The 57,635-nt window shown below is 36.3% G+C and overlaps 9 protein-coding genes across 16 annotated transcripts in view; 7 read left to right on the top strand and 2 right to left on the bottom strand.

Annotated features, from left to right (window-relative positions):
* The window catches only part of stim2a (tromal interaction molecule 2a), a gene marked incomplete at both ends in the record, with an annotated part of 7,970 nt that extends 5,280 nt beyond the window's left edge, over positions 1–2,690 (top strand). The window contains 2 exons of the mRNA XM_079462733.1: positions 329–512; positions 1,403–2,690. Of these exons, the coding sequence (XP_079318859.1) occupies positions 329–512; positions 1,403–2,690 (1,472 nt within the window). The remainder of the gene's footprint in view (positions 1–328; positions 513–1,402) is intronic.
* Positions 2,691–7,258: 4,568 nt separating this feature from the next.
* On the top strand, positions 7,259–9,234 carry LOC306898173 (uncharacterized protein). The gene is made up of 5 exons (XM_079463451.1): positions 7,259–7,309; positions 7,466–7,843; positions 8,212–8,361; positions 8,536–8,576; positions 8,864–9,234. Exons 1-5 carry the CDS (start codon positions 7,273–7,275, stop codon positions 8,975–8,977), a joined length of 720 nt encoding a protein of 239 aa, XP_079319577.1. The 5' UTR covers positions 7,259–7,272; the 3' UTR covers positions 8,978–9,234.
* A 3,694-nt stretch (positions 9,235–12,928) lies between these two features.
* On the bottom strand, positions 12,929–18,626 carry LOC306897007 (piggyBac transposable element-derived protein 4-like). 4 transcript variants are annotated; one of them, XM_079461445.1, is made up of 4 exons: positions 18,246–18,614; positions 15,433–15,632; positions 13,882–15,140; positions 12,929–13,757 (listed from the first exon to the last, which is right to left on the bottom strand). In XM_079461445.1, the coding sequence occupies exons 3-4, from the start codon at positions 14,799–14,801 to the stop codon at positions 13,274–13,276; spliced, it is 1,404 nt and encodes a 467-aa protein (XP_079317571.1). In that variant the 5' UTR covers positions 14,802–15,140; positions 15,433–15,632; positions 18,246–18,614; the 3' UTR covers positions 12,929–13,273. The 4 variants fall into 4 exon arrangements, with proteins under 4 accessions (XP_079317571.1, XP_079317572.1, XP_079317574.1 ...); XM_079461446.1 differs by having other exon boundaries at positions 18,233–18,602; XM_079461448.1 differs by having other exon boundaries at positions 13,882–14,181; positions 18,246–18,602.
* A 1,411-nt stretch (positions 18,627–20,037) lies between these two features.
* On the bottom strand, positions 20,038–24,853 carry LOC306897006 (piggyBac transposable element-derived protein 4-like). Of its 2 annotated transcripts, XM_079461443.1 has the most exons (4): positions 24,325–24,840; positions 23,192–23,373; positions 21,053–22,273; positions 20,038–20,961 (listed from the first exon to the last, which is right to left on the bottom strand). In XM_079461443.1, the coding sequence occupies exons 1-4, from the start codon at positions 24,595–24,597 to the stop codon at positions 20,499–20,501; spliced, it is 2,139 nt and encodes a 712-aa protein (XP_079317569.1). In that variant the 5' UTR covers positions 24,598–24,840; the 3' UTR covers positions 20,038–20,498. The 2 variants fall into 2 exon arrangements, with proteins under 2 accessions (XP_079317569.1, XP_079317570.1); XM_079461444.1 differs by lacking the exon at positions 23,192–23,373 and having other exon boundaries at positions 20,268–20,961; positions 24,325–24,853.
* Positions 24,854–25,457: 604 nt separating this feature from the next.
* On the top strand, positions 25,458–29,425 carry LOC306897005 (uncharacterized protein). The gene is made up of 5 exons (XM_079461442.1): positions 25,458–25,588; positions 25,736–26,122; positions 26,453–26,617; positions 27,776–27,816; positions 27,899–29,425. The coding sequence occupies exons 1-5, from the start codon at positions 25,498–25,500 to the stop codon at positions 28,016–28,018; spliced, it is 804 nt and encodes a 267-aa protein (XP_079317568.1). The 5' UTR covers positions 25,458–25,497; the 3' UTR covers positions 28,019–29,425.
* Positions 29,426–30,369: 944 nt separating this feature from the next.
* LOC306897358 (uncharacterized protein) lies at positions 30,370–31,943 on the top strand. 3 transcript variants are annotated; one of them, XM_079462005.1, is made up of 5 exons: positions 30,370–30,437; positions 30,562–30,942; positions 31,034–31,186; positions 31,442–31,485; positions 31,576–31,943. In XM_079462005.1, the coding sequence occupies exons 1-5, from the start codon at positions 30,401–30,403 to the stop codon at positions 31,687–31,689; spliced, it is 729 nt and encodes a 242-aa protein (XP_079318131.1). In that variant the 5' UTR covers positions 30,370–30,400; the 3' UTR covers positions 31,690–31,943. The 3 variants fall into 3 exon arrangements, with proteins under 3 accessions (XP_079318131.1, XP_079318132.1, XP_079318133.1); XM_079462006.1 differs by having other exon boundaries at positions 30,391–30,437; positions 31,442–31,496; XM_079462007.1 differs by lacking the exon at positions 31,442–31,485 and having other exon boundaries at positions 30,397–30,437; positions 31,576–31,932.
* A 2,734-nt stretch (positions 31,944–34,677) lies between these two features.
* LOC306898172 (uncharacterized protein) lies at positions 34,678–36,355 on the top strand (the record flags this gene model as incomplete). Its single annotated transcript, XM_079463450.1, has 5 exons — positions 34,678–34,768; positions 34,866–35,252; positions 35,346–35,495; positions 35,613–35,662; positions 35,775–36,355. 5 exons carry the CDS (start codon positions 34,678–34,680, stop codon positions 35,910–35,912), a joined length of 816 nt encoding a protein of 271 aa, XP_079319576.1. The 3' UTR covers positions 35,913–36,355.
* Positions 36,356–41,388: 5,033 nt separating this feature from the next.
* On the top strand, positions 41,389–43,141 carry LOC306898118 (uncharacterized protein). Of its 2 annotated transcripts, XM_079463374.1 has the most exons (6): positions 41,389–41,677; positions 41,783–42,160; positions 42,329–42,472; positions 42,620–42,669; positions 42,780–42,821; positions 42,867–43,141. In XM_079463374.1, the coding sequence occupies exons 1-6, from the start codon at positions 41,641–41,643 to the stop codon at positions 42,930–42,932; spliced, it is 717 nt and encodes a 238-aa protein (XP_079319500.1). In that variant the 5' UTR covers positions 41,389–41,640; the 3' UTR covers positions 42,933–43,141. The 2 variants fall into 2 exon arrangements, with proteins under 2 accessions (XP_079319500.1, XP_079319499.1); XM_079463373.1 differs by having other exon boundaries at positions 42,780–43,141.
* Positions 43,142–46,352: 3,211 nt separating this feature from the next.
* Positions 46,353–48,515, top strand: LOC306897152 (uncharacterized protein). The gene is made up of 5 exons (XM_079461657.1): positions 46,353–46,477; positions 46,616–46,993; positions 47,233–47,391; positions 48,099–48,142; positions 48,231–48,515. Exons 1-5 carry the CDS (start codon positions 46,441–46,443, stop codon positions 48,315–48,317), a joined length of 705 nt encoding a protein of 234 aa, XP_079317783.1. The 5' UTR covers positions 46,353–46,440; the 3' UTR covers positions 48,318–48,515.
* Positions 48,516–57,635: the final 9,120 nt, after the last annotated feature.

Raw genomic sequence — 57,635 nt, 5'->3', positions numbered from 1 at the left:
AAAAGGATAAACATTTTGTTATTTTGACCAGTTTCTCTGCTTTTCATATTCTGAAAATGAACACAAATAGAAAAAAAGTTTTATTTGAAATTTGGGAGAAATATTGTTAATTCACAGAATGAAGCAGAACTACAACAACTTAATTCGGAATAACTGAAAAGTATTTTTAAATGGTCTCTTTTTATCAGTGGCTGAATATGTATTAAACACCCTCAATTATAAAAACACTATTTACTAACTGCCAAATTTGATAAGGCCTTTACATTTTTTAATTGGAAAGGTTGGATTATTGGAACAGACATACATTTTATATGCATTTTCTTATTAGTTACAGTTGCTCCTCTGAAATGTTCTCCACGGTCTCTGGTTCGTTCCCGGCGATCTGGGCACATGGTGCCTTCACCTGTAATTTTGTCACCTGACCCTGACCTCCTGATTCCCATTCGTTCACCGCTGCGGCGATATGGAGAAGAAGATGAGGAACACATCAAATTCTCTCCTCTAGTGAAACAGTAAGTCAGAATGGCAGTTTGTCTTATAAAAATAAGTATTTATTTAAATTAGGGGTATCGCAACATATCTGGTGGTGGTAGTGGTGGTGGTATAGCAACGCAGTTAACACAGTTCAGTCAAAGGAAGGAAGGAGGCGGGAACCGGCGAATATAAAACAACTTTTAATATAATAAACAAAAAAAATCAAACAAAACGAAAGTAAAATGCCAGGAGCTCCCTCACGGTCGACTGCCGGCCACACAAAAACACAACATAAACTCCAGGCCTCGTCCTCTCTCACCCTAACCTGTTGTCTCTCCTTTCTTATGGTTCCGGAGCTCCTCCGTGAGAGATGCGAGACCGATGCACGCACAGCTGATGCTTGTTATCACTCACGTCACCGGCCTCGCGCCTTTCCCTCTCGTCCCGTCCTGCTCACCACACAGCGATTTGACATTTTGCCTTAAAGCCACAATGGTTACACACTCTCTTTCTGCCACAAAAGAAAAAACAACTAAATTAATGATGAATATTCACTAAGAGCACTGTTTATTTATTTAATTTTAATAGATAATGTGATAATACCGTTATTGTGGATTTTTTGCATGGCCCTACTTGCAGTTTTTGGAAAGTTAATTTATAGTAAATCTTTTAAAAAGTGCCATAATCAACCAGTTGAGATAGCCTACCTGAACACCAAGGGCATCGCTAGATATAGGAATAGTGGTTTAAGCAAGGGAAGTTTGTATAGTGCATTGTGTTGCATACGTCTTACACACAGCAGGTTTTAAAGAAACAAACGTGATAGAAAAAGTAATGGGGGCCTGTGCACCAATAGAGCTTTAGGTCTAGCAATGGCCCTGCTGAACGCCAAGAACAATTTTATTTAAATTCTCTCTCTTTCCAACAGGGAGTCCATGGACACATCCTCAGATACAGAGTCCATTGGTTCGTCCATCAGCAGAATGTACACCAGCCTGGACGTTTCACCTCGCAGAAAATACAGAGAGGGTTTGTTCTGTGATAAAATGTCCCGAAAGATTTCCCTGGAAGAACAAGAGGATATTCCCTCACGCAAGATCTCTCAGGAGGAGATGGACGAGTCTTTGATGAACACCTCAAGGAAAGTATCAAGAGAGGAACTGGATACTGATACTCCATTAAGAAAGACATCAAGAGAAGAGTTAGAGACTGCTGTAGACCTACCTAAAGAACTGACAGGTAGAGCAGATACTGACGGTACCGTCAGTTCGAGGAAATTAGCCAGAGATTTGTCAATAGATTCCACTAAGAGGTTTTACTCCACAGAAAAGTTATACACCCCAACAACATCAATAAATATCGATCAGAGACAACGGTCATTCAGAGAGAGAAAAGATCAAATGGGGGACATTATTTGTAGAGCGATTCCAAAAAGTGACGTTGACACAGACATTAGTGCGAATCGGTATTCTGATGCTTTAATGAGCGCTTCCATGAAACAGAGGGATAATCTTGATTTTTCACACATCCAACGAGGAAGAATGTTTCGGGAAAACTCCTTCGATTCAACTTATGAAAGTTCCATTGAAAGCTCAAAAAAATTTAAGATGTTTGGCGGCAAAACAGATCTTGCCAAAGATATCACTCCAAGAATGATGGCGCAGGATGACTTTGATATGTCCCCTGAAATCGTAAAAAAAGAAATTTCTATGAATACAGCCTCACGGAAAATGATGGGTGAAGAGTTTGACACATCAATAGATAATCAAAGAGGAAGATCTTTTAAAGAGAGCAGGGATGTGCACACGGAGACACAAAGAGTGCAACGCAGTATCAAGATGGATAACCCCGTGGATTTGCCTGTCGGTAACATACAGAGAGAGATGTTGAGTTTGTCTACCGAAGCAGTTACGAACCCAGGACCGCCTGGCCCACCCGATCTCACTGTTAGTTCCTTGATGGTCTTGAAACCGGCCTCAGAAACACTCAGCATGCTGGTGTATGACGGTATTCTAGAAAAGTCCTATGAGGTTACCCCCGCTGCTGGTGATCTCGGTTATGGTGCCGGAGTGTCTGGTTCTTCTCAAAGCCTTCTGGGATATGAAGGTTCCTCAGCCAGTTTATCTTCCTTAGAATCAAGCAGCAAAGACCGGGGCAAGAAGTCTTCCATGCTCAAGAATTTGTTTAAGAAGAAGAAAGAGAAGGACAAAGATTAACTATTCTGGCTAAGCAAAGCCAAACCATGTTTTTGGAGACTTTTTGGAAATGTTTTTCCTTGATTTGCAGGAATTTCAACTTTATCTTAGAATTTTCAATAGACTCAGACTGGGATTTAGCTCAGAGGATACAGCATGTGGCACTCTATCAAGCTGCACTTTCCAGGTAGGATTAAAGGATGGTTTGCTGCATAGTGTTTTCTTCAGAAAAGTTGTCTTAATGAGATGATAAATGCACAGTTTCTTATGGTCTAGCTTTTTATTTTTAAATAATTGTTGATGATATATGAAACATTTTTGCTTTGATGCCAAAAATCATTAGGATATAACGTAAACATCATGTTCCATGAAGATATTTACTCAATTTCCTATCGTCTGTAATTGTATTGAAATCTATTTTTGTTTGGTATTTATGTTTTTTTCAGCTTTTGGGTTCATTTGCTCTCTGCAATGTCATTACAGCGGTTAGCCAGTAGAGAGCGTTAAAACAAACCATTTAAATCGTTGTATCTCTGCCAAATATTGTCCTATCCTAACAAACTATACATCAATAGAAAGCTTATTTCTATATCTCATTGAAAAATTGACCCTTGACTGGTTTTGTGGTCAAGGATCACATATAATGTCACAAATAATTAGCAAAGAATAAGTCTGTTGACCTCAGAAAAAGTGTGACTATACTGTCTTACTGTATAAAAGACAAAATCAGCAATATTTGCATCTGAAATATATATCTATTAGGGTCGGGTATCATTTAAATTTGATCAGTTTCGATTCCGATTCTGCTTTTCGATTCCGATTCTTATCGACTCCCAGTTTCGATTCCGAATTAAAGTAAAACATTTAGAAATCAACCTGTTTGGTCATTTAGTCAGCTGCAAAAATATATGATTATTTAGTAATACATTGGACAAAACATGGATGTGTATATGTACACAAAACAATGCTAATAATATATATATATATATATATATATATATATATATATATATATATATTATGAGCATATATATATATATATACATATATATATATACACATATATATATATATATATATATATATATATACACACACACACACATATATATATATATATATACACTCACACATATATATATATATATATATATACACACACACATATATATATATATATATATACACACACACACACATATATATATATATATATATATACACACACACACACACATATATATATATATGTATATGTGTGTGTGTGTGTGTGTATATATATACACACACACACATATATATATATATATATATATATACATACACACACACACACACACACTCATATATATATATATATATATATATATATATATATATATATATATACACACACACACACACACATATATATATATATATATATATACACACACACACACACATATATATATATATATATATACACACACACACACACACATATATATATACACTTGAACTTATTGCCGCATTATTTGGCAAAGGCCCGCCCAAGAGACCATATGACTGACAGCTAAAGCAACCAATCACGTTCAAGTTTTGTTGCTCGCCATGTTTAGAGCCGCAGTCCCCGCAGTAACAGACCGGTGTACATTCACAAACGTGTCAAAAGTTAACAGAAACAACAATGACTTTAAATGTATGCCATGAACATCGCATACCCTTAAGAATCAAGCGTTTAGTTGATCGTGATGAATTCTTACAGCAACCGTTGTAAACAGGATTTCTTATATCAGACGGCGTTAAAGAGCTCGACACGCACTTTTCCCAGAAATCCTGTGAAATTCAACCAATCAGATGACGACTTCGAACGTGCTGAAGTGTTCCCAGAAAAGCGTGTCTTAAGCATCAGATGTTTAGCCAAGGGTCCGTGGGCGTGACGTCTGACGCTGAGACTATATCCGATTCATAACCTTTCGTTTCCGATTCTAGAATTGGAATTGTTTTTTGTTTCCCAACCCTAATTATGAATGCATATATTGTTATTTAAATTCACTCATCATTGTTTAATAAAGATGTGTTTAATTCACATTTTATTTATACGTTCATGCATTTGACAGACACTTTTATCCATGGAAGCGTACAGTGTTTAGTTTAGTTTGTGTGTTTACAAAGAATGAAAGGGGTGTGTTGGAATTTTTATTTATATTAACTTTGTGTTATTTGAAATCTTGGATACTGAGCTACATCTTTACAAATGTAATGTATATTTTTAGACAGTTACTAGAGATGCACCAATCGCAATTTTCTTTGCTGATTCCGATATTATCATAAGTTAATTTTCTACCCACGAACTATTATTGACAGCATATAAAACCTTATTAACTTTTTTTAAAATGCACATTTTTTTCATAATATTTAATTTTTATTACATAAATTATTGAACATTACAATCTCCCCAAATTTCCCTAAATGCAGTTCTCCAAGCTAATTGAATTACAGAATCTTCTCTTGAATTGAAGAACTCGATGACAGAAAATAAGTAAATATAATAAAATATAACCAAATGTGTCACTTAATTGACCTTTTTCATTTTGTACTCATCTCACAAGTCTAAGATAACAATAAAATACTTCAACTTTATTGTCGTCTGTTTTTGTTTATGAAACTAACATTGCTTTGTTTTATTTTTTCTGAAATGTAAAATCTGACCTGAAGATCTATTGAAAGAGGTGGGTTGATTTTAAATGCCGCTTAAAAAACATCTATGAGTGAATTCTAATATGTATTAGCACTTTTTTGTGTAAGTAAAGAACTCAATCAGATTTGCATCACATATATTGGTTGATTTATTAATTTATTAATATTTGGGATTTTTAAAAACAAGTTGAAGTCGTGTTCGGTTGAATGGCATTTACGTTTTGTTTTACACAGAATGAACGACTTCAACGTGAGTTTAGCATTTGTCAGAGTTTAGCATCACTGTTAGCATGTGGTACATACCCGAAGTAGACGGAGCAACGAAAGATAAACGAACAGTCAATGTGTGCATCTCTCTGTCTGTGCACTACATGAGGCGTGTGCAGTTAGCGGAGAGTCGCTCACGGTGAACCCACCCAGATAGAGTTCACGCACGGATAATATTTGTTTGCGACCTGCCTGTAGCCTACGGACGGCTGTGGCGTTATTGCAAATTTTGGGGCCATATAGGCTACCTGCTTTCGGGGCATATCAATAGAGAAAATAAAGCGCACACACCAAATACTATTTTAAAATTCATGTCTGGTTTTTAAAAACAATGTAAGTGCTTTTCAAGTGAGTGAGAATCTTTTGATCTTCGGGGTTAATTCTAAGATTAAAGTACAGGGCTTTTAACAAATTTTCAGTAGGCCTATTGTCCTGAAAAATATGTATAATGTTGATGTTAGACAGCCTGTAGCTTTGTTTCGAGAGTTGGACATATTTGATTGAAGATTCCACATTATATACCCTCTCGTTTCTTTGTGGTATTCACAATTTACACTTTAGCACATGATTTCATAATTGACATTAAATGTCATACAAAAGCCAACTCTTCTGGTTTGTCGTTTACATGTAGGATGCCTCCTTCTTGTCTGAGTGGACGGTTCCTGACCAAAATATCCCTACTGTGTGATTTTTACAGATAGCAAAGTTTACTTCTGAATTTTCTAACTTTGATGGTTTTAGATGTGTAGCCCAGCTGCAATTGTTTCCGACGGTCTTTGTGCCTGCTTGTAGATTTGTTAAGTTGTATGTTAGTTTATTGCTGTGAATATATCAGTTAGGAGTTCTGGAAAAATAGCCTATTTGCAAAATGAAACCTCAATTAATATGATAAATCATAAACAACAACACCTTTAAACATCTGCATAATTTTAGATTAAGAATATCTGCCTTTATATTCCAACAATTAAAACCACTATAAATGTGACACTTTAAGTGGAATCTTAATGTTTCCAATCTTAGACTTTAACCAAGAGGTAACCCTGCTGCCTTAGCTGTTAACCTGAATTAAATAAAAGTTTCACACCTGTAAATTTGAAAAAGAATAAGTACGGCGAGTGAAACACGAAACAAGATAGGCCAAGATGACCTTATCCTAGGATTAAAAGCATCATCAGTAAACAATTTCATAAGAAAACTCAAAAACAGAAAACCGAATGACCATCACATTTTAGATGACAAGTTAAGATTTGATTTTGAAAACTTTTTTATGTGCTATGGGAAGGGTCTGAACAAACAGGATGTAACTGTGGGTTTCCTGTTAAGCCCTGCTTGAATTTTACATCTAAACATTTTTAAGTCTCTCTCTCTCTCTCTCTCTCTCTCTCTCTCTCCCCCCAATGTACATTTACAAAATATTCAATATTCACTTTGAGATTTTTACTTTTACAGCATTACAAATCCAATCTAATTTGCAGTCACCAAATATCACCCAAAACCAGAACAATACAACCTTCAATCTAAAAAAGAAAAAAGATTTATCTCCAAAGCCTTTTAGCACAAAGACCTTCCCCCAGAGTGAACCAATCATAGCAGATCTGACATTCGCTTTGAAGACCCCCAGACTTCTCAGAGTCACTTTCAAACAGTCACTGGGATGGAGCGGAAAATAAACATCACCATCACACTTGTGTGTAAGTTCATTCGTGTCTGAATTATATTGTTACTCATCATGCTGTTGTGTTGTAGAATTTGCTATCTTTATCGAGAGCTACTATACAAGATGCATATGAAAATATCAGAATAAATGACATGATTGATACATGTTTAAACTTGTACTGTTTCCGCAGGTGTTTTGTTCGGTGAACATCACAGAATCTTTGGGACAGATATGAATGTCAGAGTTAAACCAGGAGACAATGTTACGATCTTCTGTGATCTTGCCATTTCAGCTTCCCAGATAGTTTGGATTAAAAACGAATCAAATAGAAATCAATCAGCTCTTTTTATAACTGCTGAAGACTTTTTCCTATACAAATTTCCAAGTTATAATTTTGTGCAAAACAGCCCCAGTAATTCCTATGATCTACATATTGTGAATGTCAGTATATATGATGAGGGAATCTATTATTGTGCAAAAGTAGACAAACAACTCACAGAAGTGAACGGCACGTTACAGTCCAGGTTGGAGTACCAGTATGGAAACAGAAAAACGTATCTAGTGTTGGGTAAGAACCATTCCTATTTTTTCCAGTGAAAGCTCACACTTTTCACAAATGTAAATTAAATATTAATTGAATACCTAATATTTTTATCACAAACACTTGAACACATAAATATACACCCAAAATCCTGCAATTATTTTTTAAAACAATTGATTTTATCATGGTTTGCCTCTGTTAGTAAGTTCATATACATCTGTGAATAAAAAAGGGTATTTGGGTAATAAAAGTATAGCACATGCAGATATATATTTACAGGTATATATGTGCAAACATGCAAGCTGATCTTCCTTATTTATATCCCTTCTGTGCCACGTAGGAAATGTGCACTATCAAATACTGTAATTACTGTATGTGTCTATTGTTCTATTTAGACTCAATACCTGCTCCAACTGAGGGCACCACCAAAAGTGCTCCATCAAATTATATGACCTTGTGGATGCTGCTGGCCGGTGTGTGTCCTGTGTGTCTTATTCTTTGCTACATCTGTATATGTTGCCTTTGTCGACAGAAGAAAAATACAGGTGCATACATTTTTTTTCAGATCAGATATATACAAACCCATTCAATATAATACAAATCAGATAAAACATCTTTAGGTGATCAGCTCAGGTTTAAGCTTTGTGAACATTCAAATGATAATATTCTTTATTTAGCCAGGTATGTGTTACTATCTGTCTTCTCTTTTTAATCTGTAGGTTCTGGAGTTGAAACACAAGCAAGGAGCAGATGTGATGAGGTATTGCATTACATTATATTTATCAAAGACTATTAAAAGTGGAACTAGCATTTGGTGCCTTAAAAGTGCATTTATCTCTCATCTTAAGGGGAAAACTAATTTTAAATAATACCTTATTAATATATAATCAATATTAATTAAAATAAAGCCTGACGGCGCATATTTAAGGTTAACTTAACCTTTCGGTGTTTAATATTTGAACCAAAGAGTTGTATTATTGTTTATTTAAATAAATAAGCAGTTTCATGCATAAAAGAATATTTTATCAAGACATAAATTCTTTTCAGGAAAATGATGTGCACTATGCATCATTAAACACAACTTCCATACAAAAACAGCCGAGGAGATCGCCTCGTTCTGATTTCAGCACTTATTCTGAGGTCAGATTCAAAAGGACATAAAACATTGAAGAGTATTCTGGAATGTTTGTGTATTTTTGTGTGTATATTTATGTATAATATATAACCAGCACAGTGTCTGCAATATGAATGTACTAAAAGTAAGTTTAGTAGGTACTAAATAAAACCATCGATGTTATTATTTTGTCAAATAGTTTTCTAGGAACTAAATGTTTCGTGTCCCGCACCTTTTTCTGCAACTTACATGAATGATAATTGTATATTTGAATTTGATAATTGTATAATACAATAGTTGTATTAACAAATAATGTGTTTTTCGGTCTGTTTCACAATAGATAAGAGTCTAAAATGCATAAGTTCAAAAGGGGGAAAAATACATAGGGATATTTGCATTTAAAATAATTAATATATCATGTGTTCGCTGAAAACAGAACCTGTGACCTTGACACTGTTGCTGATGAGCATCAGTTACATGAGAGCAGCAGGTAACATCTCTCATGGTCAGCAGACTGTAATTTGGTTGATTTCTCTGCACTGTGTGATGCTGTACTGCTGACACATTCACAGGCTTGATGACAAAGAAGAAGCGTTATCTTCTGTCAGAAGGGAAACCACAAAGGTTTCCACTGAAGCAGGCAACAGACAAGGGGCCAAAAATATACATGTGAGAGAGAGAAAGCAAAAACAAGTTTGTGGTTGAATTGGGCAGTTTGCGCGCAGATAGGTGACATACAGACCTCTGTCGGCAGCTACAGTGAAAAATGTGGTGAACAAAAGAACAATGAGAAATACAGATTGGAAAAAATTAGTTGTATTTACAGTCTGCTGACGTCGATGTTACTTAGTGGAAGCAGAGTAAAAGCAACACCAAGATGTGATCAATTTCAAATCAAACTGATTAAAAATGATTCGAATTATTAATACTATTTGTACTAATGCATCAAAGATTATTATCTGTTTTTCAAGTAGTAATAGTTTCACATTTCTTCATTTGTAAAAAACACTGTGCATGAACCAAAAAAGTCAAAGCCACATATCTGGCTAACAGAAATACAGTCACAGCCACAGATCTGTTCAAGCTCTGGTTTAAATTTATTTGTCCAAAACCAAAAATTCTTTGAGATATTTTTAGGATATTCAATCACTCAAAGATTACCAAACAAACAGGTCTGGAAGTCTGATGGAACAGCCATCATTCTTCAAAAAGCAATTGAAAACAGTTGGAACCACTTTCTTGGTTCATTCAGAACTTTTGCTGCATGTCTGGCACCTCATTTAATAAGCAAGCATAAATCTTGTTGTAGAAATGCCCTTTAAACCAAAGACAACCAAATTAAATCATGAAAATGTTCGTGCTCCCTTCTAAACGAGTGTCTCAAGAAAGGCCTTTCTGGTCAGAACGTTCTGGTTTCTCTCCTTTGTCACCAGATGATGTAAAATGAGTGCATTCTCTACAGCAATGTCCAACAAATTATAAAAGATACACTGGTACCACTTTTCGGTTTGTGAAGCATTCTGTAATGTGCAGTAATGCGACTTGATGGATCCACTGCCCCCATAGTTCTATTCGGAAAGAAACGCAAATATTTAGTGTGTTTAAGAGTTAATAAATGAGACACAATGTAAAAAAGATCAATCAATTCTCTTAACCTCTCGTAGTCTAACACTGCATCTGGAATTGGGATATCCACGGGGTTCCGCTTTCCGTCCTTATTCTTCACCTTCCTCTGTACAGTGTCTTCTCCACTAGCTTTGTGGAAAGTGGAGCACAATATGCACTTCACGTGCATCTTTCCACTCAACAAACAGCAGCTCATTGTCTCTAATCCAACGCATGGTACCGCGTGGAGCATTTCTTGACAATTTCTTGACAGACGTTTATGGAAAACCTGTTCTGTTTGCCCAAACAGGACCACAAGCCCAAATCTTTTTAGGCAGGAGGTCTCTAAAGAGAACAGGGCTGGTGTAAAGTTTGTCTAGAAACAGCTTGTAGCCATCGCCCAAGAAATTTTCATCCACCAATGCTATTACTGAATCGTAGCCCCTAACTTTGGGATGCACTAGGCTTTCCATCGTGAATAAAGAAGTCCCATGTATAGCCTGTGGTGCAGTCCGAGAGAGCAAACACTTTGTACCCCCGACTTGCAGATTTGCTTTTCAAGCATTCTTTGAATTTAGCTCTATCCTGTGATGTCACCATTCTTTCATCAATCGTGATGTTTTGAAAAGAATGAAAATATTTCCTGCAGGCTTCCCGAATGTATTGATACAGCAGTTGTATTTTATTCAGCTTATCGTAGCCTGATGTTCCCTTCTTCATTTCATTTTTCTAATGAATTATTTAAACAGACTTAAACAGACCCATGTAAATGACCAGCGCTATGAACGACCTAAAGTCTTTGAGAGAAATGTAGAGCCACCGTTTGCATATTTTGTCTTTGCAATTGGTAGACATTTGTGTGTCCAACGATTGTCTGCATCAGTGATTTTGAGAAGAAAAGCTTAAAAAACTGCACAGGAGTGATGCATGAATCCAGTACAAACTTTGATCCAGGTGTTTGAACTGGTGTGAACACTGGAGAGGGTGGTTCCACATCTTGTTCATCTGCACCGTGCCACTTTTCTGTTGATACATCAGGTACAGACTTGCTTATCCTCATATTTTTTATGTTACCACCATGACAAGTGGCTGTGGAGGACAGACGGAGTCGTTTTCTCAGTTTTCTTTGTTCTCCCGATTCTGAATTCTGGTTGTTCTCCGGTGAATCAGTCTCAGTTATGTAAGGTCTATATCACAGAACGAGAAAAAAACAAGTAGCCAGTTACATTGCAACTTTAAAATGCAAGTCATATATATATGCAAGTCATATATATATATATATATATATATTTGACTTGGCTGTTAAATTAATAATTTAATATGAAGCAAAACTGAATAAAGGTAAATACCCAAGCAAAAACATTAATATACTTATTGTTGGTTTTAACAGAGGTGTACAGTACTTTTAAACTCTCAAGTAGGCTACAATGTTGAAGATCTTTACGTCTGAACATCAGAATGTTTTAACTTTGGAAAAATGTAAATACCTGTTGATTATATTACCTTTTAAGTACATTAAAAGTCTATAGTGAGTCACTTTCTTTATCTAAGGAATTTTTACTTTTCTCTTCAGTATCTCCCATATGACAGCAAAAATGTATAAAATAAACTGAATAGTATATGAATATGTATTATTAATTAATATATATATATTTATAAAATAACAATAAAGAAACAAACCTTCAAAATGTTCTTAATATTGGCTGAATGCTTGTCAACAACCCATTCATGAAATCTATTGCAAAAGTTTGATGCACACATTTGTTGCGAAACGTCAAATGTGGCAAAACTTTACAATCAGAAAATCTTATATAACTACTAAAAGCAGGCCTAGATATTGTATGTTTAATAAAATGTGTAGAATCTCACAGAATCAAAAAAGGGTCCAGACCATCAAGAAACATCTCTTCTGTTGAGGAGTCCACACTGGAAGCCACACTTTCTTCGTCACACAATTCCAGGTCTTCATCTGTACGGTCTGAAGTTTCCTTCACGCCATTCTCTGTGTTTTTCTCTGAATCCAAGTAGAGTTGACTGCGATATTGTGTATACAGTGAGGATTCCAGAAAGTGATGCGATGGTTTAAAAACGGGTTCCAACACAGACGGGCTCGCGCCGTTCCAATATGATGGACGACCTACGTATAGCGGCCCATAGAAACAGATGTCCATTCAATCGAGGTGATCTCTGTTGTTCGGTTTCACACTTTCTTCAATGGCTTATTTTGCCATCTTGAAACGGCAAACATACCACATTCAAAATCTATTTAGTGATTTTAACTGCAATGCACAGGTTTCAAATTAACAAAACGTCACCGTCTGTTGGTGTAGAATTAAATTATAGTATATCGTTATAGTTTATGTAGTGATCGTTCTTGGTTTAAACAGACATTTACATAATAGACCACCTTTATTACTACGTAAGACACATTGTCTGATCCAGAATAGGCTACAGAGATAAATGTTTTGCTCATTTAAGGCATTACATATATTTAAATAGACTAGTTAGCAAAACACCTTGCTTTTTCTATTTCCCCACCAGGTTAATTCATTTTCTTGATGAACTTGATGAAGCCATAATATGGTGAAATTATGATGAAAATATTTATTTACACACTGGCAGCTCAAACCCTGGTCTCCAGAACCAACATTGTGGACAAATTGCACCAGCTGTGCATTCACAATAGTAACTTATTTACATTTTTATCTAAATCCACCTAAACGTACTGTAGCAATAAATCATACTCTTTGCTTTTCATGCCAGTCATTATAACAGTCACGCTGTGGCTGAAAGCACAACATCACATCACAAGTCACACACACGACTGTAGTTTCCTGGTGGCACAGCTCGCACTTTCGTCCAATAGTAGTGCTGTCCTGTGTGATGTGCTTTGGCTTGTGGAATGAAGCAGAAGGCGAGGGGGGATCTGAGGATGGCGCAGGTGAGGAAGGAGCAGGTGTCCTTGCTGCTGAGGTGGGAGAAGAATGTGCTGAGGGTTCTGGGGACTCCTCTATAAGCTTCAATATGAGCATCTCAAGGAATGTCCTATGCGTCAAAGCCCTTCGGTTCTTCGCCTTGGCCGTCAGTTTCTGCAGGATAAATGCGTTCTCTACAGCAATGTCAAAAACGTGATAAAAAACAGTCTGATACCATTTTTGTGGTTTGTGGATAAGTCTGAAATGTTCGGTAACACAATTTGATGGATCCACAGCTTCCATGTTCCTGTGTGGATAGTTAAAGAGTTTGCATATTATAACACCATTTACATTACTGAAAGTATATACAAAAAACAATAAAAGCATTGTTTCAAACATAATTCCTGAAGAAATACAATTATTTTACTAGCCTGTCGTAGTCCACCAACGCAGCTGGAATGGGGATGTCCACAAATGGGGATGTCCGAGATCTGTCACCTCTCTTCACCTTCCTCTTCACAGTGTCTCCTTCGTGCGCTTTATGGAAGGTGGAGCACATCTGTATTTCCTGTGCATCTTTCCACCGGACAAACAGCAGCTCTTTGTCTCTAATCCAACGCATGGTGCCACGTGCAGCATTTCTTGCCATACTGTTGACTATAGTTCTTGGAAATCCTTTCTTGTCTGCCTGGACAGGACCACAGGCCCGGATTTTCTTCTGCAGAAGTTCCCTGAACAGAGTGGGGCTGGTGTAAAATTGGTTTACAAACAGTTTATACCCTGTACCCAGCAAATTTTCATCCACCAATGCCATAAGTGGCTCATAGCTCAGGCCCTGACTATGTGATGCATGAGACCTCTCCTCATAAACAAAGAAGTCCCATGTGTAGCCATTGGTGCAGTCTGACAGAGCAAACAGTTTGTATTCATTATTTGATTCGTTTATCGTACATTTTCTGAGTCCCGTCCTAGCCTGTGACGTCATCATTCTTTCATCGATTGTGATGTTCTGAAAGGGATGATAATAGGTCTTGCAAGCTTCCCTGATGACTTGATACAAGGGCTGAATTTTACTCAGGCGTTCATCCTCTGGCGTTCCCTTCCTCTTCTTGTTTTGTTCATCCTGCTTGCTATCACTAAGATAAAGTGCATTCGAGATTGACAGAAATCTCTGGTAAGACATGATTTCTTGAGGAAAGCACAGACCAAAGTACTCTGACTCTCGCCAGTAATTCGCCAGCACCAGAAATTCGAAGAGCACTTGAATAGTCCCATAAAAATGACCAGTGCTATGAACGATTCGAACTCTTTCAGATCCATCTGGTCCCATTGCGTATCTGTTGTCTGGCATTTGGTGCCGTAGACGTTTGTGTTAGTGACAATTTCCTCCAACAAGGTTTTGGAAAAGAACAGCTGGAAAAAATGTAGAGGTTTGCTGCATGAATTGGATGTGAACTTTAGTCCAGGTGTTTGGACAGGTGTGAAGACAGGATGAGACGGTTCATTATCTGCCTCATCTGCACCATGCCACCTTTCAGGAACGTCACCAAAGGACCAGCTTCCTTTTCCATTCCTGCCGTTACATTCGTCAGGAAGAGCGGATGTGGAGGACAAGCGGGCTCGTTTTTTCCGATGCAAGTGGGCTGCTGAATCCTGGTCTTCCTCTGGTGAATTAATCTCAGGTAAAGGCCTACAGCATGACAAGAAAACCCCAAAAAGGTTTTTTTTGCATCTCTGCACAAAACCATTCAAAAGTGAAAGGATTTAAACGTCCAAAATGAGATTCAACTATAAAGTTCTAAAAAATTAATTTCTTGAGCAATACTCCTTTTAATCACCGAAAACCTTTTTCTGGTACGTGGTTTTAGATCATATACTGGATAAATGTTCATATGTATCTAAATTCCAAAATATTATTTTCATCAAAATTCGGGTATACTACAGCAAAAACATACTCAAGAAAATGTTGGTAAACAACTCACCAATCTAAAATGGGGTCAAGACCATCGATAAACATCTCCTCTGTTGTGGTGTCCACACTGGATGCCACACTGTCTTGGTCACAACAATCAACGTCTTCATCTCTACATTCTGTTGCTTCCACCACACCGTTCTTAGTGGTTTGGTTTGTTTCATACGAAAAAAGCACATCATCCGATTCAGGCGTCTTTTGCACATTTGTCTGCAATTGTCAATGTTAAATGTCAGATATTTTATGTTTCTGGAGGTTAACTTATTGTTTTTCCATTATAATAATTTTTACAAACATTAAAACTATGATAGTCTCTTTCAAAACGACTCATTTTTAAGAGCCGATTTTATCTGTACAAATTTCATAACTGCAGAACATTTCATTGCAAAATGACAAGTTAACAACATCACACAGCTTTTTCAATGCATCACATCGCTTTTAGGACAGACTTGATGTATTTTAGGGTCAGAACTTTCACAGATCTTTAATATTTTTTTAGCTTGATCAATGAAACAAACACTTAATGCACTCCCATTCAGAGGCTCATTATTTTTGTTTGTGACATTAACCCTGGTTCAATTTTAAATACACATGCGATCTAGTTACTGAATCTATCTATGTTTGTACATGCTAAGTGACCAATGTACTGGTATTTAGATTTTTCTTAACTTGAAACATAAAAAGCCACCATGAAATCAAACAGGAAAAGAGATTTACACAGTATTGCAGTGATTATTATAAATGATTTCTCTGTGCACACCATTATTTTTTCAAAATTCATTTGTAATATTTAATCAAAATCATTAAGCTCATCCTCTCGTCATCAAACAGCTCTTTTCCATATAATGTCAGCAACAAAAAAAAGAGGTATGACTATACTGACTGTCCAATGGCCAGGCATTTTTAGCCCTTCCCTCCAGGCCCTACTTACATCAAACCAATCAAAAGGGACAGGCAAAATAAAGCCCTGCCCTCAATTTTTTCTCATTTCAGAAGCCGTTTCATTTCAGATGTACATCATGATATGGAAAAGAAGTAAATCACAACTTCATTTTCATGGTGACTAAACAATGTTTGAACAGCAAAGGGAGCATGCATGTGGAATCTAGTATAGACCACTTCAAAAGATGTAAACACTGGTCCAAAAGTAGGTTTTTTGTTTTTACTTATTTTGTATTTTATATATATATATATATATATAATCAAATCTTAAAGATATTTGTTTAACATTTCGATTCGGTTATTAATGTTCTGTTAGTTGTATTTTGGTTAAGCGTTTGTGTAGTTCAAAACTGAAACAGGACATTCCACTGGACCAGTGTTTACATCTTCTGAAGTAGTCTATAGACAGTTTCATTGTTAACTTACAGTTTGTGTTTGATGATCGATTTGACTAGAGGCTTATAATAAATATAACCATTTAGATTTAAATTATTTATATTCATTATATTATTATTTTATTGTACAATAATTGTATTATATAAATTTTTGTATTGTATTTTCTTGTGTTCCTTTATATTAAATAAACAATTGGCTGAATGGGTCATGTAACTTCGTCGCATTTAAGTTTAACCAAGTACCGGTTCTTTTACTGCTAACGCAAAAAAAAATGGCTAGACATACTTTTAACTTTCCGGAAGTTACGTTTGAGCCACAAAAGCGTGCATGCTCAGTAACGTTTGTTGTTGCTTTGAAACCGAACTATAGTGTTTCGGACTGTAGAGCCGAATATAAATAAATACAGTATCTCACAGAAGTGAGTACACCCCTCATATTTTTGTAAATATTACACGTTTTCATTGGACAACACTGAAGAAATACACTCTGCTACAATTTAAAGTAGTGCGTGTACAGCTTGTATAATAGTGTAAATTTGCCGTCCCCTCAAAATAACTCGACACACAGATATTAAGGTGTCGACCACTTCGACCAACAGAAGTGAGTACAACCCTAAATGAAAATGTCCAAATTGGGCCCAATTAGCCACTTTCCCTCCCTGGTGTCACGTGATTTGTTAGTGTTACAAGGTCTCAGGTGTGAATGGGGAGTAGGTGTGTTAAATATGGTGTTATTGCTCTAACTCTCTCATACTGGTCACTGGAAGTTCAACATGGCACCTCATAGCAAAGAACTCATATTGAGTTCTTTCATATTGTGTCAAGCATGTGTGACGGCAACCAGGTGAGGAGAACAAAGACAAGTGTGTCTTGCCTGGAGTCAAGCGTGGTGGTGGGAGTGTCATGGTCTGGGGCTGCATGAGTGCTGCCGGCACTGGGGAGCTACAGGTCAGTGAGGGAACCATGAATTCCAACATGTACTGTGACATAGCATGATCCCCTCCATTTGGAGACCGGACCACGGGGCAGTATTCCAACATGACGACCCTAAACACACCTAAAGAAGCTGAGGGTAAAGATGATGGACTGGCCAAGCATGTCTCCAGACCTAAACCCTATGGATCATCTGTGGGGAATCCTCAAACGGAAGGTGGAGGAGCACAAGGTCTCTAACATCCACCAGCTCTGTGATGTCGCGTTGGAGCGTAAGAGGTCTCCAGTGGCAACCTGTGAAGCTCTGGTGAACTCCATCCATGCCCAAGAGGGTTAAGGCAGTGCTGGAAAATAATGGTGACCACACAAAAAAAGTACACTTTGGGCCTAATTTGGACATTTTCACTTCGACGTGTACTCACTTTTGTCAGGGTTTAGACATTAATGGCTGCGTGATGAGTCATTTTGAGGGGACTGCAAATTCACACTGTTATAAAAGCTGTACACTCCTTCACATATAAAAGAAACGTGCACACTAACCAAGCACACTCACGTGTTGTGGTTCAGCTTCACAAAGGTCAGAATGTCCCGACAGAGTGGGAACTGCTCCGTCTTTGAGTAAAAGCTTTTGCGAGTAGCCGGCATTGTACGCTCCGAGGTTCTGGAAGCTGTCCTTCGTAAAATGTTTCGGACACAGAGAAATCGTTGGGTTATAATGTTCAGGAACAGTGTTAAAAATAAAATATAACCACTTTTTTCTAAGTTCTTCTGCCTTGGGTAGACCGAAAAAAGGGTGCTCGTATGTGGGGTGGAAAAAACAGCGTCTACTGGGCATGGTGGTAACGCGTAACTAAAGCTAAAGCATCCGAAGCTTAATGCCTAAAGTGCCCAGTGAGCGCGCTCTTATCATGGTCGCTCTAGTAGCGGAAGTTCCGCCTTTCTGGAAAAGCATCCAATCGCTAAACACTGACGATTCTCGGGGGCGGGGCGCTGTAGTGAGTGTTGACACATATCACGTTGGCAGGAATTTCAAGACCTTGACGTGATTTTTTAAGACTCAACACACAGCTTACAACAGTCTGTCCAATGTTTAAAAGTTTGCATTGATGTTGCATATCTGTAACGAAGCCTTGCACTTGCAGAGCCATTAGTTCCACTCATTTATCATGACATACATAGGCTAAGCATATACATTTTCATCATCACAACATACCCAGTTTCACTGTGTGGTTATTACACTCATGAAACATTCCTGCACAGAATGTTTGATACAAAGGAACATCATTTGGAAAAAGATTTTATGATAAAAATGCCATTTTATAAAAAACTTATAATTGCTATTATGGCTGCCACATGTAATTCTGATATTATACATTTTTGCTATAATCATTTATTGTATTATCCAGACATTTTAGGTTCAAATTGTGAAAGAGTGGTTCAGGGACTATGAGACATAATTTCAGTCCAGACCTTATTGAGAATCTTTGGGATGTGCTGGAGAGGATCTCTGGACGGGAGTAAATGTTGTGTCTTTGCAGAAGCTAATCAAAATGAAGCCACGGCGAATGTGTGCCGTAATCAAAGCTAAATATTAATGTGTGACTTATTTTGGGAAGGGCAGTGTGAGAGCCATTGAGAGAGAGAGTCGCGTTGACTCCAATGGAACACTAACGCTTGGAGCTGCGAGTAAACAGACCAACTGAGGCAAACGTCTAACCCACTTAAAGACGAAAGCCATTTAATGAATACAAAATGAAAGAAATAAAGCATTTAAAGAGAAAACATAACTTCCTGGAACTATCTGAAGGCTCCATGAATCAAGTGACGCTCCAGCGTTTTGGACTTCCGTTGGCAGAACTCTTTCTCTCTCTCAGTGGCTCTGGGCAGTGTATTGTCTGCAGTTCACTTCCTGCTTAAAATCCACATGAAATCAAAACTGACCCTATTTACTATATTTTCTTCTACCTGTTTTGGATTTATCTGTTCAAGAAAACCCACAATTTGTATCTTTAATTTTGGGATGGCCAGAACCTTGGTTAGAACTGCAAATTTTTCTGTATTCAAACAATGTTGGAAACATTTGGAAAACCTAAATTAAATATATAACACTAGTTTCTTGATATTTTAATGAAAACGTTTCACATCTTGTAGCCGCTTAACTGACTGTACTAGTACTGTATCTAGCTAACAGTCATTAAATCAGGTCATATATTATGTTGCAGTGAAACATCCACCCTATTTTCATTGTCATGTATGTGTTCCATATCTTTGTTCACCTATAGGCTAATTTCAAACTAAACGAGACATACATTATAATTTTTAATGTTGTGTTTGAAACTATTTTCCCCATTCATAATATCACTACAGTGTCTTGTTAATGTTTATCGTCTCTACTTATATTCATTTGTCTTTTATAACATATTTTTGTCACTCTTGATACTTTCAGTAAAATATGATGGCCTCTAGCAGCACTAGATTCAGCACAATGGACAGCTCCCAGTTCTTAGCAGACAACGTGTCTATAAAAACATTGGTAGTCAACGAATTCGGTAATTGATTAATCGACTCACTATTTGCCTTGTAAACTATGTAACTTTCTTTAATTTACAGCTTTTACTGAAAAAGTACACAAACGTGGAATGTGTATACAAGAACAAAAGCACTTCGTTGGCATTAAACGATATTAACAGATTTGTTCAAATATTTCTTTTCAACATAATATTACATGTCACTGTGCATTCAAAATAAAAAGCAACTACTATTAACATTTTGATGTGCATCCACCTATATTTATAGTAGTCATCAATTATAAACCTTGCATGTCATGCCAGTCATTATAACAGTCACGTTTCGGCTGAAAGCACAACATCACATCACAAGTCACACACACGACTGTAGTTTCCTGTTGGCACAGCTCGCACTTCCGTCCACAAGCACTGCTGTCCTGTGTGACATGCTTTGGATTGTGGAATGAGGATGAGGAAGGAGCCGAAGTAGCAGGTGTCCTCGTTGTGGAGTTGGCAGCAGAAGGACGAGCTGAGGGAACTGGGACTCCTGCGATAAGCTTTGAAATGAGCATCTCTAAGAACGCCCTACGTGTCAAAGCCCTTTTGTTCTTTGCCTTGGGTGTCATTTCCTGCAGGATGAATGCATTCTCAACAGCAATGTCCAAAGCGTGATAAAAAACAGACTGATACCATTCTCTAGGCTTGTACATAAGTCTGAAATGTCCAGTAATGCAATTGGATGGGTCCACTGCCTCCATGTTCCTGTGTAGAAATATAAATATATAAAGTCAACATATATTCAAACACTCTAAACATTTCTAAAATCATATACAACTGATATAATTCCACTAGCCTTTCATAGTCCAACACCGGAGCAGGAATGGGGATATCCACAGAGGTCCATGTTCTGTCTCCTTTCTTCACCTTCCTCTTCACAGTGTCTCCCTCATAAGCCTTATGGAAGGTGGAGCACATCTGCACTTCCTGCTCATCTTTCCAGTGAACAAACAACAGCTCTTTGTCCTTAATCCAACGCATCGTGCCTTGTGGGGCGTTTTTTGGAAATCTGTTCACTGTTGGTCTTGGAAATCCTTTCCTGTTTGCCCAAAAAGGACCACAAGCCCAGATGCTCTTGAGCAGAAGATCCCTGAAAAGTGTGGGGCTGGTGTAAAATTGGTCTACGAACAGTTTATACCCAGTACCCAGCATATTTTCATCCACCAATGCCATAACCGACTCATAGCTTAGGCCCTGGCTCTGTGACGCACATGACTTTCCCTCATAAACAAAGAAGTCCCAGGTGTAGTGACTGGTGCAGTCTGACAGTGCAAAGAGTTTATACCCATTATTTGTAGGTTTGTCCTTTATGCATTTTTTAAGTCCCGTTCTAGCCTGTGATGTCACCATCCGTTCATCAATTGTGATGTTCTGATAGGGATGATAATAGGTCTTACAGGCCTCCCTGATGATTTGATACAGGGGCTGAATTTTACCCAGGCGTTCATACTCTGGTGTTCCCTTCTTCTTGCTGTTCTCCTCATCTTTCGTGATATCACTTATGTGGAGAGCATTGGAGATTGACAGAAATCTCTGGTAAGACATGATTCGGCCAGGAAACAGCAGACCAAAGTATTTTGAATCTTGCCAGTAATCCGCCAGCGAAGAGCACTTGACCAGTCCCATAAAAATGACCAGTGCTATAAATGAGTCTAACTCTTTTCGGGTAATCTTTTCCCACCGCTTTCCTGTTTTCTGACATTTGGTTCCATAGACATTTGTGTTTGTGACTATTTCCTGCATTATGGGTTTTGAAAAGAAAAGCTGGAAAAACTTCAAGGGATTGTTGCAGGAATTGGATATGAACTTCGGACCAGGTTCTTGGACAGGTGTGAAGATAAGATGAGACGGTTCATCTGATTCAACTCCACTATGCCATGTTTTGACTGAAACACCATCTTGTCCATTTCTCCCAGCACCTTTTTCAGGGGGAGCAGATGTGGAAGACAAACGGGGTCGCTTTCTCTTATGTAAACCAGCCTCCTTGTCCTGTGGTAAATCAATCTCAGATGAAGGCCTACAGCATGATGAAAAAAATAAAAGAAAGATCAGAAATTGGAAACAATCTTATTGACCATGCGTTGGTTGCAGCAGTGCAAACGTTTTATATATATTTGTATCTTTTGCCTTTGACCGGCATATATTATCATGAACATTTTCATACTTATTGCAATGGAAATTGTAAAAACTCATGAATTAATCATTCTCATGACTACATATTAAATCAAGGCTTTACACATATTCACAGAAGACATTACCTGACTTATTTCCACCTAAATATCTATTTTTTATATTCCTGTTGGTTAGTGTCATAATTATACAATCTCTGGTTATATAAATTAATATAATTATACATTATCTTTTCCATAACCATAAAATGATCCTCTTGCCTACTTAATCAAGTAACTTGAATTTATTATGCTCCTGGCCTACACCATCGTATTTCCACTCGCTAATGCAGATCTATGTTCCTGCCAGATCACTGCGGTCTGCAAAGGAACAACGACTACCATCCCAAAAAAATTCACTCTCCCGTACCTTCTCTGGATCTGTTCCACATTGGTGGAATGATCTACCAGCTGCTACAAGATCAGCAGACTCGGTTGCCATCTTTAAAAAAACGCCTAAAAACGCATCTCTTCCGTCAACACGTCGCTGATTGAGTTTTCCTAATTCTCTTCCCTTTCCTTCTTTTAAAAAAATAAATAAAAAACACTTACTAACCTCACTATTCTTAGCTTTGTATACTGTGCTAGGCTTTAATGGACTAGTTTGATGCACTTATGTATTTTGTTGCCTATGTTGTTATAATTGCTTCCAATGTTTCCTTATTTGTAAGTCGCTTTGGATAAAAGCGTCTGCTAAATGACTAAATGTAATGTATTAACTTCCGTTTATGTACATAATGCACTGAACATGTAAAAAAGAAACTCACCAATCTTGAATGGGGTCAAGACCGCCAGTAAACATTAAGTCCAAACTAGAAGCCACATTGTCTTGGTCACAAAAACCAAGTCCTTTACTGTTCGAATCTGTAGTATCCCCCCCATCATGCTCTGTAGTTTGGTACGCATCATCAAAATGCAGATCAACCACTGCAGGTGTATGTTGTACGTTCTGTCAATGGATGAAAATGCATTTTAAGATCTTTTCTGATGTTTTTTATATCATTAAGAACACTTAATACAATTGAGCAGAGTAGAATTAAAATGTTATTTTTCATAAAAATGTCTCCGCCCAATCTAGATCAGTTGCCTCAAAGCAAAGTCTTTCTATGTAGTCAAACATGAGTGTAAATAGCTGCAGCATTCACACAGTGATGGGCAGTAAAAAAAACTTTAAAACAGCAACCTACCACAAATATTAAAGGGATACTCCACCGAAAAATGAAAATTCTGTCATCATTTCAAACCAGTATACATTTCTTTTGGTTGAACACAAAGAAAGATATTTGGAAGAATGTGATCAACTGAGATTTCTTGGGCACTATTGCCTACCATAGTAGAAAAAAACTAACTGTATATATTTTTTGTTTGTTGAACTCAAAATAAATTATTTATATAAACAAACAGTTTAAAGGGATAGTTCATACCAAAATGCTGTCATCATTTGCTCAGGCTCATTGGAACAAAGAAATGTATACAGGTTTGAAACAACCTGAGGGTGAGTAAATGATGACCGAATTGTCATTTTTGGATAAACTATCCCTTTGATGGTAGTGAATGGTGCCCTACAAGTCTCAGATGCTAACATTTGTCCAAATATCACCTAATAGTTCACTCACAAATAATTATTTTAATCGAGTACTTGTCATTTCAAACTTTGACTTTCTTTCTTCTGCAGACTCCGAACTTCTTGAAGGGCAGTTATTTATTACGAATAAAACAATTGTCTGTTTTGACTTTGACTGCGAGGCTTTATGATAAACTTTTATTTTAACCTTGGACCTGAACGTGACAGTTTACTTTACTGCATAATTATTTTAAGAGTCTAAGTAAAATGGATTAGTCAGTGGGAATGTAACTTTCATAAACGATCGAAAAACAGTACAAATGAAGCGTTACTCACGGTTTGCTTGATTCTTGTTGGGTCCCAAATAGTTGGCACGGCCCGATCTTTGAGCAAAAGTTTTTGTGCAAAGCCAGCATCGTATTGCGATTTGTTTTCGAAGCATCCACTGGTGAAATGTGCAGAGCAAACACGCAAGTGAGCATTGATCGGAGTTGGGCTCTTCTTAACAATAAACTGAATCCATTTCTCTCTGAAGTCTGGGTCCTTCGGCAGCATATGCAAAGACGTTGTTCTTACACACCCGTTAACAGCACAACGTCTGTACGACATCGTGATCTTGATCGTAAGCAACTGAAGTTACTTCTGAACAACTCGCTTCTTAGCGGATGAACATTATTGGGCGGTTCCCACAATGAGATGATTGAAAGTTGTTTAGCAGCAGAAGGTTAATTTCATTAATTCCTTTATAAGTTTCTCTGTCTTCGCAAGATTAAAGGGGTGTTTATAATCGGAGTGCAAATGCAGCAGCGTCTGCAGCAGCGTCTCCAGCAACAAACCGATCTTCTTTTCTTCGTTTGATTTTCGCAAAAAAGCTCAGAGTTGTATTACCGCCGCCTGCCGGACTGGAGGGTACGTACACAAGTGTTGTGTTGCTACCTTTGGAACAACAAACATTCATAATGTATTAAAACTGTTAGTCTATAAGAAACATTGTAAACAATTGTTACATATATTTTTAAATGCCGTTGTCCTTCTGAAACCTCATATCTCCACATTTGGTAATTATTAATTGTTTTGACATAATTCATTATTATTAATCACCCTTTATCACTTTAGGTTTTGGAAATATCTAACCAATACAAAGATAAGTACAGTTTTTTCAATTTTCTGAAAAACAGCTCATTTGGACAAACAAGGTTTCAGAAGGACGACGGAAATAAACTTTAAAGACCTAGTAAAGTTTGAAGCATGCTTTTGAACTTTGTTGCTTCTCTGACTTCATAATTCATCATTTTAGTTTACCTTAGTATGCACAAACCATTCTGGTATTGCACTGGTTTCCAATAGTCTAAGGTTGGGTCTCAAGACCACATTTGTGTCATGTGGCATTTTCGAATAAAATTAAATGGCAGCAGTAACCAGCTGCGTAATATCATGAAGACCTCTCACAACCAAACCATATACCCCAGCCACTTATATTAATACTGTCCACTGACGTAAACCAATCAGATGAGAGAGAACATCGGCATTAAAACTCTCAGCAGTGTCGAATCTTCATCACATGCCAGGATGGAACAATTGAGATTGACCATTATTGTCTGTAAGGAAAAATATTATTATTAATAATAATTGCCTTCCTTTGATGTATTTTAAACAAGTTATTGGACTTTTCCTATTTCTTCCATTACTATTTTTTCTAAAATATATTAAAATTAATGTTTCAAGTTTTTTGTTGTTGTTTGTTTAGATGTTTTTCTGTTCAGTCAGAAAATAATCAATGGATCTGAAATCGAGCTGAAGATCAGACCAGGAGACAACATCACTCTCTACTGTGACCGTCCATTAAGTCGTGGTTTCAACAACGTATGGATAAGAAAAAGCTGTCACGAGCATGAACCTCCTCTCATAATAGATTACTGGATAGTGGACCAAGAAAGCTTTAATCGTTTAAGATTCATTGATAATCCCAACAATAATTCTGTTGATCTACTTATAACTAACATAACAATCTATGATCTGGGTCTATACTACTGTGCTGAATATGAGAGAAAGTTACAAAAAGATGAAAATGGCTTCATATATCCATCTGATGTGTACTATTATGGAAACCTAACAACACGTATCTCTTTCGCTGGTAAGAACAAACACCAAATTGTTCAATTATTCCATGCAAATTGACTTTTTCAATACAAATACAAGCGTTCACTGTTTAGCCATGTTACTTCATTGTGCTTTAACAATGTTATATTATGTTTAACGACATATAATGTTATATGTTTGATTTAAAAAAAGTAATAGTAAATATTCAAATGAACATATTAGATTATATGATTTAATCTTACGTAAATAAGATTTATACATGCAATCTGATTCTTATTTTTAAGTGTAATGAAGCAATAGGAACAGCACTAATATAATTTAAGCCTTTTAAAAGCATTTATTGATATGTTGTGTGTTTGTTTAGAGCAAGTGTGCCATTGTTCTGAGCACACAAGCACCTCGCCACCTCCTGCATCAATCTGTGAGACTTGCAACATGCAGTTGTTCGTTGTGTGTTCAGTGTGTGTTATCATCTTCTCACTCCTCACTGTTGTTTGCTTGTATCTACCCTGTCATGCTCGGACAGCAGGTAGGCCTATATCAGTGAAACCAAGTGTATTTAATGTAAATTTGATATCAAGTGTTTTTATGAAATTGAATATTGCTGTAAAATATGGAAAAAATCGTATATACAGTTTTATGCTAAAAGGGTTCTTCACAGCGATGCCATAGAAGAACCATTTTTGGTTTCACAAAGAACCATTCAGTCAAAGGTTCTTTAAAGAACCATCTCTTTCTTACTTTTTAATATCTGAAGAAAATATTTATCCGCCACAAAGAGCCAGAAAGGTTCTTCAGATGTTAAAGCGTCTTAATGGAACCAAAAGGTTCTTCTATGGCATCAAATAACATTTTGTAAATATGTAAATATTTGCATTTAACCCTATTCAATTGTGACCATAATGGACAAAACACTAAGCTTTTAAGGTTCACTTTCAGTAAATATGGTCACAAAAAGTACACCTTTGCACCCAAATGCATATTACTCTTTTAAAAATAGAGCTGCTTCACGATGCCATAGAAGAACATTTTCTTCGTTTAAATGGTTTCACAAAAGGTTCTTGGTGGAGAAAAAGGGTTCTTCAGATGATAAGAAGGTCAGAAACAGATGGTTCTTTAAAGAACTTTTGACTGAAAAGTTATTTGTGGAGCCAAAATGGTTCATCTATGGCATCGCTGTGAAGAACCTTCTAAGCACTTTTATTTTTAAGGGTGTAGGACCTCAAAGACACGCGTGTCTGTGATTAAATGGTAGCCTACATATTAGGAGGTTTTTAAAGGATGCTGTCCCATGCATGCATTGAGGACTTGTTAAACATTTTATCTGTTGATACTATTTACTGACCCTTTTTTGTAGTAATATTTTGTAGTCATTTTCCTGGGCCTTGACTTAATAAGCATTGAACGTGTTGTTTTCAAGCCTGCTTACACCCGTTCCATAGCTGCTCTTTAGTTTACACCGCAAAAACACAAATTTTCAACATGAATACAAATGTTTTCATCTTGAATAATGTACAGTATCTGTATAAAAATGAAAGACATTCATTTTCTTAATGTAGACATGAATTTTGTTCTGAACTTATTGCAGACAAGAAGTTGATTGCATACTGTTTTAGTATTTATGTTTACATTTGTTTCTTTGGCTCAAAGTTTCTCTATAATCTGTTTTCATACTTTGTGGTTTTAGGTTCTAAGAGTGAAGAGATGCTCACAGTAAACATTTTGAAGGTAACTCATTAACATCAACCGTAAATATTTACACTAAGGTAATACTAAACTGACATCTTTGATAAAGTATCATTCATTTCAGGTGGATCAGACAGAGACACATCAGTGTGAGATGAGTAAAAGTGGAAAGCTCTGCCTCCACTCTGAAGTCACTTATAGACTCCTACCATCTGCAAGTCCGTGTGACTATCATTATTTGTAAACACAGCTTTTCCAGTAGAAGTTGCTTACAACTTTATTTTGTTATTATATTAGTTTGAAACTTTCTTAGCCAAAAATTATCAACAAAATTGTTAAATTATTGCTAAACAACACGTACATGTAAAAGAAAATTAAAAAAGCCTCAGTGTTGACAGGATTGCTATGAAATGTTAATTGGAAATAGTACATATGAATACGTGTATTAGTACGTTTCTGTATTATTAAATAAAAACAACGTTTTTTTTGTAAAACAAATGTTAAAAGATTTCTCAAATCTGAGACCATGTGGATAAATAATTACTGGATGCCTTTCACTTTTACTTTAAGTTTTATCCAAAGTAAAATATGTAGGCACTGCACATATTTAATCTGCAAACGAAAAAGGATATCATTGAATAAGTTATGTTTAAATCAGGGCAACAGGATGCTCATTTAGGTTTCCTGTATGTTTTCTTTCACTTTGACTCTCTCAGTCTTTTTGTTTTTGGGGTCAGTAGTCAGTACCAACCACAAACATTTTCACTGGACTTTTGAAAGGCAATGCATGTGTGTCTGTGTGGGCATGCGGGCATGCTTGTATCATTTGCTCGTCCCCAGACGGCAATTTTTACAGAAAAGTGTGGAGCGTATAGACCTGTCAGGGTTGGAAATAGTCAACATGTTAAGACAGTCTGTACATTAGCCTTTGTACACAATGAGACAAATTCATAACAAGAAATAATTTAGAACCATGGACATTGAACAGCATTGAGTTTGAATTTGCCTTTATTTTGAGATGTGTTTTAAACATCATATTAATACGAAGATACTAATTAAATTTGAGGCTGTGTCTTTGGTGTATTCATGTGCAATTTAACATGTGTAACTGGGAACAAATCTCCACCTATTGCTCTGCTGTGAGCACCACTTGCAGAATTAAACCATACAGCGGTAGAAGTACACTTGAAAGTCAAGAGGGCCATGAGTGTTGGGTGAATCTTGTCAGTGCTATGAGCAAAATAAAATCTTTGATTTACAATAAAAGGAGGAGTAGATTGAATGTTATCATATTTATGTGGCTGTATGAAAATGCGGGGAAAATTATGTAATGGATTTGTGTAAGTGTTATAAAATACAGCAGTGTCACTTTGCAGTGCCACAGGATGTTAGTGGTTTTTATGTGTAAAGTCTCATTCTACTTACGAGCCTCTGGCCTTCTCTTTGTTTTTCTCCAAACCACAAATGATTTCATGGTTTTTTACTGTCCTTGTGTATGGTTGTACATACTGTACAATTATATTTGACATGCGAGTTGATTCATCTCTAAGAGTGCTTTACTTCTGCAGCTCTTTCCGGTGATCAATGTGAAATGTTGTGGTTTGTCTCAAGGTTTCATCATTAAACTCATCTTTGTTTGCCACTCTTGCTTATAAACTGGTGTGTCAAGACTACTTGCTAAATAAATAGAACTGAATATAAAACAACAGTAAACAAGGATTCTAGTTTGGATAATAGGTCAAGTTTATATAATGGGTCTGAGAAACGAATTAGACATGTTGAAACAGGAAACCACAACCTTGATGATGATGTTTTTGCACTAGTAAGTGTTTGTGCCAGTGCTTGCTATAGCGTGCACAAATAGAATGGAACAGTTTGTGGTGAGATGAAGTAGGTTTGCAACCCCTTTGTTTTGACCCAGAACAATACAGTTCTCATATACTTCCTTCGACAAACAAGCACACATCTCTATAATTTAGCAGTTATAGATGCTAATTTAACAATAGCGATACAGTCAGGTCTTCTCCATTATCACAGAACTTTTGATCCTCATCTCCATTTCACAAATTGGAACTATTTAAACTGATAAAAAATACTATATCTTTTATCTTTGTATGTACTGCACCACAACAAACAATTGATACTATGCACTAAACATCTAATTTTACAGTTTAATATGATTCAGTGTTGTAGACGGTCTATCCAAAATTTCATAGTAGACCTATATAAGAAATATTTTGGTATCCTTTCAAATGTCATGGTGTGGCATGAATGGTTGAAGAAAACAGCATATATATATATATATATATATATATATATGAACAATAACCGACAAATGAAATACTCAGGTATACCTGGGCAAGCTCTGGAGGTTCAGGGCCTGGTGCAGGCTTACAAGGAACGAATCCTGTATCTTGTAAAGGCTGTCTGAACATATAAGAGAAATACATATAATACTGTATAATATAATATAAAAACAGTGACCAAATAAAAACAAATCCCAACTCTGAAGTGTATCAGATTTGAACAGAAAGACCTCCCAACATAGTAACCCAATCAGATAACAGTTGATGTCCTCAATGTTGCTGCGCAGACTTATCGGCTATACTTACAATCAGTTATAGAAATGGAGCGAGCAAGACGAACCCTCATCACACTCGTGTGTAAGTCCTTTTGAATTACCATTATTTTGTGTACAGTGCTATGGGAGTTGGGTTACATAAACAATATGCATTTCTGAATATCTAAATAAAATGATCCATTAACTGTTAAAACACTTGTATGCAGGTGTTTTGTTATGTGGTCATCAGAAAACATTTGGGACAGAAGTGAAGATCAAAGTCAAACCAGGAGACAATGTCACTCTCTTCGGTGATTGTGTCGTTCCAGTGGGTTCACACATCTTTTGGATTAGAAACAACTCATATGGGAATCAATCTATTTCATTGTTTGCCGAAGATTTGTTTCAGGGAACATTTCCACGTTTTCACTTTGTAGCAAACAACTCCAGTAACTCATTTGATCTACATATTAAGAATGCTAGCGTTTATGATGCAGGAGTCTATTACTGTGCAAAAGTGGATAGAAAAATTAAAGATGTACATGACAAGGTTAACATCGAGCTGGAGTACCAGTATGGAAACAGGAGAACCCATCTGTCTCTCTTGGGTGAGAAAGTAGTCATCTAACAAACAATTAAGTTAATTAATGTAGAAAACAACTTAACAAATAATATAATCTATGTTTTTCTTTTATTTAGATCCAGTGCCTTCTGTGTCCACCCTTCCTGAAGTTTCTGAATTACGCTGCAATTGTTGGACGTTGTTGTTGAGTGTGTGTTCAGTCTGCGTTCTCATCTCTTCACTCCTCTCCGCTGCTTGTGTATACTACCTCTGTCGAACTCAAACTACAGGTACTCATTCACTGCACGTTATTCGCTTTCCTTGATAACAACGTTACAAGCATTTTATTGTGGATGAAAATATAATTCTAAATAAAAGGATAAAATAATGATGAATGAGCAAGTAAGGTAGTAATGTATTCCAAGACGTAACAATAAAGTACTTGTGTTTTAAGACATCCCAAAACAGCTGTTAATTAAAGTAAAGCGTAAACGTACAAAGCAAAACATTTTTGACCAAAGAAATTTGACAAAACTGTTTTTCAGGTTTAGAGTTATTTGCAGAGATACACAGAGCAAATATATTAAAGGTAACATTATGGTAATATTTTGTTAGTATACCTGTAATATGTCTAAGATGATAGTCTAGGTTGCATTAAATATCTCTGTTTTTATTTTAGGTGGATCCGACAGAGAGACATCAGTGTGAAATGAGAAAAATGGGAAAGTTCTGCCTCCATTCTGAAGTCACATATAGACTATTACCATCTGCACATTTCTATCAGACGATGTGACTCTCCCCGCTTAGCTCATCCAAATTAAGTGGTCAACTATATACAGTACATACTGTATGTATCACCAAGAACAAAACCCAAACGTCAGCTAACAGCTAACAAGACTGTCTCTTTTAACACATTTTATGTGTACACACATTTCTTCAAGTTTCACAGAACAGTTTTCATTTCAATTTACAGTTGTTGTTGAGGTTTTGTTTTTTTGTGCTGAAAAAAAACAAATAAACTTTGTGATGGAAATGGACGTCAGAGTTAAAAAAAGGCATTTTTTTGTCTGTGTACATTTTTATTTGAAGAATTTAAATACAAAAAACAATATTAAGTATTATTTATTATTAAGAAAACTTATTGTATTTCATCTTTACTCGAAATGATGCCTGCATTTCTTTAGATACAGTTATAATGTGAGAAGTAATATAAGTGAAAATTCATAGTAAGTTTAGTTAGAATTTAATCTTTATTATTTATTTATGGATTTATTTAAGGATGTATACACATCTTAAAAGTAAGTTTGGTTGGTGACTGTGTACACATGAAAGGATCAACGGAATGCGGTGCAGTCGGTTTTCTTGTTCTTGTCTTTTTAGTATATTTTAATTTGCCAAGAAAAGATGTTGAAGAGCTAAGTCACAAACAGTTACCAACTGAAATCAATTAGGTTTGGTGAAATTTAGCAAGTTTTACAGACCACTGGTGAGACACACTGGTGTAGAAGATCAGTAGAAATTCAGCACATTGGACAGCTCCAAATGCAAACAGACAAACAAAGGTCAAATTTCAGGCCAGGCAAGCACTTAAATAATTTCCTATCAACTTTGACCATTAGAGAAATATGTAATGGAAATTTAGCACTACACTCTTACAACTAAAGGTGCTATAAAGGGTTTTTCACATAAACCCACGAGGGGGTAACGTAACAAAACGGGGATGGATACAACATGACAAGACAGGACTAAGACTCACTATACTTAAAAAAAAGAGTAAAACTATAGACTAGACAAGACTAGACTAGACTAGACTAGACTAGACTAACACCACACAGGAACTCACCCAACAACCACAATGTACCAGCACAAGACAGAAGACACAAGGGCATTTAGTAAGGGACCAAATCAAGAGGGGAAAAGGTGTAGGGCATGAATCAATAACGAGGAAACAAGAGGACGGGAACAGAGACCGGAGAGTGTCATAATATAGGTATAGTGGCAGGATCATGACAAAACCTCATGTTTAATGTGGAGAGAGGCCATTATTGTTGTTATTGCCTTCCATACGCTCTCTCCGGGTCTCGTCTCTGTTCCCATCCTCTCGTTATAGATTAATGCCCTACACCTGTTTCCCTCTTGATTTGCTCCCTTATTTAATGCCCTTGTGTCGTCTGTCTTGTGCTGGTTCATTGTGGTTTGTGTGGTGTGTTCCTGTGTTGTGTTAGTTTAGTCATGTGTAGTTTATGTCAAAGAGTTAATTTAAGTTTTGTTACAGTGTAGTTAGTACTAGTTGTATCCATGTTTTGTTATGTTACCCCCACGTGGGTCTATGTTTTGTTATTTATTAAATGTATGTTAAAACCCCTTACCCACTGTCTGCACCTGGGTCCTCTCTCCGTGTCTCACCACTCGAGAACCATGACAGGAGAGTGTGTATGGCAAACTAAATTAACAATAATTGCCTCTCTCCACATTAAACATGAGGTTCTGTCATGATCCTGCCACTAGACCAAGAGAAACATGACATGATGTGGCAGAATCATGACAATTTTGCGCTTGAAGTTTCGACCTCTGGGGGGCAGCTTAAAACCTTTTAAAACGAAATGATGATTTTAGGAGACTGAAGTTAGTTTGTGAGATCAGTCTGCACACACGCACGCACACATATCTGGTTATATCTCCATGGGGACAGTCCATAGGCGTACAGTAAAAACTGTATATTTGATCCCCCTAAACCAAAATCTAAAGATCATAGAAAGCTTTTTGCATTTTTAGATTTTCAAAAAATATTGTTCTGTACAATTTGTGAATCTTGGCGAAAATTATTATTGTTATTTACCAAGTTCTTACCTTGTCTTGTGTCCCGTTCCAGACTCCAGTGCCAGATATCGCTCTACCTTCTATCTGTCTCTGTTCCCTGCCTCCCATAGAAGACTCTACCGGCTTCCAGCTGCTCATCTCTACTAGACCGGCCACCTAGCTCTCCGCCCGTCGCTCTCCACTAGTGGGCTCCCCCAGCCAACCCAGACCCTCTTCATCTCGCCAGTAGTGCCGCACCGACTCAAGTGGGCCTCACCTGCCTTCTCCATCCGCTGTGCCTCTGTCCCACCGCAACCATGGGAGTCTCTACCACGAATCTGCCCGGTTCATGGACTCTAGAACTGTCTATCATTGACTGGCTTGCTTTTAAATAAAGTGTTTTTGATCTCACCCCCCAACAGCTGAGTCCGCTATCGTTCATGACAGATATCTTCATAGTTCATCATAGTTTACCCTAACATCAGTCTCAGTGAAGACTGTGTATCTTGGGTACTACTACATCTACTAATTTTACTAGTATTTATATAATTATACAATTTCCCATATAATTATCAATGAAATATTCCAAGCATTTTCTTTTAAAAGGCCTGCTTAAAACTAATTCTATTACTATAAAGCTTTTATTTACTGTATAAACAATATATATTACGCAATATGTTGTGTTTTTTAAGTGACCGCAAACACATACAGGCTCAAAGGCTAATGGAAACCTTGAATTATGATCAACTACGATATGTGATGTGAGAATTTGATGACATGAACAAAAGTTGTAAATGTGAAGAGCTTTGTAAGTGGTCTAGATGAAAGACCTGTGGGTTTCCTTTAAACAAGGTTCTGTGCATGTTGAAAACACAAAGTGATGGTAAACATATCAGTCAAAGTACAAAAGGTTATAAGAAATCTAGTGATTGGTTGATACACCTCTTACTCTTCAAATGTCCAGCTGGTGTGAACCAATCAGATGAAAGCTGATGTCTGCATCATCAGAGTTAGTTATTCAGACTTACTCGCTGAGATGGAGAGATCAACATTTACTGTCGTGGCACTTTTACGTAAGAAAATACATCTATATTATTTACATCTATTCATTATTTATCATTTGAGTCATTTTAACAATAATTTAAATTTATTGATTAAAACGTCTTGCAGATGTTTTGCTGCTCAGTCAGACAAAAATCTACGGAGCAGAAATAGAGATGAAGGTCAGTCCAGGAGACAACATCACTCTTAGCTGTGACCGTCCTATAACTCGTGGTTCCAACATTGTATGGATAAGAAACTGCTCTCATGAACATCAACCCCCTCTCATAATCGATCATAAGATAATGTATGAAGAATACTCCCCACATTTCAGCTTTCGTCAAAACCCCAACCTTGATTCTTTAGATCTGTACATTAATAACATTTCAGCTTCTGATCTGGGACTGTACTACTGTGCTGAGATCATAAGAAAGGTAAATGATGATAAAAATAGCCCTATGTACATATCGGCCATTTACTATTATGGAAATCGAACAACACGACTCTCCTTCGCTGGTAAGAAAATACTTTTGACAGTTGTTTTTAATAACCATAATGTACAATAATACAAAAAAAATTCAAAACAAAACATATCTTTTTTGGAGCCAGGAACTGCAAGTTCAGAACCCTCCAGCACATTCTCACCCCCTTCTCTATCAGACTGTTTTCTCTGTTGGACGCTGCTCTTCTGTGTTGGTCCTTTGTGTGTTCTCTTTTGCCTCATTTGTGTGTACTGCCTCTGTCAGAAGAAAACTACAGGTACTTCATGCTATCCATACTGTTTCTTTCTTTTCTCACCATATTTTTTTATTCTTAGATCTGCATTAACCATTTAAAACATATTTTGTTCCTTTTCCTTTACCTTTTTTAAAACAGATCGTGGAACCGATCACAAAGACAAGTTAAGAAGTAGAGATACTCCTGAGGTATGAACAACACAAACATGCTCATGTTTAGTTACTACAAAGAATACTTGTTTTTCTGCCTTATTGCATAACCAAAATACTTAATTCAGAATTACAACAATTTTCATTTTAGGATGATGATGATGAGGTGTGTTATGCATCCATAGATGTAACAACCAGAAGACCCGAGCGACTCAAGAAGAAGCAACCACTGAATTCTGACTATAGTACTTATGCTCCGGTCAGAACAGACACTGTACAAAACCTCTGATGAGGATTGTATAACCTGACATTTGGAAACGATGAAGATGTCATTTGTTTATCTTGTGACCGGACAATGAAGGTCACGACAACAATTTACCTGCAGTGATTTCGCAATCGAAAGGATGTACAACTCAAAAACAACTTAAAGTTTCTCTACTAGACATGTAAGGGGAGTTCTCTCTTCTCTCAACAGTAGTGGTCTAGCTTTTGTTGAAACTAGTAACTTTGTATTAGCACCTATAGTACTATTGCTCTTTTATGATATATCGCTTATTGCTCCCTGAACTCTTTGTAAGTCGCTTTGGAAAAAAGAGTGTGCTAAATGAATAAATGTAAAATGTAGTTTCCCAGATTGGTCAATGTTAGACTTTTTAATTAAAATTTCCCTTTCAAAAGTGTTTTTTTAGGGGGAAAAGGGTCTTTCATTTTCAGCAATAAACTTTAAACCACAAATGTTTCCACTTAAGATCAACACAGACAGAAAAGGGCAGGATGTTGTGTGTGTGGGTGTACATTCTCGCTTATGGGGTCAGTTTGTGGTGAAATTGTTTTAAATACATGCTTCGTCTTTAGCTTTCATTCTCTGATGGTTGAAAAAACACAAGTTCATTACTAAAATTATTACAATGAGACATAATGTTTGTTGGACAGAACATGTGTATACTTGTAGAGATATTGCAGGTTTAATCCCAGTTTAAAGTCAAACACAACCGGTGGCTTCCTGCGCAGGGAACAGTCTAGGACTACTCGTAAGCCCTGTATGAGAAACCACCCCAACAGGTTTATTCCACTTAAGGTGAGAACTCCAGATTACTAAATAATTTAAATGTATTCGCAAAGAAACCCACTTAAAAGTGTTTTTGATTATTATCACCACTTTACATTTAATATTGACTTTTTCACTTATTAGTTTTTGTGCATTTAGCAGTTAATTTCATCCCCCCATGACCAGTGAAACAAACTCTACAATACAGTGTCAAAGAGGAACCAGTTAACCCTTTTGCACAGAGAGCCAGATGAATCATTCAGGGTGCGTTTTGACGATATAAAAACATCAGGGGCTATGTGGGGGTTATATACTTAATGTAACATTATAAAGCTATAGATATTTAAACACAAGGTAGCAAGTCATATGTGTTGTTGTTTTATCAACTTTTATGCCTGCACCTCTTACTTATCTCTTCACGGTGACAGTAAAATTGAATAGAAAGCTAGGGTTTCTAACATTAGAAGATGAGAATATAGTCTTCGCTCTTCATAGTATATTAAAACTCCATCTGTCGTCAACTCGTCATGGTACGTAAAACTTTCACTTGAACACACAGACACACGCACGCTCGCACACACACACACACGCACACACTAATGCGTAGGTTATTTTCTGTAATTTACTAACTGTACCTACATACCTATAGATAGCCTATATTTAACTGTAATTCATTTAGAAAAGTTCTCTAGCAACACTCACATTGTGGGCCAATTTTAGGTCTTTAAAGTGAACTGCAGGTCAATTGGGAATTTAATTTGATGACATTTAACAGTTCAAAATAAAATGGACAAAATCACATTCGCTATTGCTATAACCTTATATGCAATGTTGAATTCATTATATGATTAAATCCTACCAATTAAATAACGGATACTATAGCATTGACATGTTTAATGTGTACTATAGTGCGAAGTTATCAACTAACACCTAAAAGTATGTTATTGTTTGCATGCCACAGTTCTTCAAGTTGAATTGAATATTTGAACATTTGTGAGGTGTTTTGGCGACCCCTATTGAGAAACGCTTGTGTAGAGTGGATCAGACATTCAGGAAGTTGGACAGTTCCCATGTTCTGACGACACTGAAATAATGTCAGCGGGATCTTTAGCCATCGTTAAGAATCTCTTTTCTAAACACATGGCCCAATAATACAGACACCCATTTATATCTCTTTCCCACATTTTCTATACAAATAAGATAACTAATTGTCTGTATGTATGTTTTTTATGGAGTTGTGTACTGTGTTAGGTTGAGACCAGTTTTTATAGTAGGCCTACTTATGCATTGCTTGCCTTTTGTTGCACTGATTGCTTCAATTGTTATGCCTCATTTGTAAGTCGCTTTGGATAAAAACTTTCTGCAAAATGACTTAACACACAGATATTTGTATTCTATATATAACTTCTACAAAATACACTATGTGCTACATTATGGATATAAAAAAGGCGTAGAAATTAGAGTAATAGTTCAGCCTAAAATGTTAATTCTATCATCATCTACTCACCCATAAATTGCTCCACTATCATCAAAAGCTGATTAAAATAACAAAATATCTTGCCTCAAACTGATTTAGTAAATTGGAAAAAAAGACGGTCACATTGGGCATAAATTGCAATTTATTTAATTTAACTGCAACTTGGCACAATGATCAATGCAAGTAAATATTCAAGAATAACAGACCTAAACAAGTTTGTAAATACTTTTAAAATTCTTCTCTCTTCTGATTAAAAATGTGTTAGTTGATGGGCACATGCATTACACTTGTGACCCACCGGGGGCGCACACGTTGATAACCAAACTGAATGGGGTTAACCTGTAGTGAGCACCACTTGCAGAAATAAGCCACGGAGCCATAGACTTACACCAGGAAGACAAGAGAACTGAAACTTTAAATTACATGTGTTAAAACTGTAATTTTACTGTTTTGTTTTACACAATTTTCAAATAATCTTGATAAACTTCAAAACATGGAATTAATTGTATGGAAAATAACATGAAAAATGTACAACTTGTTTTTTAAGTTTTTTTCTGGAGCCCCAGCTTTATAACCCTTTTAGTATGTTTTTGCATTGTGGATTTGCTTTACATTTCTGTGTTTGTCTGAGTGGTGTTCCTCATTAAAGTTTTGTTTTGATCCCATTGGGCATCTATTGTCCCCTGTTTATTGATCCTGTGCAATAAAAATAAAAACTATGTTGGTCAATATGCTCTGTCTTTAGTAATAGTACTTGACTTGGGTATGATCATACGTCTATACTAATGATATTGTTATTATTGTGTAAAAACTATGATAAACTACACAAGTGGTGTTTTGGTGTCACAGGATGTTAGTGGTTTTTATATGTGTGGATTTGTTTGCTGCTAAAGGGACTCTCACCTTCACATTGTTTTTCTTAAGCATTTCTTTAAACCACATATGTTTCCATTGGTTTCTGTGACTGTCCTTATCTGTATGGTTCTATATACAATTATGTTTTTACTTTATGAGCAATAGCTTTGGATTCTGTAATGTAAAGGTACGCAGCTGTTAGACACTTCGTAATGGAACTCACATCCTTGCTGTTGTAAGCACCATTACTACCAGTTGAGCTACAGAAACACTATTAGTTTTCTCCGAACAGCCAGTATTTCGCAATTGTGATGAGGGTATATCTAAGTGTTAGCTATAGTGGCTAGGAGAACGCTCAAATGAAATGGAACAATTTGTGGTCAGCCGTTTGCAACCATTTGCTGCAGACCCCATGCGACACACTTCTTACTGTATGCACACACATGCACCTGAACATAATTCAGCTGTTTATAGAGGCAAATACTCAGATCTTGATTAGAAATTCTCTATTGTCAACAGCCAATTGAAATTCAATGTCACGAACTGCATTTGAAACTTTTTGCGCTGATCTATATACCTATTGTAAGGTTTACCTTACCTGTAATGTCTTGTTTCTTTTCTGAATTTTCCCCCAAAAATCCATATTTTTTATTAATCTACTATTATTATCATCTTGTCACTGTTACTATACACCTTTGGGTTACTCTAATTGGGTCTGAACTCTGAGATGAAGCAAATAAGAGTCCTCATCACACTTATTAAATCTGTGTGCATTATTTTTTACTAGTTTGCTGTATGCACTTTATTGGGAGAACGTGAAAGGTGCATCTCCACTGAATAAATGACATCATTTATTTTTGTAATGTTTAAATTTGTGTATGTTTGCAGGTGTTATGTTTGGTGAAATTGTGGCAGAAATGAAGATAAGAGTTAATCCAGGAGACAATGTTCACTGTGATTGTTTCATATCAGCTTTCCAGAAGATTCGAATGAAGAACGAATCACATGGAAATCTATCAACTCTATTTATAACGGCTGAAGACTTTTTTCTATACATATTTCCATGTACAGCTCCATCTCCATGATCTACATATTAAGAAAGTCAGTACATATGATAAGGGAATATATTACTGTGCAAAAGCTGAAAAAAAACGTACAGAAGGGATGCATGTTACAGTCCAGTATGGAGTACCATAAAATCAGTACATCGAGTCCTTAAATTAAATTTTCAGGGTTCAAATGCTATTTTAGAATAATAATTACTTAAATATTTGATGTGATGTGGGTAAACACATTAAAGAGCACAACGGTGTTTGTTTACTATACACTCTTAAGATGTTATAGGATAAGGGCTTTTGACCTGTTAAACATAGTTGTATAACTTTTTTGTATATTTATACCACATCACACAAAATCAGTATAAACCAAAGTAAAGTAAAATAAACCACTTTGAGCAAGCTGCTCTATGTGCATTCTAACCAACACAAAACCACAAACTAATGTGCATGATGACCAGTGATGAAAAAAAAGAGATGAAATACAAGTTAAGATTAGATCATGTTCATTCAAGGTGGTCTGTCTGAAAGAGCTGTTATTTTTATAATTTATAATTTTCATAATAAAAGATTATAATTTTTATTTATTATAGCCTCACCTATAGATCAAATTACCTTCGAATTTTAGTAGCTTATGTGTTCTTGAGGCCTTGAACTGTATTATGTTTCTTTTGTTTAAGAGATGATCTTTAATAATGCAAGACACTAAAAGGTAAGATACTTTTACACACAATATAATCAAATTAAATAACTATTTCTTTACTAAAATTGAACATTTCAGGCCTTAAAGGAGCAATGTGGAGATTGGCTCACTACCCCTCCCTTTCGATGCACTACGGCAGCTCTCACGGTACAAAGATGTTGTCACGTTTTCAACCAGGAAACCACAAACTTGTGTTAATGTCAGTGCCCTTATAAATGTTAGCTAGGGCTACATACAAATGGAATTTAAAATTGTGGTTGGCAGCAGTAGGTTTGCAACCACTTGTTCATGACCGAGAACGATAGACATCTCACATTCTTGCACAAAACATGCATGCAACTGAGAATATAAATCAGTTGTCTAAAGGCTATTAATAGCCATTCCCGAAGAAGAAAAGTTTGTTAATCTCTGTATTAGAATTAGAAATTTTATGTTACATTTTATCCAGATTGAAGCTGTAGTGTTGATGTAAAACAAAACCTTTTTTTCCCCTTACCAATAAAAATCTAGAGATGTGATTTGAGGATTCCATGATGTTCAACAATAAACGTGAAGAGTAGGTGGTCCAAAAGAAAGGCTTGTGGTTTCCTGTTTTCATGTGTTTAGATTCTGTTGCCATGCAGCTTTGCAGTTTGACCCACTATAACAAAATAGCTCATAAATTATGGTCCTAGAGATGAGCTTCGATTTAATATTAATTTTCATTTTAAGACACTCATGACAGGACTTTTTATCAGCATTTTATACAAATTTGCTAGCTAAATTAGCGCTAAACTGTTCATAAGGACATTTGTGATTGGTTGAATCACCTCTCTGTCCAGCTCAATTTTCCAGTGCTCTGAATCAGTCAGAGTCAGCTATTCACATTTACTCGCTGAGATGGAGAGATCAGGAGTAACTCTTAAAGCGCTTATATGTGAGACAAATTCAAATTCTTCTACTGTTGTTATGTAGATTATTTATATGTTATTGTAATTAGTTTTAAAGGTAATGATTATGATTATTATATTTGATACTGCAGATGTTTTACTGTTCAGTCAGAAAATCTATGCAGCAGAAATCGAGCTGAAGGTCAATCCAGGAGACAACATCACTCTCTACTGTGACCGTCCTATAACTTGTGGGTCCATTGTATGGATAAGAAACTGCTCTCACGAACATCAACCCTCTCTCATATTGGATTATAAAACAATGTTTCAAGAAACATTCAGACGTTTCAGTTTTCCTAGAAACTCCACTGTGAATTCTTTTGATCTACATATTACTAACATCACACTCTCTGATCTGGGACTCTACTACTGTGCTGAATTGGAGAGAAAAGTAGAAGATGAAAATGGTTTTGTATACACAAGAGATGTGTACTATTATGGAAATCAAACAACACTTCTTTCTCTTCCTGGTAAGAAATTCTTTCAACGGGTGTTATTGTAATATTATTTGTAATTTTTTCTTTGATCTTTACACATGCAATTATTATAAACTGCTTTTCTCGGTGAGAAAAGAGGAACATAAAAAAGGAAGATTTTTTTAAACATTCATCTCTCTTATTTAAATGTTTTTGCTCAAGTAACTTCGTGTTCTGCACCCTTCACCACCGCCTTCCCACCTCCTGTATCAGACTGTTTTCTCTGCTGGACGCTGCTCTTCAGTGTTTGTCCTGTGTGTGTTCTCCTCTCCTCCATCTGTGTGTACTGCCTCTGTCATAAAACAGGTATCTATTTATATTGATTCTAAATACCTTTGTCAATGAGAATTTTGATCAACACAAAACATTTACTAGTTAAGCAACATATATCCGCATAGATAATTTAAAATGCATTTAAAGAAGTGGTGTTTTCATTTTGACAACCCATTTCAGATCAAGGAACAGAGCACAAAGGAAAGACAAAAAGTAGAAATACTTTTGAGGTACAAACAACACCAACAGACATACATTCATATTTAAACATAAACATACACATACATACACTTATTTACTTTATGTAATTAATTCTGAATAACTATAATTTGTATTTTAGGCTGGTGATGAGGATGCTGATGTGTGTTATGCTTCCTTGGATGTGAGAACCAGAAGACAGAAAATAATTATGAAAAAGCAACTTCAGAGTTCTGACTTTAGTACATATGCTGCGGTCAGAACAGACACAGTAAATAACACATTTTTACAATAAGCATTTAAAATTTTCTAAAGTTCATAGATGTATGCTATGGTCCTTGTTAAAGCAGCAGCTATTGTGGCTAAATTAGTTTGTCATCGAACAAAAATAAATTTTTCGAGTGGCGAATGTTAGATCAGCCATTTTAAATCACAGTTAACAGAAGTGTATTTTCTTTTGGTACAGGTCAAAGATTTTTCAATAAAACTTCATATGTCTTCTTGACAGGTTACTTTTGTCTTTTATTCTCAGACATTAAGATGATCTTAACCACAAATGTTTCCACTTAAGCTCAATGCATAACAGACAAAGACAGACCGAACAAGTGTGTGAGGGTGTGAATGCACATGTGGTCAGTTTGTGGCGGAGTTGAATGCATGCTGTGTCTGCAGCACCTGTTGCATATTTTTTATTACTTTCCTGACTTGAAAGTTATTTGTTTTTTACATATAATATCATAGTAAATAAAACAGATTTTCTTATTCATGACTGATAGAGACATCAGTCTTAGTCAAAGCAGTCACCGTAGAGAGAATGTAGAAACCATCGTAAAGTAGTGCCTTTTGTACTGACACAGATGGATCATTAATCATAACCAAGGTTCCTCTCGACAGTTGCTTTTAGTTAAACTGAATATTTTCTTTAGGGAGAGTTTTGGCGACCCCTGTTGAGAAACGCTTGTGTAGGGAATCAGTGCACATTCAGCACGCTGGACAGCTCCCGCGCTGACTTTCCAAACAGATGAAGTCTTAAATGTTTATTTTTTCCTGTGGTCAGTCTAAAGAAGGTTTCTTTAGTTTCAGTGAGACTATATATTGAGGTGTAGGTTTAGGATTATATTAATGTAATTAATAGCACACTCATGATCATAGATGCGCAGGAAGGAACTCGACAGTTGTTTCAGAATCGGCCACTTGGGGGCAGTTTGAGCTTTATTGTTTGAGATTCCTTTTGTATTTTCATTCGAATTTTTTTTGCAAATACCAGGAAAGATTTCACACAAAAGTCAACTTTAATCGACACAAATCATTCCCCGCTCTTGGATGTATAACTCTGTCTCGTTGTGTCTGCCCAGGTTCTGGCTTTTTTGTTGTTTTGGCCCCCCTTGTTTTTCCTTCAGTTTTTACCCCGAATTCCTATTGACCCACCCAAGCTTCCAGCCACCAGCTGACACTAACCCCTCGGTCCTACAACAGCTGGAACTTCACCCTGCCCTCGGGCACGAGCGCCCGTACTGTACTGTTTCCCCCGAGTTCACTCTCCGGGTGTTACAGCTGCCGTCACAAGCATTGGTCCCTCTCCTGTGTATGTCTCTCTCACTCGGCGATTACGCCCCCAGCTTCAAGTCTCCCCTTTGCGCGAGTTCGCCAAGCTTGCTGCCCCCACGGACTACCTTTTGCACTCTTCCTAACATTACCCTGCTGTGTGTGATCTCAAGACTGAAACCCCATTGAATCTGTGTGCTCAATCCCTGACATATGTGTCTGATAAACGGAGAGATAAAACTGAGGAAATGAAGAGTGAGTTCCAACCAAATATTCTGTCGCAGTAGATGTAATGTTCACAAGGTGCACTCAAAGTGGTCTGAATGAAATACTTGTGGGTTTCCTGTTTTCACGTGTTGCCTTGCAGGTTTGCAGTTTTGAACCACTAGTAAAACAAAAAAGCTCATAAAAACAGTCCTTGACATAATTTGGATATAATGGACCATTTCAAACATTTGCTGGTCAAAATGTACAGAGCAATTCTTTAAAAAACAAAAGCACATCAGCCAAAACAGAATGAAACTGTCACAAGCATGCCAGACTCCATCCACAAGCACCACGCGCAACGTCACCTGAGTACTAATCACCCACACCTGCAAATCATCATCACCTCATCAACATCAGCATTTAAACCCCACGCTAACTCCTAGTCACTGTCCGGTCTCGTTTGTATTGCACAAGCCTTAAGGAACTATCTCGTACGAGCTACCTACATCCCGAAGTTATCGCCGTCGCCCCGAAGTTATCGCCGTCGCCGTCATCCCGAAGTTATCGCCGTCTCCGTCGTTAACTCCGAAGTTATTCTCCTCCATCTGTGTGTACTGCCTCTGTCAGAAGAAAACTATAGGTATTTATTATTAGCCTACTTTTACCTTCTAACATGTGTATTATAACATTTTTGTCAATTGCATGCATTTATACCAGGAAAGACGACACACAAACAAAGAGGGACATTTCCTAGTCGTGCAACTTATATCTGCACAAACCTACACTTAAGCAAACATTCCTAGAAGTTTTTAATATTTCTCATTAGAGAGCCATTTTGTTCCTCAAACAACCATTTAATAAACTTGAATTTGACAAGTTGGGTATAAAACACATGAAAAATTGTACTTTCCAAAAAATATTATTTACTTTTTTTCTGGCCCCACCTGTACCTTTGTTTTGCATTGTGTTAGTCCGAGTGAAGTTCCTCATTACATTTCTGTTTTGATTCCATTGGCCATCTTATCTCCCCTGTTTGTGACAGAATCCTGTGCAATAAATCAGAAATAAATTGTTGGTCTGTGTTCTTTCTTTAGTAATAGTACTTGACTTGGGTAGGATCAAATGTCTATACTAATGATATCGTTATTATTATGTAAAGAACTTGTGTAAATATGATATAATACACAAGTTGTGTTTTTGGTGTCACAGGATGTTAGTGGTTTTAAGCATTTCTCTAAACCACATATGTTTCCAGTGGTTTCTGTGACTGTCCTCATCTGTATGGTTCTATATACAATTGTTTTTACCTTATGAGCAATAGCTTTGGATTCTGTAATGTAAAGGTACGCAGTTGTTAGACATTTTTCTGTACAGCATCATGCATGTGTTTTCGTAATGGAACTCACATCCTTGCTGTTGTAAGCACAATTTCTATAAGTTGAGCTACAGAAACACTATTAGTTTTCTCCGAAGAGCCAGTATTTCGCAATTGTGATGAGGGTATATCTAAGTGTTAGCTATAGTGGCTGGGAGAATGCACAAATGAAATGGAACAATTTGTGGTCAGCCGTTTGCAACCATTTTCTGCAGACCCCATGCAACACATTTCTTACTGTATGCACACACACGCACCTGAACATAATTCAGCTGTTTATAGAGGCAAATACTCAGCATTTCTCCATTATGCTATATTTTGTATTACTATTATTTTTTGTTACGCTACTATACACTTTTGGGTTACTCATTTGGGGTCTGCAGACATATATAAAGTAATTCTCTTACTCAACAGTACTGCAACAGTCTTCTTCAAAGCTTCTTCAAAAATATTAAAATATACTGACAGACAGTTCAGGTAAATAATTCAGATCAATACATGCATTAATTCAATTATTATTATATATGAATCTAAACAAAAATAATCAATTCCAACACATGAGTGTATGAGATGCCTTTAGAAGAAAACCCTCCCACAACAGTGAACCAGTCAGGTAACAGCTGACATCTAATCACGGACCTTCACCCTTAACAGTCACTAACAAGTGGACTCTGAGATGAAGCAAATAAGAGGAATCCTCATCACACTTATGTGTAAGTCTGTGTGTGCATTGTTTTACTAGTTTGCTGTATGCACTTAATTATGAGTTACTGTAAGTGAAAGAAGGTGCATTTCCACTAAATAACTGACATAATTCATTTTTTAATGTTTAAATTTGTGTATATTTGCAGGTGTTATGTTTGGTGAAAACCAGAGAGTCATTGGGACAGATGTGAATGTCAGAGTTAAACCAGGAGACAATGTTACGATCTTCTGTGATCTTGCCATTTTAGCTTCCCAGATAGTTTGGATTAAAAACGAATCAAATAGAAATCAATCAGCTCTATTTATAACTGCTGAAGACTTGTTCCTATACAAATTTCCAAGTTATAGTTTTGTGCAAAACAGCTCCAGTAATTCCTATGGTCTACATATTGTGAATGTCAGTATATATGATGAGGGAATCTATTATTGTGCAAAAGTAGACAAACAACTCACAGAAGTGAACGGCATGTTACAGTCCAGGTTGGAGTACCAGTATGGAAACAGAAAAACTTATCTAGAGTTGGGTAAGAAACCAATCATACTTTTATTCATATTGATAAGATTTAAATGGCATGATACACTTTGAGGTTGAAGTAATAATATGAAAAAAGAAATAATTGCTCTCTTTTTAGGAAAATACATCTTATTTTCTAAACTAGCATATATATACTTCATTTTAGTTACAAGATATTTGCCAGTAGAGTTAGAAATGATCTGATAATAATATGCGTGTGAATGTATTAATTTCCATTATTTTATTTAGAGCCAGTGCCTTCTGTGTCCACTCTTCCTGAAGTTAAACAGTCTGAATTAAACAGTAATTGCTGGACTCTGTTGTTGAGTGTCTGTTCAGTGTGTGTTCTCATCTCTTCACTCCTCTCAGCTGCTTGTGCTTACTGCCTCTGTCGAGCTCAAACTACAGGTACTCATTCACTGTTTATTCCCTTGACAATAACATTGCATTTCATGATCTTCCATTTTAGTCTGTTGTTGATTAGACATGGACAGCGGGTAAGAGGTTAACAAGACATTTATAAAAAAAGACAAAACAAAACAACCAAAAGGCGTATAATACAAAAGACAAGGTAAAACATGGCAGAGTGATAGGAACGCTGACTAAACTACACTGGACAAGACTAAAGATAAACATTGACATTAGGTAAAAAGAACTGCTCTAAACTACACTGACCTCAAACAGGACCTCACCACATGAAACAAAATCAACCAGCACAAGAGAGAGAACACAGGGGCATTAAGTAAGGGATCAAATCAAGAGGGAACAGATGTAGGGCATGAAATCAATAACAAGCAATAACGAGGAGACGAGATGAGATCAGAGAGAGTGTATGTAAGGCCAACAGGCCATAATTGCCTCTTTCCACATAAAACATGAGGTTCCACGTAAAACAAGGGATTTGCTTTAATAAATAATGTTAGAATTAAGCAAAATATGTAGCTATTTTAATATACACTCAGCAACATGATATTCAGGCATTTATGTGTTAAGAAGTTTAAAGTGCTGCAATCTGCATGTTGAGAAGAATAAAACGTTTGGGCTAATTCTGTGTAAGATGACATTAAACTGGCATACATATTTTCTTTCTCATACTTTTTCGTTTTTTCTTTCAGGTTCTGAGCTAAATGCAGAAATACTCAAAACAAATGTTTGTAAGGTATTGATATTGTTGTCATTAGATTAAATATATTCAGTGTCAAAAATAATAGTTTGGGTTATATTAATGTCTCTGCTTTTCATTTAAGTTGGATCCTACAGAGACTGGAAAGTTCTGCATCCACTCTGAAGTCACTTACAGACTAACATCTGCTCATTCCTATGACAAGATATAGGCATTTTAAAGCTGTTGCCACAACTAATTTCTTGCACAACTTATTGGTACTTTTCTTAGTTATGAACTTACAACTTGCATTACAACTTATTTTCCATATTTTGTAAATCAAAGAATACCATAATATTTCAAATGATGAATTAAAGCTTAGGGTTAGAGAAAAGTGTAATATTTGCACCAATGTCATAAAATGTTATGTAAAATGAACAAAACGAAACTTTTGAGTCCTTTTTTTCAAATTCTATTTTCAGGGTTCAAAACGTTTTATTTAAATTAGAGTTAGTCTAATACTTGATGTGATGCAGCAAAGCTGATTGGGTAAACACTATGAAGTGCACAATGGGCGGTTCGTGTTTACTCTTTTTGGAGTGTTTCAGCAACTTAACTTTTTATTTAACTTGTTGTAACATCAAACAAAATCAGTAAATTGCAATAAACTGTAGTAGAGTATGAACCACTCTGAGCAAGCTCTGAGCACATACGTGTAAGCTATAGTGTGCCTGATGACAAGTGATAAGACAGAAGAGATTAAATACGTTAATATCAGAAATGTTCAAGGTGGACTGAAAGATAAGTTTTGTTAAAAGTTTTATGTATTAGAACCTCACCTTTTGAACAAAGCAACCTGTAATTTTTTAAGCTCATGGTTTCATGAGGCTTCAACTACATGATGTTGTTTGACATCAAATGTGTGTCCGAGAAACAAACTTACAAAATCATTGCAGTTTACAGACTACTACAGAAGAGATGCTATTTAATAATACAAGATGCTAAATGGTAATAATCAGTAAGGGCACAATATAATCAAATTAAATGATTCTTTCAACACAATTTTTTTTATTATTGACACGGTATAACTTGAAGCTAGCATTGAACATTTCAGGCCTTAAATGAGCAATGTGGAGATTGTAGTGGCATCTAGGAGTGGAGTTGCGAATTGCCTCCCTTTCTAAGCACTACGGCGGCTGACACAGGACTGTGGTCATGTTTTCACTTCTTTGCCGAAATGAATTTATATACGATAATGAAATACGAAATGAGCTCTGTAGAACGGTTTGTCCTTTTGGGGTTACTATGTACAAACAACATGCTAAATTCCATGCAAGTAACATAACTAATGAACACAGTATGCAGATATGTAGTTCTCAGAGACAATTTAAATTAAATGAATGAATTTCAATTTGAATTGACTCCACCCTTCAGGATGTGGAATTGAATTTGAATTACAGGAAGTGGAATTGAATTAATTGCAATTCAGAGAAATTCTTTTCACATATCACTGAGATTGTGATACTTTTAGCATGCTTTTTCTTCCTATTGGAAGTACAAACACAGTATACATTCCCTTAATGATTAATAATTAGCAATATAATTTCAAAGTAATCAAATGCAACAATGTTTTGGTAAATGCAATTATCAATTGACTCACATGAACGAGCACATACAGTATGTCCTTTTACGTGAGTTATTGTCATGATTCTGTCATCATGTCATGTTTCTCTTGGTTTAGTGGCAGGATCATGACAGAACCTCAAGTTTAATGTGGAGAGAGGCGATTATGGTTTATTTGCTTTGCCATAGGCTCTCTCCGGTCCGTCTCTGTTCCCGTCCTCTCGTTTCCTCGTTATTGTTTGTTAATTAGTTCATGCCCCGCACCTGTCCCCATCTTGATTATTCCCCTATTTAATGCCCTAGTGTCCAGATGTTTTACTCTTCAGAAAATCTATGGAGCATAAATCGAGATGGAGGTCACGCTCAGCTGTGGCCGTCCTATAACTCATGGGTCCATTGTATGGATAAGAACATCAACCTTCTTTCACGTTGGATTACAAAACAATGTTTCAAGAAACATTCAGACGTTTTAGTTTTCCTAGAAACTCCACTGGACACTGGACTGTACTACTGTGCTGAATTGGAGAGAAAAGTAAAAGATGAAAATGGCAATTTATACCCAACATATGTGTACTATTATGGAAATCAAACAACATGTGTCTCTCTCGCTTGTAAGAAATTATTTCAACAGATGTTGTAATGTTATTTGTAAGTTTTACTTTGATCTTTACACATGTAATTCACCTGCATTTCTCGGTGAAGACATAAAAAAGAAATGAAGAAAACAAACATTTACCTTTTATAAGTAACTTTGTGTTCTGGACCCTTCACCACCGCCTTCCCTCCTCCTGAAAACAGACTGTTTTCACTGCTGGACTCTGCTCTTCAGTGTTTGTTCTGTGTGTGTGTTCTCTTCTCCTCCATCTGTGTGTACTGCCTCTGTCAGAAAACAGGTATCTATTTATATTGTTTCTAAATACTTTAGTCAATGAGAATTTTGATAAACAGTCCACACACAAAATGTACTAGTTATGCAAAACATTTTCTACATTTTAACAACCCATTTCAGATCAAGGAACAGAGCAATAAGGAAAGACAAAAAGTAGAAATACTTTTTTGGTACAAACAACACAAAAAGTCATACACTACATTCATATGTATACATACTGTACATACATAAATACTTGTATATACTGTACATAGATACTCAAAATGATTTGCTTTATACAAGAATTTACAACAATTTGTATTTTAGGCTGGTGATGATGATGATGAGGTGTGTTATGCTTCCGCCAGTCAGAACAGACATAACACAATAAATTTTTACAATAAGCACTTTACATTTTCTAAGGTCAAGAGACATACGTTCTGGTCCTTGTTAAAGCAGCAGCTTTTGTGGCTAAATTAGTTTGTCATCGAACAAGAATACATTTCTGTAGAGTGTTGGATGGTAGATCAACCATTTTAAATCACAGTTAACAGAAGTGTATTTTCTTTTGGTACAGGTTAAATATAAAAAAAAAGCTTCATATGTCTTCTTGATAGGATTCTTATGTAAATGCACATGTGGTCAGTTTGTGGTGGAGTTGAATGCATGCCGGTCTGCAGCACCTGTTGCATATTTTTAATTTTTCTGACTTGACAGTTATATGTTTTTTACATGTAATATTGTAGTATAGAAAACCGATTTTCTTATTCATGCCTGATAGAGACATCAGTCTTAGTCAAAGCAGTTATTGTAGAGAGAATCTAGAAACAAATATGTACACATGCTTAAATCCTATACTTAAATTGGTAGTTAATAAAGTGCTTATTTCATGTGAAGATCGTAGAACTAATAAAAACGTTTCATAAAAGCAACACGGAGTAAATTGTGTCTCAGTTGGTTTAATATTCCCATGCTCTGTGAAACAACTTTTAGACTTGAGTTAGTGGTAAGGTGGAACCAATAGTTAGAAACCATCATAAAGTAGTGCCTTTTGTACTGACACAGATGAATCATTAATCATAACCAAGGCTCCTCTCGACAGTTGCTTCTAGTTAAACTGAATATTTTAACTTTTGGGAGAGTTTTGGCGACCCCTGTTGAGAAACGCTTGTGTAGGGAATCAGTTCACATTCAGCACGCTGGACAGCTCCCACGCTGACTTTCGAAACAGATGAAGTCTTAAATGTTTATTTTTTCCTGTGGTCAGTCTAAAGAAGGTTTCTTTAGTTTCAGTGAGACTATATATTGAGGTGTAGGTTTAGGATTATATTAATGTAATTAATAGCACACTCATGATCATAGATTCGCAGGAAGGAACTCGACGGTTGATTTAGAATCGGCCACTTGGGGGCAGTTTGTGCTTTATTGTCGATTCGGTAGTGAAGATTTTTTTGTATTTCATTTGATTTTTTTGCAAATACCAGGAAAGATTTCACGCAAAATGCAAAATTGAATTGCAAAACATGTTTCGACCAGCAGGGGCAGCATGTTAACTGCAAACTTGGAAACGTGGATATGCTCATATTTCTCAAATGTAAAAATATCTTAGAAAAACACAGACAAAGTTTTTAATCATTATATTAATGAGACTTTTGAATTATTCATTTTATTTGATTTGGAATTAGCTTAAAAATTGTTTATTAGTTTGTTATTTGACATAAACTATATTTTGATTTTACAGAGAAATGTGCTGCATTGGAGAAATACAAAAAGGACAGTTTTATTCATGTCTAATTTGTCTCAACTCATTTTGTAAAAATATATTGTGAATCTGTCACGAAACAGGTAAGGGAAGAACCCAAGCGCAGGCAGCAATATGGTAATACAGATTTTAATAATAAAACAGAAAACAAAAACCCACGAGGGGGTAAAATACAGGGGATAATAAAGACAGCAAAAACAGGAACGAAAAACTCAGAGGGTAACCAGCTGTAACAAAAAAGGATGCTAACAGCGTTAGCTGTGGGACACAGCGTAGGGACAAATCCTCAATAGAGCAGTTACACAGAGCATACAGTTACCACGATGTACGAGAACAAACGAGCACAGGACAGATAATACAAGGGCATTAAATAGGGAGACGAACAAAGGATAATTAACAATAGGTAGGTGTGGGTAATAAAATACTGAAGGGAAGCTAACAAGGAACGAGAGGGCAGGGCCATAGACGAGACACGAGAAAGCGCATGACAGCTCACCTTCTCACACAAAACCCTAGGCTATGCCATGACTCCACTGCAAGAACAAGAATAAACATGACATGATGGTGGAATCATGACAGAATCAATCGTATTGTGAGATCAGTATATTGACATCTTGAGCTGAGTGAATGGTTACATTCTTATGAACTATTCTAAAATGCATTACATATTTGTTTACATTATTGAAATTTTACTTGAGCACACTCGTAATAAAACATTTTCTATACTTTGTGGTTGTTTTAGGTTGTGAGAACATTGCTGTGAGCCATCAGGTTATATTGAACTAAACCCTTGTTGTCAGAGTCTAAAGCTAAACATAAGAAAAATATCAGTCTATCCACAAGTTTTATGTAAATAAAGGGATGTGTTATGGATTTGACAAAAAAGGACACTGTTTTTAAGAGACAACGTACTTTGTAGGATTTCTATGAATTAAAAAGCACAAACCAGAAGCAATAAATGTCATGATCCTGCCTTCTCATGTCTTGTTTTCCTAGTCTAGTGGCAGAATCTAGTACCCTGGTACTGTTGTTTTGTTACCTTGCTTGTGTTAAAGTTCCTTGTTAGATGTTTACCATCGCTGTGTTTTGTAATTAGTTGATTGTTGCCCCCCTGTGTGAAGTGTTTGTTTTCAGTTTTGGATTTTTTTGTCAGTGTTTTCCACCTTTGTGGGTATTTGTTTTGTGTTTAAGTATTAAAGTCTTGTTTAACCCTTTCACCGCTGCCTGCGCTAGGGTTTGCCTATTGTCTCAGGTCTCGCCGTCATTTGAGGTATGAACAACATAAACCCCACTAGTGTTTCAGGACGTTAAAGCCTGTTTTTTTATCGTTGCCTTACAATATTCAGTAATTTAGTCTGCATAACTAAAATATTTACAGTAATCATTAACTGTTGAAATTTTTTTTTGTGAACAATTTGCTTTTTATTTATTTCAGGGAGATTATGATGAGGTGTTATGCTGCCTTGGATGTGACAACCAGAAGACCAAAGCGTCTCAAGAAGCAACTGCAGATTTCTGACTTTAGTACTTATGCTACGGTGAGCATAAAACGACATAATATTGTTCCAAAATACCTGCTTCATGAAGCTTTGTCTCTGTCATGGTAATAGGCATTTACTGACTGTTTCGATGTGGTGGGCTTTGGAATCTGACCGTTTCACTTTTTGTTGGTGCTGTGATCAAACAGAGATTAAATACAGGATAAGAACAAGAATATTTTATTATGTATTTCTGGTTTTTGTCAAGGCTAATGTTTTTACAAAAGCAAATTTTAGTAACTTCCCGCTTTAAATCACAATTATGAGACTTACCCCTTCAAATCACAAATGCTACAAGTATTTATTTTATTTGAAATACTTTAAATTCTTAAGTACAGGTTTCTCAGTAAAGCCTCATATCTTCTTTTAAAGGTTTTACCTTTGCTCGATTTCACAAGCTGTGTTTCATGGGTAAGGGTCTTTTTTTTAACCACAAATGTTTCCACTCAAGTTCAACACTAATGAGATAGAGATATGCAGGATGTTGTGTGTGGGTGTATATGCTTTGGTGGTCAGTTTGTATGCATGTTGTGTCGGCAAACTCTCTAATGTTTGAAAAAGTAAATTAATTCACATTAAAGCAAAATATAATTTTATAGGTTTGGTAACTTGTGATCATAATGAAACCCTGTTACCTTTACTTTAACCTGCTGTCTAATGATCACCGAATGGCTACTCATAAAATGTTAAATGCCATTCTCCAGAAAATGGACTAACTCAATATTATATGCATTTTTTCGATTTGGTTTTAAAGAGTTTTCCTTCCTTGTTCATGTGAATGTCACAGATCAAATTAAACATGTTTCACAAATTGAGGTGATGTGTTTTGACACCCAGTTTATTTAAAGGGCCAGTGTGTTATCTTATGGAGGATCTATTGAGAGAAATGCAATATAATATACATAACTCTCTTCAGATGTGTTTAAAGACATTACATAATGAATTTGCGGTTTCTTTTACATACAGGGTGTGTCCCTTGCATGGAATTCGCCGTTTCTACAGTAGCCCTAAACAGACAAACTGCTCTACGAAAGTGCCTTTCATATGCGTTATCTTATTCGGCAAAGAAGCGAAAACATGAAGACCTCTTAGTCCTGTCAGCCGCCGTAGTGCTTTTGAAAAGAGAAGGGAAGAGTGGATTAAGTCCTTGGTTGCAATTCACAGACCTGACCGCTGGATGCTGGACCTTTGACCCTAATGCTCCGTGTAACAACATTAAACATAAACTGATAAATACCAATAGTGATTGGAAAAAGATTGTATTATTGGAACATTTCCATTATTTCTAAATTGCATGTAAATTCAAAAAGTAATTTCAAATTATTAATCTTTGAACAAAGCCTATACAGTATAAAGCATACATGCAGTAAATGTCCTTTATAATTGTACAGTATATAAATTAAATGACATGACATTTTTTAATTCTTGTTATAGTGAAGATTTGAATTTTCAACACAAAGACGAATGAAACAATTGGCTGCCTCAGTCCAACACACACTCAACCCAACATGCTGTTTCCTGTTTTTATTATATTCACATTTTCTTGCTTTGCAGTTTGTGAACAAAACAAAGAAAGATCAGCTGAATTTGTATTTAATGGATCAGTTGAGACAGGTAAGAAAAATTAATTGTGAATGTAAAGCACAACATACAAGTAAACATGCTTACCAATTTGTTTGTCACAAGCAAACAGTATCTGATGGTTTGTTAAACATTTCTGTGATAAAAAATATATTTCCCTCTCTGCGTGTGAGCCTGCTTAGCTTTTTTTCAAATCTGACAGTAAACCAAACCCGAGCGGTACCTGTAGATTGATTGACACACCTCTCACTCTTCAACTGAATTGAATTTTCCATTGACGTGAACCATCTGATGATATCTGATATCTGCATCATCAGAGTCAGTTATTCAGACTTACTCGCTGAGATGGAGAGATCAAGAGTTGCTATTATCACGCTCATATGTAAGACAAATTATAAATCATTTTGATCTGTTTTTTAAAATTTTTTTTATTAATAGTCCTAACAGAGTCCAAAATTACACTTTTTAGCAGTCTAACATGATTATCTTTTTCTCTTCCAGATATTTTCCTGTTCAGTCAGAGCGAAATCTATGGAGCAGAAATCGAGCTGAAGGTCAGTCCAGGAGACAACATCACTCTCATCTGTGACTGTCCTTTAACTCTTGGTTCCAGCATTGCTTGGATAAGAAACTGCTCTCATGAACATCAACCCTCTCTCATAATCGATCATATGATAATGCTTGAAACAAACTTTCCACGTTTCAGTTTTCTTAAAAACCTCAACATGAATTCTTTTGATCTTCATATTACTAACATTGTAGTCTCTGATCTGGGACTGTACTACTGTGCTGAATACAAAAGACAATTTAATGATAAAAACGGCTTTATGAACACATACCATTATGGAAACCGATCAACGCGCCTCTCTCTCGATGGTAAGAAAACACTTTTTGTCATTCGTTAAATTTTTTAGCATTTTTATTTAAGTTCTGAAACTCAATCTCAGAAAAGAAATACAGACAAAACAAAATACTAATAATTAAATAATGCTTTTTATATTATTTTTTTGATAATATTACTCATTCTTTAATTAGTGACTTCTGGAACCTTGAGCACCGTCTCACCTCCTCCTGAATCAAACCATTCTCTCTGCTGGACGCTGCTCTTCAGTGTTTGTCCTGTGTGTGTTCTCTTCTCCTCCATCTGTGTGTACTGCCTCTGTCAGAAGAAAACTACAGGTAGGATTTATTAGATTATTAGTCTTTGTCAATCAACAGAATTTTCAAAAGGAAATACCGCAGACAGGAGTCAAACCTTAAGTTTCAAATACATATGTTTTGTCAAAAAAGACCAATTAAGCTGAACTGTTAATTAACTGTACTAGATTGTAAATATTTAGGTTTACATTACTGACATTTTACACAAAACAAATTTATGTACAGTTGATGTTTCAAATAGATTTCTCATGCCACCGTATTTTCATACTTTTTGGTTGTTCTAGGTTGTGAGAACAGTGCGGATATGCTCACAATAAAGGTTTCGAAGGTATATACAGGCCCGCCGATAGGGGGGGACAAACGGGTCTGTTGTCCCGGGCCCAGGATAGGGGGGGGCCCAGACGGTGAAGCTGGAACTAGTGAAGTCAATGTAGAGCAAGGTAAGAAACAGAGAGGAACATGAGAGGAGAGGAACAGCAGAGGAGAGGAACATGAGAGGAAGAGGAGAGGAGAGGAAGAGCAAGGGAAAAGGAGAGATCTGGGCACGGGGGGGCCCATCTAAGATTATCTTGTCCCGGGCCCAGGCAAGACTGTCAGCTGGCCTGGGTATATATATATCATTCCCATCAACCTAAAATGTGTATTGTTTCAAAAACGAGTATAGGTTGGACTCAGTGTATTTATTATTTATTACAGGCAGATCTGAACAGTGGCGGCCGGCCAATAGAGGGCGCTAGGGCGCCGCCCCCCTTAAGCCACAAAAAAAAAAAAATTAAAACAATTAAAACAAAAATAGTAATAATAATGAGAAAAACATCAGTATGTCAATATTTGTGTGTTTTAAATATGGAATGCACCCAGTAATACATGTAAAATATGATACAAAATCATATTTGCAACCTTTCCTCTGCCTGTCTGACCGCTTCATCAGCTCTGGGGCGATAGAGAAAGCGCCCCAAGGAGGCGGGTCTATGTAGCAGTTAAGCCAATTGCTAATTTAAGATATGAATGTATGACATA

Source organism: Barbatula barbatula (assembly GCF_947034865.1).
Source record: "Barbatula barbatula genome assembly, chromosome: 8".
Taxonomy (NCBI): domain Eukaryota; kingdom Metazoa; phylum Chordata; class Actinopteri; order Cypriniformes; family Nemacheilidae; genus Barbatula; species Barbatula barbatula.
The sequence above is the reverse complement of the archived record's forward strand: the minus strand, read 5'-3'. Positions and strand labels throughout refer to the sequence as shown.

Excerpts from the sequence above, each read along its gene's own strand:
- LOC306897006 (XM_079461443.1), bottom strand. The coding sequence starts at position 24,597 with ATGTCGTACAGACGTTGTGCTGTTAACGGGTGTGTAAGAACAACGTCT. Across the intron at positions 23,374-24,324 it reads CAACAAGAATCAAGCAAACC|AACGTACAACATACACCTGC; the intron begins GTGAGTAACGCT and ends ATCCATTGACAG. Across the intron at positions 22,274-23,191 it reads CTTGACCCCATTCAAGATTG|GCCTTCATCTGAGATTGATT; the intron begins GTGAGTTTCTTT and ends ATCATGCTGTAG.
- LOC306898173 (XM_079463451.1), top strand. The coding sequence starts at position 7,273 with ATGGAGCGGAAAATAAACATCACCATCACACTTGTGT. Across the intron at positions 7,310-7,465 it reads CATCACCATCACACTTGTGT|GTGTTTTGTTCGGTGAACAT; the intron begins GTAAGTTCATTC and ends CTGTTTCCGCAG. Across the intron at positions 7,844-8,211 it reads AAAAACGTATCTAGTGTTGG|ACTCAATACCTGCTCCAACT; the intron begins GTAAGAACCATT and ends TGTTCTATTTAG.
- LOC306897358 (XM_079462005.1), top strand. The coding sequence starts at position 30,401 with ATGGAGCGAGCAAGACGAACCCTCATCACACTCGTGT. Across the intron at positions 30,438-30,561 it reads AACCCTCATCACACTCGTGT|GTGTTTTGTTATGTGGTCAT; the intron begins GTAAGTCCTTTT and ends ACTTGTATGCAG. Across the intron at positions 31,187-31,441 it reads CTGTCGAACTCAAACTACAG|GTTTAGAGTTATTTGCAGAG; the intron begins GTACTCATTCAC and ends ACTGTTTTTCAG.
- LOC306897152 (XM_079461657.1), top strand. The coding sequence starts at position 46,441 with ATGAAGCAAATAAGAGGAATCCTCATCACACTTATGT. Across the intron at positions 46,478-46,615 it reads AATCCTCATCACACTTATGT|GTGTTATGTTTGGTGAAAAC; the intron begins GTAAGTCTGTGT and ends GTATATTTGCAG. Across the intron at positions 47,392-48,098 it reads CTGTCGAGCTCAAACTACAG|GTTCTGAGCTAAATGCAGAA; the intron begins GTACTCATTCAC and ends TTTTTCTTTCAG.
- LOC306898118 (XM_079463373.1), top strand. The coding sequence starts at position 41,641 with ATGGAGAGATCAGGAGTAACTCTTAAAGCGCTTATAT. Across the intron at positions 41,678-41,782 it reads AACTCTTAAAGCGCTTATAT|ATGTTTTACTGTTCAGTCAG; the intron begins GTGAGACAAATT and ends TTGATACTGCAG. Across the intron at positions 42,670-42,779 it reads AAAGTAGAAATACTTTTGAG|GCTGGTGATGAGGATGCTGA; the intron begins GTACAAACAACA and ends TTTGTATTTTAG.
- LOC306897005 (XM_079461442.1), top strand. The coding sequence starts at position 25,498 with ATGAGAGAGAACATCGGCATTAAAACTCTCAGCAGTGTCGAATCTTCA. Across the intron at positions 26,123-26,452 it reads AACACGTATCTCTTTCGCTG|AGCAAGTGTGCCATTGTTCT; the intron begins GTAAGAACAAAC and ends GTGTTTGTTTAG. Across the intron at positions 26,618-27,775 it reads CTGTCATGCTCGGACAGCAG|GTTCTAAGAGTGAAGAGATG; the intron begins GTAGGCCTATAT and ends TTGTGGTTTTAG.
- LOC306897007 (XM_079461447.1), bottom strand. The coding sequence starts at position 14,801 with ATGCCAGACAACAGATACGCAATGGGACCAGATGGATCTGAAAGAGTT. Across the intron at positions 13,758-13,881 it reads GCGTTGGTGGACTACGACAG|GAACATGGAAGCTGTGGATC; the intron begins GCTAGTAAAATA and ends CTATCCACACAG.